Below are 64,783 nucleotides of genomic sequence, written 5' to 3'. Positions count from 1 at the left end.
AACTTTACAATTAGAGGTTATTAATTCAAAGTTAGGTTCCCATTATTGATGTCGAAAAGGAATTTTAAACCCATTCTATTTGTGGTGCTTCTTACCAAATTTCTATGTAGCACATTGGTAAGAAGATCTGCTGAGTTGTTAGTAGACTTAACATATATGATGGTAATTACCTCATTTTTTATCAATTCTCTAATATAATGATGTCTTAGACTAATATGTCTAGATTTTTCATTATAAATTTCATTATGAGCTCTAGATATAGTAGCTTCACCATCACAGTACAAGAAAATGACTGTCATTAATTGTGACCACAACTCTATATCCATTAATAAATTTCTTAGTTATTCAGCTTCTTTGTCTGCTGCAGCTAAAGCTATAAATTCAAATTTCATAGTTGAATGTGAAATGCAAGTTTGTTTCTTGGATGCCTAACTAATTGCACCACTTTCAAAGGTAAACATCCATCATGAAGTGAATTTATTATCGCTTATACTAGTGATCCAACTTGCATCTAAATATCCTTTAAAAACAACTGGATCTTCAGAATAAAATAAGCTAAAATCTTTAGTTCTTTTAAGATAACCTAAAACTCTTCCTTTGACTTTTCGATGACTTATATTAAGCTTACTTGTATATCTCGATAACTTACAAATAGCAAAAGCTATATCTGGCCTAATACAATGCATAGCATACATAATAATTCCAATAACACTAGTATATTCAAGTTGTGCAAAATATAACCTTGATTTTCTGTTAATTTTATACTTGTATCATATGGAGTATTGGTTTCTTTTATATTAAGATATTTAAACTTATTAAATAGTTTCACAATATAATAACTTTAATTAAAAATGAAACCTTTATTATATCTCTTAACTTCAATTCTCAAAATGGTATCAACTTCATTTAAATCTTTCATTTTAAAATTAAAAATCAGATACCTTTTGGTTTCATTTATGCCAATCATATTAGTACTAAAAATTAACATATCATCCACATAGAGACATTATAACTCCATATTCTTTAGTAAATTTTGAGTAAATGCATTTATCTGGCCCACTATGTTTAAAATCATTGGCTATTATGATTGAATCAAACTTGTCATGCCATTGTTTAGAAGCTTGCTTTAACCCATATAGTGACTTAATTAATTTACAAACTTTATTCTCATTACCTAGAAAAATAAAACCTTTTGGTTGTTCTATGTATACTTATTCCTTTAAGTCACCATTTAAAAAAGATGTCTTAACATCCATTTGATACACATGTAGTTTATAAATGGAAGCCAAAACTATAAGAACTCTAATGGATGTTATTCTAGCTATTGGAGCATATGTATCAAAATAATCTATGCCTTTCTTTTGTTTGAAACCTTTTGCAACTAATCTTGTTTTAAAGGTTTGTATAGAACCATCTGTGTTATATTTCTTTCTAAATACCCATTTATATCCTATAAGTTTAGAACCTGGAGGTAAATCTATCAAGACTTATGTATTATTGAACATGATTGAGTCCATTTCATCATTAATAGCTTCTTTCCAAAATGCAACATCTCTTGAAGTCATAGCTTCATTAAATGTTTTAGGGTCTTCATATACATTTAGTAGAATTGGCCTTTTTTTAAGCACTTTGGTTTTATTTTCTTCTACTAAGAATACTATAAAATATGGAGAAACAAAATCAGAAGGTAAAATATTCTCTTTTCTAGTTTTTTTGCTTATTCTAATTTCAAGAGAATCATCACTTTTTTTTTTAATTTTTAGTCGTAAGAATGATTTCAATTTGTTCCTCCATATCAATTTCAGTATCACATATAAACTTATTTTCAAAAAATTTTATATGAATATATTCGACAATAACATTAGTATTTAAATCAAGAAATCTATATGCTTTTGAATTATGTGCCAACAAAAATATATTTAATATCTCTAGGTCCTAATTTTGATTTATGAGGATGAGGTATTTATAAAAGGCAATGCAACCCCTACACTTTAAAATAATCCAAATTTGATTTTCTGTTATGATTTCATTGTTCATATGGTGTCTTTAAGAATTTCTTTGAAAGAATTCTATTGTGTATGTGGCATGCTGTTAAAAGTGTTTTCTCTCGAAGATTTAAAGGTAATTTAGCATTTAACAACTTACTATTTATCATATCAACCAAGGTTCTATTTTTACTTTCAGCTAAACCATTTTATTATGATGCATAAGAGGTTGTCTTTTGATGAATAATTCCATTATCTTCACAAAAAAAGAGAAAATGAATCTATAAAATATTTGCCACCCCTATCAGTTCGAAGAATTTTGATTTTCTTCTCCTTTTGATTTTCTTTTCCTTTTGATTTTTAACAACCGATTTATATTATTTAAATTTATCAAAAGCTTTATCTTTTGTTCTCATTAGATACACAAAAGTATAACGAGAACTATCATCTATAAATGCTATAAAATATATTTTTTCTCATCTTGTTAATAAACCATTTAACTCACAAATATCAGAATGTACGAGTTCTAATAATTCTGTTTTTCTTTCAGCCTTAGGAAAAGGTTTTTTAGTCATTTTTGCTTTGACACAGATTTCACATTTAATGTCATAATTTTTTTGGTATGTTATATAGCCATGCTTAGTCATATGATTCATATATTAATAATTTAAATGTTCTAATCTAGCGTACCATAAAGAAGAAGAATGCTCAACAGTATAAGCAGAAATATTATTTATTTCATCAATGCTTAGTTTAAACATACCATTATTGAAATATCTTTTTTCAATGAATACACTAATTTTGAATACTATAACTTTATCAGACTCTAGTACAATCTTAAAGTCTTTCTTACATAATAGATTTGTATATACAAAGTTTTTTCTAATCTCAGGAACATGAAAAACTTTAAGTAAAGTTAATTTTTATCTTGAGGTGAATTTCAATTCAACCGTTCCTTTTTCAATCACTTTGGTAGGAACATGATTTTTCATAAGGATGCTTTCTGGTCTCTTGCATTCTTCATAAGTCTTGAACTGCTCTTTGTTGTTGTAAACATGAATTATTGCACCAAAATCTAGTCACCAATCAGATGATTTATTTGTAGTAGCCATATGAACTTCGGTGATCATTCTAATTTGTATGTCAGTCATCATTGCAACAAGTTCATTAATTTCTTGCTCAACCAGATTTGCCTTGCTTTCAGAACTAGAACCAATCTTAATTTTAGCATTTTTAAATTTGTAATCTTTAATCAAATGTCTTTTCTTTCCACAATGAAAACACATTTTATTCTTGTTAAATTTGGATTTCTTAAATCCATTCTTCTTGACTTTAAAATTATTTTGAAATTTACCAGAGGACTTGTGAGTTTTTTCTGAATTTTATCCACTCACATAATTCACATTGGAACCTCCAAGAAAGAGTGTATCTCTTGCACGATTTTTTACTTCAATCTATATGTGAGTCTGAAATTTTTTAATAGTGAAAGTATTTATTGAACGCAGAACTTTCTTCCTATATCCATTCCAAGAATGAGGAAGTTTTGACAAAATAGCTCCAACTTGAAGTGAATCAGGAACTTTAATTTTTAGCTCACTTAACTTAGAAACCAAAATTTACAACTTGTGCATTTGGTCCATGATTGGTTTATCATTAGTTATTGAAAATTCAATACTTAACTCAATAAAATTGTCTTTGATTTTTTAAAATTGTCTAACCCACTAAAAAAACTCCTAATAAGCCCAAATGATTTGACCCACTCTAATACTTAACTCAATTACTTAAATAACATAAGTAATTTAATTTAAACCATATATAAGTGATCTTTCTACTCAATGTGAGATACACCACATTTTAAACTACCAACAGACGTTCCTCAAGTTAATAATCCATGTGCTGAATGTCTCTAAACCAGGATTTTGGGTTTTATTCCTAGGATCAAACTTATCATACATTCTACTTACGGTGAAACACACTGTCACGAAAGAGGATGGATTTTGCAGCACCAATTGAACATGAAACTATTGCTGTCTAGTGTTAATTGCTATTATTTAGAAATCACATTGCTTAATGTTCAGTTTCAGGTCTTAGTGATGACTGCAAACATGGGATGCGCTCAATGTCGAAAGAAAGTCTCTCAAGTCATTTCTTAAATGACTGGTAGGAATTTGCCAGTCATACGATTCATATATATATATATATATATATATATATATATATATATATATATACGTTTTGATGGAGTAAAGGAAATTAATTTTTCTAAACTTGCAGGGCTAAGAGAGTACATCGTGGATGTAAGCAGTGAACAAGTGATAGTAAAGACAGACTTTGGGTTTCATCGGAATGTGGAAAAGAGAACGGATTGGCATCCACTTTAAGTTTTCAATTGTTTGAGCCTGATTTGTTTCAGTAAACAAATACAAGCCGATTGAGTATGCCTGGCGGGACAAAATTCTTTTTGTTTGGGGACTAAACATTAATGTTGTATGGTCAACATTCGAGCAGGTATTGCTATGCATGCTGTGTATAAACCTTTGCATCTTACTCCATTCTTTTTTTTAATCTAATTGACTGAACAAGTGAATACTACTTTTAAGGTTTTGTTAAAAAATATGTAAAACCCCAGTCACGTGCTTCCCACAAAATACCCGTTTCTTTGAGAAAAAATTAGAACGGTGCTTGAAAAAGAAAATAAAAGAGAAAACAATGTAAAAAAAAAAAAAAGTCGAAATCTTGATATTCGATTCGACCTCTTTGATCAGAACTAGTTTAGGCTTTCTTTCCTTCTCTCCCTTCCCATTATTTAACTTTGTATCAGAATAGAAAGCCCTTCACTGGTAAAAGACCAAACCAAATAAAGAGGTCAATTGGCCTTTGTTAAGCTTTTTCAAGTCTCTGGCTAGCCATCACTACGCTGGAACACAAAGTTCTACAAAGAAAATCAAAACAGAAAGACAATAAAAGGGGTAAACAAGTAAAATATAAATAAACTCTGATTTCATGCAAATGCAAATTCTCCTTCCAATGCTATAAAAATAAATTAACAACTTGAATACAAACTAGAAATGAGAGTAATGACCATCTCACAGTAGAAAGCCCAAGGAAAAATTGAAGAAATTGACCAAATGATCATATATTCCTTCCAAAAATCATCACTTTCATTCAAATCTCCAACAGATGCATATGGTAACAGATCAGTGCATGAAGGCTAGGGGTCTGAAATTCATACATTTCTGCTAATCGTCGCGCATGCTTAATATGTAAAGTTGAAAGTACTAAAACAGTTGTCTGGTTTAGTTTCTACACTTAGGTGGATAAAGGAAGAACAGGAAACACCAGGTATCCAGATGGCCAGATCACTTCTTTAATATTGTTGAAATTGAATCATATATAGAGTTTTGAAACCGTCTGTCTCTTGTGAGTATTACTGTTCTAAACGCCAAAACTACCATACCTGAAATCATAATTGAAAAGAATGTTACTATCATTAAACTACTAACCATTAATTAGGATTCAATTGTCCCTGCATGTGGTTCCAGTAATTCGTTTGCCAACAATTAAGGCATCTCCAAAACAAAGTACTTAAACAGTATGCAATAAATATTGAAATATTGCTAATAAAATAAGCGAGCAAAACCCTTTAAGAGTTCTCTAGTACTCACCAGTCGCGGAATTCCCATATGCGAGTAAATTGGACTTGGGCATCACGAGAAGCTTTGGGATAACTATTGACCTTTTCTTTAATCGAATCTTCCTGCAAATGCTCTACATAATCTGGGGCTTCGTCTGAGGTACAAACAATATTTTGCAACACATTGTCAGACATGAAACTAGGATGATTCCGCCAGAGCAATTCCAGTTTTTGAAGATTCACAGCCTTTTCCAACAACAACCTCACCAGCATCATTTCGCCATCAAATCCTGAAAAGCATATCACCATAATTGATTTGAGCTTTTCCAGACATCCTCGATGATACAGATGATGTGGTGCACACTCCACCTCGACAAATTCAGGTTTCACATAATATCCCCGTAGGATAGAGCAGAATGCAGGCCAACATTGCTGCCGAAACTGTAAATTCATTTGACAGGTAATAGAAGAAAGCAGTATTTCAAGAATTAAACAACCAAGTAAGCTAACTATGTTAATTCATTAATAAGTCCAGAACTTACATCTATTGCACAATCCTCAAGAGAAGGGCAATTCCCTATGACGGAAACAAGGTTGCAAACATCATTTGGAGACCACAATGAACCGTACCAAAACAGATGCTCAAGATTTTCGAATTCTAAGAATATTGGGTTGCCGTTCATGTAGTACTCTTTCGCCACGAACTTATACCAAGCAATATCAATATCAATATTTATCAGAAACAAATATCCAACAAACCAAAAATGGTAAAGAAGATGAAACATGGAAATTAAATTCAGGATCGGGAAAAAGGGCCGGGTATATATGGAAAGACAGAAAAAGGGTACCTCAAGAAACTGAGTATTCAAACCCAAAGTCTTCACTTGAGTGACTTGATTGATCAATTCTCTAATGTGGTCAATGTTTGCCTCATTAATTAGTTCTTCCTTCCCTAGCAGGATTGTTTTCCCTAATTCCTGACAGTTCTTCAAACGAATTTTGGTTAAGTCACCCGAGTAAATCAAGGTTAAAAGACCTGGAGCATCAACGTCTAATAACCTAAACTCCCCATCATTACAGTTATACCACTTGAAAGCAAGATGTTGCAGCTTAAGATTTCGACCCCTAATGTTGACATTAGCTAGCCCCAGGGATTTAAATAGCGGTCGCGGTTACGTTTTCGATTGCGTAGCATTTGTCGCGTTTCCGGATATAACGGAGATAATTGCGGTCACTGCGATCATCACGGTCGTGAAATTTTTTTTTTTTTGCACAATTTATTATAAAATGTAATAATTATAATTATAATTATAAAAATTCTTATTCAATGATTTTAAAAATAGTTTATGACACTCTATGTTTTTTATTTTCTAAAAAAATTATTCACAATTTTATTTAGATTATAAAAAGCATTCATATTTGATTTATCCATAAAATTTTTTTTGGCCAAGTTCATATTCAATATTAATTCTAGACAAATCAAATATTAACAAAACATAATATGTTAAATACCAAGCATTTAATTTAATAAAATTACAAACTTAAAAATATAATAATTTCAAATTCCATCAACTACAATTATTGATACATATTTCAAATTTACCACATGGTAGAATGACGAGGAGGATCATATTCTCTATCTTCACTTTGAGAGCCAAGTTGACTCCATCTCCATCCCTGAGACCTTTGTTCTTGATACATTTGAGGTGGAGGATATATTTGAGGATGATACATTTGTGGTGGAGGGTACATTTGTGGTAACTGATACATTTGAGGTGGAGGATATATTTGAGGAGGTGGAGGATATATTTGAGGAGGTGGAGGATACATTTGAGGTGGATAATAACCATATGGAGGTGGATAATCATGAGGAGGTTGAAAATTATGTTGTTCTAGTGGATAGTAATGTCTTTGAGTACTAGCAGATGATTCACTATACTCAAAGTTACTAGAATTTGGTCTCTCACCTGAAGATGAAGAACCTCTAGAAATTTCATAGTGGTGCTTCTTTGCTTTTCCTTTTGATCGAGCTGTACATGCACTTTGACCCTCACTAGATTCAGCAAATGGATTTCCTCCGTATTCTGCCATATTAATAAAAAGTCCACCAGTAGCAGCAAGTCCAAATTCTCCTCCAAGTGGGCTGTAAGGTCGATTTGCATCCATATTATCACCAAAATTTGCACCATCACCATCACCATCTCCATCACCATCATCATCTGGACTTAAACCACCACCATCATCACTCTGACTTGGTGTTGGACTTGAACTTGAATGAGATACATTCCTTTCTTGAGATTGACGTGATCGTTCAACATTCATTTCATTATCAGAATTATCTGCAGGTAACCAATCAGAGTTTTGACCATCTAATAGAGGATTTTCTTTCTCTTGCAGCCATTCTGTTAGTGGATCATCATCTTCAAAAATATGGTCAAGGCTAATAGGATTAAAACTATTATTTATTTCATCAATGCTCATTCTTTTTTGATGTCTCATCCTCAACCTCATGTTATAATAGGTATATACAAGTTTCTGGAGTCTTGCAAACTTCAATCTGTTTCTTGCTTTGGTGTGAATATAGCTAAATGTGCTCCAATTACGTTCACAATTTGATGCAGATGTTGTTTGACTAAGCACTTTGATTGCTAGTTTTTGTAATTCAGGAACACAAGTGCCATATATCATCCACCACTCAGCTGTATAAAATTATTTAAATTAAATTTCAATGGGCTATACAATTAAATAATATAAATAAATTATAATTATTTAACTTACTATTTACCTGGATTCATTTGCTTCCAAGCTCTTTGTGCTTGTGGACTACCAAATGTTTCATGCTTGTCTCGAAATAATAACAACTACATCATTGAAAATACAATAATAAATGAATAAATAAAAAATAATTTAATTTTTAATACATAAAACAAATGTTAAAGTTATAAAATAGTATTAAATACTAACCTGATTAATCATTCTGATTTGAGTATCTATCGAAGGTTCTAATCTTTCAATAACTGCTTTTATACCTTCTAATGTTTCCTTAAATACATTTGCAGAATGTTCCACTCCAAATTGAAATTGTGGATTTAGATAGTAACCTAAACATAATTTATAACAATATTATATTAAAGGAATAAAAAATAAATATATAAGCAATTTAAGTATAAAAAATAAACATATTTTTTAAATACCATCTATATTCTTGGTTTACTTACCAGCTGAATGCAAGTCAGAGTGCATGAAACTTCATCTATTGTCAATAATCTTTTCATATTCAGCAGAATAACGACAAGTTTGTTGAACTGCTTGTTTAGCTCTATCCACAGCTTCGTAAATAAAGCCCATTGTTGGTTTTTCATCACCATCCACAAGGCGCAACACTTTTACCAAAGGCTCATAAACTTTTATTATATCACCTGCTTTTTTCCAAAAATCGTTTCCCAAAATGATTTTTTTAACTTCATAAGCAGATCCTGATTTTTGTTGTCCCCATTTTGAATCTTTAAATTCCTATATATTCATCAATAAATTTTTAGAGTAATATATTTTAAATTAATATTTTAAAACAATAATATTATAAAAAGATGCTAGATTTAAATAATTGTACTAATTACTAAGTACTAACCTTTGAATTGAACATCTCTCTCAAACTTTGCTTTTGCCTTATTATTTCTTCTAATTGTATGAAATGAGTGGCAAACCGGGTAAGAGCAGGACGGAGTATTTGCTTCCCTTGTGTATATTTCTTCATCAAATTAACAGTCCAAATGTGATTGTATAAAAAACAAGTCACTTTCTTTGCATCATCCAAAACCTTTGCCATATTTTTTTCCTCCCAATATCTTTAAAGCACAAGTCCAAACAATGAGCTGAACATGTTGTCCAATACGAATGTTTTTTCTTCTCCATTAGTCTTTTTCCTGCGGCCTTAAGTGCTGCCTCATTATCAGTGACTGTTTGAACAATGTATTTTTCTCCAATTTCTTCCACAACTTCATCTAATAATCTGTAGTAAAAGTTTGTATCTCTACTACGAACACTTGAGACATCTATAGATTTCCAAAAAATAGTCCCTTTACTACAGTAAACAAGAAAATTAATGATATGCATTTGATTCAAACTATTGGTCCAACCATCACACATCAAAGTGACACCCAATTCATTCCAATAAGCTTTTAATCCATTAACCCATTCATGAACTTGTTGATACTCAGACTCTAAATACACATCTGAGACCTCATAAGGTGTTTAAAGTCTTACATGTTGGCCAACTTCTGCTGCCACAGAAATCAAATTATGCAACCATGGGGAATTTGCTAATTGAAAAGGAAGTCGATCATATATCAAAAATTTTGATACTGATTCACCCATTTTTCTTTTTAATGTCTTTAGAAATGAATCACTTAATTTTGGTTCTCTTGAACTTTTACTTCTAACCAATTCAGGAACAACTCCCCTTAATGAAAATTCAGACTCATTTGGAGTTCTTGTTCTTTCTTCAAAATATTCAGCAACTGAACCATGAGAGCTTCGTCCTTCTTCATATATGTTACTCCAACCACTAGTTCTTTGTCTTCTATGCCACTCATGTTGTGATTGGATACTATCTCGCACGGCTTGTCTAGTAGCAATGTCTTCATCAATAAATCCTTCATAATCATCTTCCCCTCTTAACTGTGATAAAAATTCATTTTTTCTTCTTTTGTTGTCAGCCTTTTTTTATTTGCTTTCTTGAAGGAGTTTCATCATGCTTTCTCTTACTATACCTATTAATAAATAGTTTTAAAAAAAAGAAAAAATTAGTTGCACATGCTTATGTAATTTTATAATTTTTATTAATAAATTAAAAAAACATAACATACCAGTAACGTTGGGGCATGGTGCAACATTGCCAGTTTTATGAGCAATGTGTTCTTTAAAACGTGTTATTCCTCCTTTTACAACTTTACCACAAAGTTTACATGAAACATTTTCTCTTGTATTTGGCACAGGTGTTCCAAAATGCCAACCTATATCATCACTTGGCGCGCCCTCTACTCCTTTACTCGGGAACTCTTCACGTGGTGGCATACTTACTATTTTGTATAAAAACAAAATAAACTTATATTTAGAAATATTAATATTACTTATTACATCATTAAAAATTGATTTTAGGCTAAATTTTTTAATTTTTAGTTTTTAATCTTAAGAATATTATTAAATAACTTAATCTTTTAGATGCACTAATTGATATTAATTTTTTTATCACAAATAACTTCAAATAATTATATAATAAATACAATCTTCAATAATTACACAAAAATAATAAGAATTAATCTAATATTAAAAGAATTGACAACGATATAAATATCAAAACAACAAAAAAAATTATTAAATTTCATATACAAAATTATAAATTAATATCTAACACAATCAAAATATAATATTTAATTTTAATTAATTTTTGTCTAACTTATATAAAAAATTTATCAATAATTTTCATCTACAATCTCTATGTATATCATATTAAATTATTAATCTTTTATTTTTTTTAATTATAAATCTTCAATCCCTCTAATTAGATTTTATCTAAAAAAAATTTCAAAAATTAAAAGTTTTCAAACTTATATTTTAATAAAATTTTCAAACCTATATTTTTTATTTTTTAGTTTTTAATTTTAATAAGAATAATAGATCATAAAATGCTAAATTTGTTAAGTAACTTAATTTTTTTGATACAATAATTGATTTAAAATTTTTTTTATCACAAACAACTTTTAATAATTATATAATAAACACAATCTTCAATAATTACACAAAAATAACAAGAATTAATATAATATCAAAAGAATTGACAATAATATAAATATCAAAACAACAAAAAAATTAAAATTCATATGCAAAATTATAAATTAATATATAACACAATCAAAATATAATATTTAATTTTAATTATTTTTCATCTAACTTATACAAAAAATTTTATCAAAATTTTCATTTAAAATATCTATATATTATATTAATTATAAATTTTCAAAACCACTAATTAAATTTTATCTAAAAAATTTTCAAAAATTAATTACAAAATTAAATAAAAAAATTCAATCCCACCTTCTATACACCCTACCACACTCAATCCCTCCCCCCCCCCCAATCAATCCCTCCCCACCTTCCCTCCCAACATCCCACCACACCCAATCCCTCCACACCTTCCTCCCAACACCCTACCACACCCAATCCACACCCAATCCCTCCCCACCTTCCCCCCAATGCCCCACCACACCCAATCCTCCCACCCCCCTCCAATCTCTCCACGTGCCTAAATATATCAATCTGTTTGACTCTTTCTAACAACCCGAGCCGAAACCATTCTAGAAACATTTCATTTTACTGTTCATCATCTTCTTCGTCTTTACTTTCTCTGGCTTTCCAGAAAAAAAAAATTTTTTTTTTCGTCTCTCATTTTCTCTCACATCCCTTTATCACTATCACTTGCTGACTTACCTAGTATCTACAGATCTCGTTCATCTTTCAAACTCTCACAAGACACAACAGATCGATCATTTTACAGAAATTTTACAAAAAAAAAAAGGTAATTTAACTTTCTTTTCTTACCTTCTTTGATCTTGATTCTTGAATGTTGATTGAAAACTTGAGGTTGATTTGAATTTGAATGCCGAAAATGCCGTTTGAATGGTTGAAACTTGAAACTCTGTTTTCTAGCTCGTTTTACAAATTTTTTTTATGATAAAGATCTGAGATTGTGAGCTTTATTTTTTGATTTGGCTTTTACTTTTACTTTTGCAGGTTTGTTGTTTTATTTTGCAGGCGTAAAATTTTGTTTTTTTGTTAAAACTATTAGATCCGTGAGTAGAAAAACGGAATAGCGACAATAACGGTCCGTTATTGCCGCTATTGCCCGTTACGCCGTTATTTTACGGCCGTTATTCTTCGTTTTTTATGGGAATGAATTTTTCAACCGTTTTCTATACATTAACAGTGGCGGAAGGCAGCGCTACCGCAATTTTGCGGCCGCTATTCCGCTATCAACCCGTTTTTTGAATCCCTGGCTAGCCCCACACACCTATCAAGGACCAAAACTTCAAGAACCAAGCATTCAAGAAGAAACAACTCCACGGTCCTGTCATCAAGATAACATTTTGCAAGAACAAGTGTGTGAAGGGAAGCAAACCCAGAACCAGAAAAAGTCACCCCAGGAGGTGGTGTGTAGTCAATATAGCTTAAAAAAAGAACCTCCAGCATTTGAGTTTGACCGTGCTTGGTAAAAAATGAATTTGGCAACTTAAAGAATCTCGTCGTAGGAAAAGCAGACATGAGACCTATCCTCAAAATATGGACGTTTTTGGAGAGTGCAAAATCGACCCATTTGCTTATATGGGGCAGAGAAAAGAGGCCAACGTGGCCAACGACGGTAAATGATTCGATAGCTGGAGATTCAATGAGGTCCAAGGAGCGGCTAATGGGAGCGTAGTCAACAATCTCCCAAAAAGAGAAAGGTAAAGTGTGGAAATCAACAACGCGCGTGTATTTCCAGAGGTGGCGCCACCTCGTTGATAAGACGCTGGTTTGGATAGCCATTTGCATGGGCATCAAGGACAGAATGTGGTAAAGGATTTCATTAGGTAATTCACTGATTCGGTCTAGTTGCGGAGGAGGAGGAGTTGACGGCGTTACTTGTTGGAGGTTGCGATTTGATAGTGAAAGCTGCTTCTCCCTCTTTTGCATCCATGTCAGCCTTTTGTTCACAAGATAGCAGTTAGCAAAAATGTGATCTTCTCGATCTTCTTCCATCGTGGAAAACAAAATGGACCGAGTGGAAACTGGAAACCAATAAATGGAGCTTCGATAAAAAAAATTAAAAAAAAAAACTACAAATGGGATTAGGGTTTATAGTAAAAGAAGATCAAAAAGTCCTAAAACCCTTTTTCTGTTTTTAACTGCTCAACAAACCAGGAAACCGTTTACTTCGTTTTCTGTTATCAGTTTCAGTTACATGAAGGGGCGTGTTGATGCGTTGTCCAATTTTCATTGGTAGAGTGTGTAGGTGACAGTCGCTGTGCTGTGCTGGTACGGGATCATCAACGCTCCAAATCGGTTGTAACCGTTTCGTGATTCATTTAATAAGTTTACTCGTAGAACTTTAACTCGTACCGTACGTAAGGTAAGGTATATAAAATTATAATTGATTAATTGTATTAATTAAAATATACAACTTATATATGATTGATAAATATTTAAATATATATAAATTATACTTTTGAATTTATTAATTTAATTGGATTAAAATAATATATAAAATAATTGAATTTTATTTTATTTTTCATTGTTGGATTAATTGGTTTGGTTCAAGCTTTTGAAATAGGCACTTGTAATATTTTTAAATATATATATATATATAAACAGGTACAAGTTTTAAGATTATGTTTAAAAAATTGATTAGATTTACAAAGTTCGATAAAAAAAATCAATAACAAGTAAAAAGTTAATTAAAAAGAGTACGTGGACAAAATTTAGCTGAGATGCAAGAAAGAGATTTTAATCATTAAGTTTAGTTGGGGTTGAAAATTAATTCAGATTAACAATGGGTAATTTAAGGAGTTAGAATAAAAAATTTAGGGTTAAGAGAACAGATATTCTTTTTTGTTGAATACAAACAATGCAGAACAGCAGGTGTCATCAGCCTTACTTGCATCTGCAAGAACAACTACGTACTGTGCTATAGTCTGGAAAAGACATTTCAAATATACCAAGGAAAATTAAAGAAATGAGAGTTAATAAGCATCTCCATACTAGAAATCCAAGTAGAATGTGATTGCCTAACTGCCTAAGGAAACATTTTTATAATAGTATAAATATATAAGTTTCTTCTGAAGGGTTGATTGCTTGAAGCCAAATAGATATGTTGTAAAATTGTATGAAACTTGGTAGACGAGAAAGTTCATTGGAGGGAACTGGTAAAGGGGAAGCACATCATCATCATCAGTTTAAAGAAGCAGAGCAAGGTACTGATTTTATTGGAATGGTTACATCAAATAATAACACTTTTTTACATTTCGAGGATCTGGCACTTCCCTCGGTAGGTTTCCTGGGACCCTTTCTTTATATCTAATTCGTAGCCATGGAATTCGTGGTTGCTTCATCAATCTCCATATTTTTAGTTTCTTGGTTCTGTATCATTGTTATCTTGCTTTAGCTTGTATCTCTCTTCTTTGGAACGATATTTTTGGTAGTACAGAACTTTTCGGTTTTCTTGATTTGATTAATCCATGGCAGATTTATGCAGCCTCTCCTAATGATGCTTCATCCATTATTGTGATGTTTTTATAATGATTTTTTGTACCAAAGACCTTCCTCTTAACAGCTCTGAGAAGAACATGCATGTAAAAGGCTAATTAATTTCATATGAAACTGTCCTAAATTGTGAAACGTGTACGTACAAATGAAGTTTATTCTGTATTTCAGATGGTCAGAAAGTGAAAACCAGAAGAAATGATCTGAAGAAAATTAAGGTTCAGCATACACATCAGCATAGATTATTTATTTTTGCAAGGAAGATAGAAGATATATGCAATTACCATGTAATAAACGAATGACTCTTTTGATCCCCAACTATATTGCAACAATGCCAATTGAACATGAAACTATTGCTGTCTAGTGTTAATTTCAATTATTTAGAAATCACATTGGTTAATGTTCAGTTTCAGGTAATAGTGATGACTGCAAACATGGGATGCGCGTTCAATGTCGAAAGAAAGTCTATCAAGTCATTTCTAAAATGACTGGTAGGAATTAACCAGTCATATGATTCATATATATATATATATATATATATGTTTTGATGGAGTAAAGGAAATTAATTTTTCTAAACTTGCAGGGCTAAGAGAGTACATAGTGGATGTAAGCTGTGAACAAGTGATTGTAAAGGCAGAAATTGGTTTTCGTTGGAATGTGGATAAGAGAAAGGATTGGCATCCACTAAAAGTTTTCAAGTGTTTGAGCCTGATTTGTTTCAGTAAACAAATAGAAGCTGAATGAGTATGCCAGGCAGGAAAAAATTCATTTTGTTTGGGAACTAAACATTAATGTTGTATGATCAACATTCGAGTAAGTATTGCTATACATGCTGTGTGTAAACCTTTGCGTCTTACTCCATATATTTTTTTTAAAATCTAATGGACTGAGCAAGTAAATTCTACCGTTACGGTTCTGTTAAAAAAAACCTGTTAACTTAGCCAGCCATGTGCTTCCCACATAATACCCCTTCTTTGTTTGAGAAAAAAAAAAATTAGAACGGTACTTGAAATTTTTTTTTTTGACAGAAAAATTCAAGAAAATAAAAGAGAAAAAAAATTACGAAAAAAAGAGTCTACCCATGAAATCTTGATATTTGATTCGACTTCTTTGATCCGAACTAGTTCAGGCTTTCTTTTCTTCTTTCCCTTCCCATTAATTTAACTTTGTATCAGAATAGAAAACCCTTCAACCCTGGTAAAAGATCAAGCCAATTAAAGGGGTCGATTGGCTTTTCTTGGGCTTTTTCAATTCTCTGGCTAGCTATCACTACGCTGGAATACAAACCTTTATAAAGAAAATCAAAACAGAAAGACAGCAAAAGGGGTAGACAAGTAAAATAAATATCAACTCTGATTCCATGCAAATGCAAATTCTTTGTCCAATGCTATAAAATTAAATTAACCGCTTGAATACAAAATAGAAATGAGAGTTAATTACCATCTCAAAGTAGAAAGCCTAAGGAAAAATTGAAGAAAGTGACCAAATGATCATATATCCCTTTCAAAAATCATCACTTTCATTCAAATATCCAACAGATGCATATGGTAACAGATCAGTGCATGAAGGCTAGGGGTCTGAAATTCAAACATTTCTACTAATTGTCATGCATGCTTAAACTGTTAAATTGACAATACTAAAATAGTTGTCTGGTTCTAGTTCCTACAATTAGGTGGATAAAGGAAGAACAGGAAACACCAGATATCCAGTTGGCCAGATCACTCCTTTAATATTGTTGAAATTGAATCATACATAGACCGTTGAAACAGTCTGCCTCTTGTGAGTATTTCTTTCTAAACGCCAAAACTACTATACCTGAAATCATGATTAAACAGAATGTTACTAGCATTAAAACTATTAACCATTAATTGGGATTCAAATGCCCCGCATGTGGTACCAGTAATTCCTTTTCCAACTATTAAGGAATCTCCAAAACAAAGTACTTAAACAGTATACATATTCGAGCAAAACCACTTAAGAGTCGTCTAGTACTCACCAGTTGTGGTATTCCCATCTGTGACTAAATTTGACTTGGACATCACGAGAAGCTTTAGGAAAACTATTGACCTTTTCTTTAATTGAATCTTCCTGTAAATCCTCTACAACATCTGGGGCTTCGTCCGATATACAAACAATATTTTGCAACACATTGTCAGTCATGTCAACAGGATAATTCCGCCAGAGCAATTCCAGTTTTTGAAGATTCACAGCCTTTTCCAACAACAACCTCACCAGCATCATTTCACCATCGAATCCTGAAAAGCATATCACAATAATTGATTTGAGCTTTCTCAGACAACCTCCATGATACAGCTGATGAAGTGCGCCCTCCACCTCGACAAATTCAGGCTTCACATTACATTCCCGTACGATGGAGCAGAATGCAGGCCAACATTGCTCCCGAAACTGTAAATTCATTTGACAGGTAATAGAAGAAAAGCAGTTTTTCAAGAATTAAACAACCAAGAAAGCTAACTATGTTAATTCATTAAAAAGTCCAGAACTTACATCTATTGCACAATTCTCAAGAAAAGGGCAATCCCCTATGAAGGAAACAAGGTTGTAAACATCATTTGAAGACCCCAGTGAACCGTACCAAAACAGATGCTCAAGATTTTCGAATTCTAAGGATATTGGGTTGCCCTTCATGTAGTACTCTTTCGCCACGAACTTATACCAAGCAATATCAACAACAATATTTATCAGAAACAAATATCCAACAAATAAAAAATGGTAAAGAAGATGAAACATGGAAATTAAATTCAGGATCAGGAAAAAGGGGCCGGGTATATCTGGAAAGACAAAAAAAGGTACCTGAAGAAACTGAGAATTCACACCCAAAGTCCTCACTTGAGTGACTTGATTGATCAATTCTCTAATGTGGTCAATATTTGCCTCATTAATTTTTTCTTCCTTCCCTAGCAGGATTATTTTCCCAAATCCCTGACAGTTCTTCAAACGAATGTTGGTTAAGTCACCCGAGTAAATCAAGGTTAAAAGACCTGGAGCATCAACGTCTAATAACCTAAACTCCCCATCATTATGGTTATCTTTATACCACTTGAAAGCAAGATGTTGCAGCTTAAGATTTGGACCCCTGATGTTGACATTAGCAAGCTCCACACACCTATCAAGGACCAAAACCTCAAGAACGAAGCATTCAACAAGAAGCAACTCCACAGTCCGGTCATCAAGTTTACATTTTGCAAGAACAAGTGTGTGAAGGGAAGCAAACCCAGAACCAGAAAAAGTCACCCCAGGAGGTGGTGTATAGTCCATATAGCTTAAAAAAAGAACCTCCAGCTTTTGAGTTTGACCATTATTGGTAAAAAGAGATTCTGGCAACTTAAAGAATCTCGTCGAAGGAAACGATGACATGAGACCTATCCTTAAAGTATGGACGTTTCTGGAGAGTGCAAAATCGACCCATTTGCCTAGGTGGGGGTGAGAATAGAAGCCAACGTGGCCAACAACGGTAAATGATTCGATAGCAGGAGATTCAATGAGGTCCAAGGAGCGGCTAATGGGAGAGTAATCAACACTCTCCCAAAAAGAGAGAGGTAAAGTGTGGAAATCGACAACGTGCGTGTGTTTCCAGAGATGGCGCCACCTTGTTGATAAGACGCTGGTTTGGATAGCCATTTGCATGGGCATGAAGGACAGAATGTGGTAAAGGAGGTGATCAGGTAATTCACTGATTCGGTCGAGTTGAGGAGTTGGCGGCGTTCGTTGTTGGAGGTGGAGATGGGAGAGTGAAAACTGCTTCTTCTTCCTTTGCATCCATATCATTCTTTTGTTCACATATTCCCAAGTGCCAAAATAGTCATCTTCGTTATCTTCTTGCATCGTGGGAAACAAAATGGATCGAGTGGAAACCGGAAACCAATTAACGGAGCTTCGATAAAGAAAAAAATACTGCAAATGGGATTAGGGTTTATAGTAAAAGAAGATCAAGAACGGCCTAAAACCCCTTTTCTGTTTTTAACTGCTCAACCAACCATGAAACCGTTTGTTTCATTTTCTGTTATCAGTTTCAGTTACATGGTGGCGCGTGTTGATGCGTTGTCCCATTTTCATTGGTAGAGTACGTAGGTGACAGTAGCTGTGCTGGTGCGGGAGTCAGCATCACTCCAAATCGGTTGTAACCGTTTTGTATTTCATTTAATAATTTTACTCATATAACTTTAACTCATACCGTACGTAAGGCATATATAATTATAATTGATTAATTGTATTATTTGAAATGTATATTTTATATGTAATTGATAAATATTTAAATATATATAAAATTTACTTTTAAATTTATAAATTTAATTAGATTAAGATAATAAATAAAATAATTAAATTTTATTGTAATTTTCATTATTGAACTAATTTGTTTGGTTCGGGTTTTTGTAATAGGCACTTGTACCATTTTTAACTATATATATATAACCAGGTTCAAGTTTTAAGATTAAGTTTAAAAAATCGATAAATTTACAAAGTTTGATAAAAAAAATAAATAATAGGTAAAAAGATAATTAAAAAGAGTATGTAGATAAAATTTAACGGAGATGCAAGAAAGCGATTTTAATCATGAAGATTAGTTGGGGTTGAGAATTAATTCAGATTAAGAATGGATAATTTAAGGAGTTATAATAAAAAATTTAGGGTTACGAGAACAGATATTCATTGTTGAATGCAAACAATGTGGAAAGTAAGCAGTTAAACTTCACAGTAAACATAGAAGCCATGACAGTACGCATAGGACAGCAGGTGTCATCAGCCTAACTTGCATCTGCAAGAACAACTACCTGCTGTGCTATAGTCTGGAAAAGACATTCCAAATATACTAAGGAAAATTAAAGAAATGAGAGTTAATAAGCATCTCCATACTAGAAATCAAAGTAGAATGTGATTGCCTAACTGCCTAAGGAAACATGAAGAAATTGACCGAATGATCATTCATATGGATTTCAGATTCTTCCCAAAAACCAACACTTAAAAGTTCATTGAAATATTCAACAGATGTAAATGGTAACAGATTGCATGAAGGCGTCTGAAAATCAAACAATTCTATGTAAAGTTGTTTGATCTAGCTCCCACACTTAGGTTGATAAAAGTAAGAAGAGAAAACACATGTAGTATCGGGATGGCCAGATGGTCACTCTATTGATGTTGAATCTTTAGATTGTTTGCAACAGTCTTCTCTTGTGAGTATAATAGTTCTGAACGCCAAAACTATCCCTGCAATCATGAACAGAATTTCAAAAGCGTTAAAACAACTTACAGTTAGGATTCCAGGAAGCAGATTTTAAAGATTAATTTCTCCTTTTTTTTTTTCAATTCATTACATATTCTTTGTTGTTTCTAAATAGTTGGACATGTGATACCTGTAATTCATTTGCCAAAAATAAAGGCGTCTACCAAACAAAGTACTTAAGCAGTACGAAATGAAAATGAAATGCTAAAACTTTGATATTCGAGCAAAACCTTTTAAGAGTCTAATACTCACCCGTTTCAAAATTTCCATCTGCTCTTGAATAGGACTTGGGCATTAGGAGAAGCTCTGGGCAAACCAGTGACCCGGTCTTCAATCAAAATTCTCTTCAATTGTGTAGCTACAAGATCAGGGTCCGGGTTCCTTTTATGTAAAGGTTGCCGAAGGACAATCTGCAACACATTGTCAGTCATGTCACTAGGATCGTTCTGCCAGAGCAATTCCAGTTTTTGAAGATTCACAGCCTTTCCCAACAACAACCGCACCAGCATCATTTCACCATCAAAGCCTGAAAAGCACAGGACTCTAACCGATTTAAGCTTTTTTAGATATCTACCCTGATACAGCTGATATTGTGCACCTTCGTCCATGACAAATGTAGGTTCCTGAATACTCTCCCTTACGGTATCGCAGAATGCAGCCCAATAATATTGCTGCCGAAACTGTAGAATCAATTGACAAGGTAATAGAAGAAAAGCATTATTTCAAGAATTAAACCACTCAGAAAGCCAATTATATACGTTCATCAAATTTTAAAAGTCCAGAACTTACATCTATTTCACAAGTCTCAAGACAAGGACAATCCCCCAGGAAGGATATAAGGTTGTAAACTTCATTTTGAGACTTCGGTGAACCACACCAAATCAGATGCTGAAGATTTTGGAATACTAAGAATGGAAGGCCCCTCGTGTAGTACTCAATGCCCACGAACTTATACCAAGCAATATCAATTATCATTTATCAGAAACAAACATCCAGCAAATCAAAAATTTTAAAAAAAAAAAATCCATAAAGAAGATGAAACATGGAAATGATAGAAAGGGTACCAGAAGAAACTGTAAATTCACACCCAAAATCTTCACGTGAGTGACTTGATTGATCAATTCACTAATGTGGTTAATGATTTCCTGATAAGCTTCTTCTAACTCCCCTAGTAGGATTATTTCCCCTAGTCCCTCACAGTTCTTCAAACGAATCGCGGCTAAGTCACCCGAGTACTTCAGAGTTGAAAGACTAGGAGCGTCAACTTCGAATAACATATCCACCTCCTCCACATCATCAAAAAGGTTCCACTTGAAAGTAAGCTGCTTCAGCTTAAGATTTGGACCACTGATGCTAACCCTAATAAGCCCAAAACAACTATCGAGGACCAAAACCTCAAGAACCAAACATTTACGAAGAAGCGACTCCACAGTCCCGTTAACAAGTTTACAATTTGTTAAAGAAAGCGACTGAAGAGAAACAAACCCAGACCCAGAAAAAGTCACCCCTCGAGGTGGTGTAAAGTCAACGTGGCTTAGAAGAAGAACCTTTATCTTTTGAGTTTGATCGTTCTTGGTAAATAAAGATCTTGGCAACAGAGCGAATTTGACTGGATAAGAAATTTGCATGAGACCTATCCTCAGAGCTTCGACGTTTTTGGAGAATGCAAACTCGACCCATCTTCTTACATCAGGATGAGAACGGTAGCCAACGTGACCAACAACGGTGAATGATTTGATATTAGGAGATTCAAGGCTGTTTAAGCAGCAGGTGATGGGAGTATAGTCAACAGGTTTCCTGGCGGAGAAGGGTAAATCGTGGAAATCTACAACGTGGGTGGATTTCCAGAGATGGCGCCACCTTGTTGACAAGATGCTGGTTTGGATAGCCATTTGCATGGGCAACAAGGATAAAATTCGGCTAAGGACGTCCTTGGGTAATTCACTGATTCGGTCTTGTTGAGGAGTTGACGGCGTTGCTTGGTGGAGGTGGTCCAGGTGGATATGGGAGAGAGGATTTGGCAGTGAAAGCTGCTTCTTCCTCTTCATCCACATCTTCCTTTTGTTCACAAAATCGCGGGTTTCGCCGGTTGGTTGCATCACGGTGAAACAAAATGAAGTGTAACCTGGAAACAATGGAACATAGGAAAGAATAATCTGCAAATGGGACTCTGGGTGTTCGATAAGGGTTTATGATAAAAGAAGAGGAAGAGGAAAGCCTAAAACCCTTTTTCACAGCATTTTTTTCTTTTTCTTTTTTTTTTTTATGAATTTCAGGCGTAGGCTAGTGTTGTGCGAGCTGTCCAATTTTCATTGGCAGTCGCTGGTGGCGTGCTGTCTGGTACGGGTATCAGCTACGCTCCGAGTCCAAGTCGGTTGTAACGGTTTCCTATTTTCTTGGTTAAAATAACAAAGAAAAAACTTCAACTTTGTCGCTTTGTAAAAATAACATGTAAATAAACTTGTGAAATAAAATGATATAAAATCAATACATATACATTAAATAGAAACTTGCAAAATAAATTTTTACATGTGTGAACATAATAAATGCTAAACTTTTTTTTTTGTTTGATACATATAATTTTTTATTCAAATCTTAAAGGCAAAAACAAATTGCCGCTGAAGATTCTCATTTTTTACCTTTGGCTTTTTTTTCAGTTCTTACTGTTCTGAATTTCTTGAGAAAAATGAGACTGTTGTACATTGAGGGAAAATGATGGGAAAATGATGTAAGTATTGCTGTTAAAGAGATCAATGAAGAAGACAGTCTTCGTTGGGCCATGGTTGAGGTCCTGAGGAGTAGCTGCAAGTTATGGTTTAAGTCTAAATTTCATGGGGGAAGATATTCTCTATAGCCAAAAAAATAATGGAAATTTTTACAATTTTATTTAGGATTCAAACTTAAATTTTATGGGAGAATATCCTCTTTACATCTTAAAAAGTAATGAAATTTTTTACTTTTTTATTTAAAGATGAATAATGTACTACTTTTCCTTAAATATATGATATTTAATTAATGATTTAAAATTAAATATAAAATAAATAAAAATTAATTAACTAAGATAAAATCCAAGTTCGAAAAGAAGTTGATTAGTAATAAAATTTATTAGTAGTAAAAAAGATGTTTTATTTCATGGTATAACTTGGTCTTTATAAAAGATATAATAACTTTAAAGAAACAAAGTTATACTTCATTTATCACACAAAACTAACCTTATTCCATTTCTAGTTCACATCTTGAGAAAAGATTTACATTATGAAACTAATTAAACAACTCTCTACAAAGCGGCAAGTTACCCTAGTCCTCACTTCCATTATCTTGACTAACAAGAAACCTCTAAAACTTCCCTATCACTCAACGGTGACCTGGTACCCATCCTTTCTTTCACCATAGGCACAATCACTTTCAGGACCCCATTTTTCATTTCGGCTTTTATCTCATCGACCTTATACGTAGTTGGAGGAAATTCAAGCTTGCTTGGATAGTGCCTCCTACTCTCTTCATCCTCTGACTCTCTGTCGCCTTCTCCCCAGATGATCAGAGTGTTTTGATCCACCGAGATTTTAACATCCTCTTTGCTAAGGCCTGGCATGTCAATGCGGAGATCCTTTCCTTGAGGACACGCTGGGATATGAGAGGAAAGGGTGGTCCATGAATTGATCCATTAGGTTCAGGACCTGACTTAGGCTTCTTGTTGGAGAAAATGGATCAAATACATATGCACTCCCAAAAAAAGTAATTGATCATTCAATTCTGTGCTGTAAAACATTGGAATCTCACTAGCGGGAACTAATTTTCAACTTTAAATATAAACCTAAATGATAAAACAAAATTGAAAAACATTCAACCTCAAGCAATCAAATGTTATGTTCCTAACGTAAAAGAAAGGGAAAGGGGACTAAGAAAAGAACTACCAGAGAAGAAACCGGGGGAGGTGCCCCGGCGGCGAGAGACGAAACGATCAGAGCGGCGCTCAACGTCGACCGAGCGATCCTCGTTGTTGAAGTTGGTGACCTGAGAGTTGGTATTGAAGGAGCGAATGACGGAAGGAGTAGCCACTGAAACGGTATATGATTCGATAGTAGGAGATTCAATGAGGTTCAAGGAGCGGCTAATGGGAGCGTAGTCAACACTCTCCCAAAAAGAGAGAGGTAAAGTGTGGAAATCGACAACGTGCGTGTGTTTCCAGAGATGGCGCCACCTTGTTGATAAGACGATAGTTTGGATAGCCATTCGCATTGGCATCAAGGACAGAATGTGGTAAAGGAGGTGATCAGGTAATTCACTGATTCGGTCTAGCCGAGGAGGAGTTGACGGCGTTGCTTGTTGTAGGTGGAGATGGGAGAGTGAAAACTGCTTCTTCTTCTTCCTTTGCATCCATATCAGCCTTTTGTTCACATATTCCCAGGTACCAGAATAGTTATCTTCGTTATCTTCTTGCATTGTGGAAAACAAAATGGATCGAGTGGAAACCGGAAACTGGAAACCAATTAATGGAGCTTCGATAAAGAAAAAAAATACTGCAAATGGGATTAGGGTTTATAGTAAAAGAAGATCAAGAACGGCCTAAAACCCTTTTTCTGTTTTTAACTGCTCAACCAACCAAGAAACCGTTTATTTCGTTTTCTGTTATCAGTTTCAGTTACATGGAGGCGCGTGTTGATGTGTTGTCCCATTTTCATTGATAGAGTACGTAGGTGACAGTCGATGTGCTTTGCTGTGCTGGAACGGGATTCAGCAACGCTCCAAATCGGTTGTAACCGTTTCGTATTTCATTTAATAATTTCGTATTTCATTTAATAATTTTACTCCAATAACATTAACTCATACCGTACGTAAGGCATATATAATTATAATTGATTAATTGTATTAATTGAAACGTATATTTTATATATAATTAATAAGTATTTAAATATATATAATTTATTTTTGAGTTTATAAATTTAATTAGATTAAGATAATAAATAAAATAATTGAATTTTATTTTATTTTATTTTACATTATTGAACTAATTTGGTTGGTTCAGGTTTTTGTAAAAGGCACTTGTACCATCTTTAACCATATATATAAGGTTCAAGTTTTAACATTAAGTTTAAAAAATCGATAAATTTACAAAGTTTGATTAAAAAAAATTCAATAATAGGTAAAAAGTTAATTAAAAAGAGTATATAGACAAAATTTAACTGAGATGCAAGAAAGAGATTTTAATCATGAAGATTAGTTGGGGTTGAGAATTAATTCAGATTAACAATGGGTACATTTAAGGAGTTATAATAAAAAATTTAGGGTTAAGAGAACAGATATTCATTTTTTAATGCAAACAATGTGGAAGGTAAGCAGTTAAACTTCAAAGTATACATAGAAGCCATGACTGTACGCCTAGGACAGCAGGTGTCATCAGCCCAACTTGCATCTGCAAGAACAACTACGTGCTGTGCTATAGTCTGGAAAAGACATTCCAAATATACAAAGGAAAATTAAAGAAATGAGAGTTAATAAGCATCTCCATACTAGAAATCAAAGCAGAATGTGATTTGCCTAACTGCCTAAGGAAACATGAAGAAATTGATCAAATGATCGTTCATATGGATTTCAGGTTCTTCCCAAAAACCAACACGTAAAAGTTCATTGAACTATACAACAGATGTAAATGATAACGGAGTGCATGTAGGAGTCTAAAATTCAAACATTTCTATGTAAAGTTGTCTGATCTAGTTCCTACACGTAGGTTGATAAAAGGAAGAACAGAAAACACACGTAGTATCTGAATGGCCAGATGATCACTCCATTGATGTTGAATCTTTAGATTCTTTGCAACAGTCTTCTCTTGTGAGTATAATAGTTCTGAACGCCAAAACTATCCCTGCGATCCTAAACAGAATGTCAAAAGCATTAAAACAACTAACAGTTAGGATTCAAGGAAGCAGATTTTAAAGATTAATTTCTCCTTCTTCTTTTTCCAAATCATTACATATTCTCTGTTGTCTCTAAATAGTTGGACATGTGATACCAGTAATTCATTTGCCAAAAATAAAGGCATCTACCAAACAAAGTACTTAAGTAGTACGCAATGAAAATGAAATGCTAAAACTTTTATATTCAAGCAAAACCATTTAAGAGTCTAATACTCACCTGTTTCAAAATTTCCATCTGCTCTTGAATAGGACTTGGGCATTAGGCGAAGCTCTGGGCAAACGAGTGACCCAGTCTTCAATCCAAGTTTTCTTCAAATGTGTAGCTACAAGATCTGGGTTTGGGTACCTTTTAGGTAAAGTTTGCCGAATGACAATCTGCAACACATTGTCAGTCATGTCACTAGGATGATTCTGCCAGAGCAATTCCAGTTTTTGAAGATTCACAGCCTTTCCCAACAGCAACTGCACCAGCATCATTTCACCATCAAAGCCTGAAAAGCACAGGACTCTAACCGATTTAAGCTTTTTCAGATATCTACCCTGATACAGCTGATATTGTGCACCTTCGCCCATGACAAATGTAGGTTTCAGAATACTCTCCCATATGGTCTCGCAGAATGCAGCCCAATAATACTGCTGCCGAAACTGTAGAATCATTTGACATGATAATAGAAGAAAAGCATTATTTCAAGAATTAAACCACTAAGAAAGCCAATTATATATGTTCATTAAATTTTAAAAGTCCAGAAATTACATCTATTTCACAAGTCTCAAGACAAGGACAATCCCCTAGAAAGGATACAAGGTTGTAAACTTCATTTTGAGACTTCAGTGAACCACACCAAATCAGATGCTGAAGATTTTGGAATATTAAGAATGGAAGGCCCCTCGTGTAGAACTCACTGCCCACGAACTTATACCAAGCAATATCAATTATCATTTATCAGAAATAAATATCCAGCAAATCAAAAAATTTAAAAACAAAAAAAAAAAAAAAACCCGTAAAGAAGATGAAACATCAAAATGATAGAAAGGGTACCTGAAGAAACTGTAAATTAACACCCAAAATCTTCACGCGAGTGACTTGATTGATCAATTCACTAATGTGGTTAATTATTTCCTGATGAACTTCTTCTAACTCCCCTAGTAGGATTATTTCCCCTAGTCCCTCACAGTTCTTCAAACGAATCATGGTTAAGTCACCCGAGTACTTCAGGGTTGCAAGACCAGGAGCGTCAACTTCGAATAACATATCCTCCTCCTCATCAAAAAGGTTCCACATGAAAGTAAGCTGCTTCAGCTTAAGATTTGGACCACTGATGTTAACCCTAATAAGCCCAAAACAACTATCGAGGACCAAAACCTCAAGAACCAAACATTTACGAAGAAGCGACTCCACAGTCCCGTCAACAAGTTTACAATTTGTTAAAGAAAGCGACTGAAGAGAAACAAACCCAGACCCAGAAAACGTCACCCCACGAGGTGGTGTAAAGTCAACATGGCTTAGAAGAAGAACCTTTATCTTTTGAGTTTGATCGTTCTTGGTAAAAAAAGATCTTGGCAACAGAGAGAATTTGACCGGAAAAGAAATTTGCATGAGACCTATCCTCAGAGTTTCGACGTTTTTGGAAAATGCAAACTCGATCCATCTTCTTACATCAGGATGAGAACGGTGACCAATGTGACCAACAACGGTGAATGATTTGATATTAGGAGATTCAAGGCTGTCTAAGCAGCGGGTGATGGGAGTATAGTCAACAGGTTTCCTGGCAGAGAAGGGTAAATCGTGGAAATCTACGACGTGGGTGGATTTCCAGAGATGGCGCCACCTTGTTGACAAGATGCTGGTTTGGATAGCCATTTGCATGGGCAACAAGGATAGAATGTGGCAAAGGACGTCCTTGGGTAATTCACTGATTCGGTCTAGTAGAGGAGTTGACGGCGTTGTTTGGTGGAGGTGGTCCAAGTGGATATGGGAGGGAGTATTTGACAGTGAAAGCTGCTTCTTCCTTTTCATCCACATCCTCCTTTTGTTCACAAAATGGCGGGTTTCGCCAGTTGGTTGCATCACGGTGAAACAAAATGAAGTGTAAGCTGGAAAAAATGGAACTTGATAAGTATAATCTGTTGGAAGAAAGGCCTTAAGAGACATTTTCACAAACACTTGGCATACAAACTCTATAAAGCTTCTTGAAACAAAACAACCCAAGCTCCAATGAACCGCCAAAATCACAACTTTTCACGACAATCATACACAAATTTCCAGCACAAGTTTCACCAAAAAAAAATTTATCTCCAATCAATCAAGCTCAAAATTCAATCAACCACGTAACAAAATATCAAACATAGCTAATTTTCAAATTTATAAACAACAAACAAAATAACATGTTTTTTACTTTAAAATGCATCTAAGATATTCATTTAGCAGAGTAAAAAAATAACTTACACAAAAATGTGCCTTTTCTCACAAAGACAAAAACTCATTTTCTTCCTTGCACTTTCACCTTTAACACATTCTCTTCTTTACTTCTCTACACTGTTTTTTTCAGCCTTATAGTCATTTTATCATTCACTTCATTTACATTATACTGTACCTAATTATAAAACACAAAAAGGGTCTAATTCAACGTGTTAAGTAAATGAACTACTAAAAAAAATAAATAAATCACTAACCCGATATAATTGGGTTTACAATGCAACATAATCTGCAAATGAGACTCTGGGCGTTCGATAAGGGTTTATAATAAAAGAAGAGGAAGAAGAAAGCCTAAAACCCTTTTTCACAGCATTTTTTTTTCTATCTTTTTCTTTCTATGAATTTCAGGCGTAGGCGCGTGTTGTGCGAGCTGGCCAATTTTCATTGGCAGTAGTCTGGTGGCGTGCTGTCTGGTACGGGATTCAGCTATGCTCCAAGTCCAAGTCGGTTGTAAACGTTTCCTATTTTCTCCGTTAAAATAACCAAAAAAAAAAAAAAAAACTTCGAGTTGGTCGCTTTGTGAAAATAACATCTAAATGAACTTGTGAAATAAAATGATATCATTGATTTTATATCGTATAAAATCAATACATATATATTAAATATAAACTTGTGAAATAAATTTTTACATGTGTGAACATAATAAATACTAAACATTTTTTTTTTGTTTGATACATGAAATTTTTTATTCAAATCTTAAAGGCAAAAACAAATTGCTGCTGAAGATTCTCATTTTTTACCTTTGGCTTTTTTTTCAGTTTTTACTGTTCTGAATTTCTTGAGAAAAATGAGACTGTTGTACATTGAGGGAAAATAATGTAAGTATTGTCGTTAAAAGAAAACAATGAAGAAGACAGTCTTCGTTGGACCATGGTTGAGGCCTTGAGGAGTAGCTGCAATTTATGGTTTAAGTCTAAATTTTATGGGAGAAGATCTTCTCCATTGCCTAAAAAATAGGGGAATTTTTATTATTTTGTTTAGGATTTAAATTTAAGTTTTATGGGAGAATATTCTCTTTACATCTTAAAAGGTAATGAAATTTTATCACTTTCAGGACCTGCTGAAAATTTGACCAGCTAGGAAAACAGAGTCGAGACAGGGACTCTTCTCAAAGCGATCGACGATGCCATTTCTTCTAAAACAGCGAAAGATTTTGCATTCTCTTATCAGATTATTGTTTTAGATTTCGACGCTGTTCTGTTTTTGAGGATTATATAGGAGGCAGGAAATGGCAGCAATGAAGAAACGTGGAGGATGGAGAAGAAGGGAGAGTGTGGAAGCTGAGCTCCCCCTAGCAGTGGTAGAGAGCTCCAGAACGTTAGAGAAATAATAAGAACTTAAAAAGGTTAAAATATTAAATAAAACAGTAAGAACCAATAGAGAAGGATGGGAAAAAAGAGGTAAAACCAAAAAGACCAATTGAGTCTTGATTTTATGCGAACATTACAAAGCTGTGTAGAACCATTAACAGTTTCTGGTATTACCATTATCAGAAACTCCCAAATTGAACCACATTACAAAAAAATGAAGGGTGGGTTGAGAAAAAGGAAAGAAAGAAGATAAATTCACTCCTTTTAGGTTATAGAAAGAATACATGTTAATGAACGTCGACTAGCAACTACAAGACCCATAGGACCCTAACTTCCACAAAGCTAACACAAGTAATTGAAGCAGCAGCCAGAGACCATCAATTTTTTTTTTTCCTTTTCCTTCATCATACTTCTTGTCCAAATGATGTAGTGGGAAAATATGCAGACAAGCCTAGGAGATAGCCGCTTATGACTTCTTCATGATATATCCTATAATTATGCCCAGCAGGCCGATGAAAATCACGAACATGAATGACACACCACCACCGGTTTTGCTGCTGTCACGCCTCAAGAGTTCCTAAACATTTGTTATCTTTATATGTAAGAAGTTTCCATGGCTCAGAGATCAGGAGAAAATAATAAACAAGGCGGAGACAAGTAAATCAAAAGAACAGGTCTATCAGTAATTGAAGAAATATTTCCAAGTAGAAAAGGTACTTGCTATAAACAAGATAACCTCTGTTTTTAAACAAATAGAGAAGAGAAGGGCATCCTTCTGAGGTCAAGACGTAGAAGGAAAACAAATTTATCCACATTTTAAGAAGATACCAAGGAAAAGAGATTAGTGTTGATCAAATCTTTGAATAACGGGAAGAAATTATCAAGAGAGGATAAGCATAAGCCTTCAAAACACAAATAAGAGGTTAATGAATTTACTGACTTCTGGTCATTCACAACGAAAGAAAAGGACAAAGGAAGTATAGGAAAACTTTTTAAGCAAAATTCAAAGAGCCGTTTGTTGTATTATGCAAACATAAGTTGAGAAGGAACTGAGGAAGCATATAACAGACAATACTACTCTACACATTAATTATAATAATTATAATCCATATGGTAAAGTCACAGTCCATTCTCCTCACCAGTTCTTGGCGAAGCTTGTTATTTTGTTGAATTGCGTGATTTTTCTCCTCAGTCAGCTTTGTTACAAGAGCTCTTGCCTGCAATTATAGAAAGTATTATTGAGGGTTATTATACGCCATGTATCAACATCACACGCAATATATGTTAAAGATTACAGAGCTTCAGGACCCAATGCTGCAAAAGCTGGCTATTTATGCCCATGAACAAGGGAAAAAATTGCCAGAACCTTTCGAAGGAAAAGAGAAGTTGTGCCTCCTGGCTGCAAACATAACTTAATTGACACTACATTTAATAAATTCCTGATACATCTCTTCCAATGGGTCTCCTTCCTTTATCTTATGGAATATAGTAGTCTAGCCATAAAATTGACATACATATAGTAGATAGGCTTGCAGGTACCATTGTGCAGACCTTTTCTTGACGTTTTTTGGCCATTAAATAAAGTGGTGGTTAACCCTCAAAGACAAAGGGTAGCCAACATGAGAATGTCGCTCACTTTCCCAAAAATTTAATTCTACCGTAAGCAACATATGAACCTACTGCAATACAAGTGTACAATGTTGTACAACATGAATGACATAGTATATACCATAAAAGAAGTTCTAGTCCAACATAAAATTGAAAAATAACTTGTCTTGCAGCAAATCCTGTTTTGCTCACATGTATGATAAGAAACACCCAAGAGATATTTTTAGATGATTAATACGCCAGAAAACTGTATCATAGCCAATTAATTCAACTCCTAAGAACCCATGACAACCGTGCAAACACAGGTTCAACAAATAAGAAAGTCATTCAATATCAACTTAATATATGAGTTCCTCTAAATGGTAATTACTTTAAATTCTAAAAACACTAGTTTTCCAACATTTTAGTTTGAATACAAATCCATTAGATATATGTAGAATGATGGGCTTCAGTAAATTCTACATATTATTACTACCACCTGTAATCTTTCCTACAATATGGTTGAGTGCATTTAGTGAACTCAAGATAAGTTATTCCTAATGGTAAATGTAGCAACCTCCATAAAAAAAGAAGTCATCTTAGACAAGACCCTGATTCAACAAAAATAATGCAACTTCTACATTTGGCTCCAGTATCCACAAAAGCCTCAAATAGCTGAATCGCACCATGATTAATGAGGTACCTATTTTAAGAAAAATGTGGAACCCTACAAACTACTGAACCACCGCTTTAGACTAACAGGCTCAGCAAGAAAAACTAGTAGCTATATATATTTTCGTCTGAACAATTAGAACTATAATTTTTCTAAAGGAATATAATTTGACTCTATACCATCTCTTACCTCCAGCATTTAATTAATGAAAGAGCAACTGAGCAAGTGAAATCTGGCCTGAAAACATGGACCTTACTACCAAAAAATGACTATTATCAAGATAAATTAAAATCAATAATGCATATGCAGCAGCTAGCAGTTAGACAGAAAATACAGAATTTAAAATTTACCTCAGAAGATTTATCCTGAGCTTCATAATGTTCAGTAAATGCTCTTGCAGCCTGCATTCAGCAACAAAATCCACACTATTAGTATTCTAAAAAATATAAAGTACAGACAACAAGAAAAGCAACAATCAAATCATATGCAGCAAGATCTCACTGTAGCAAACTCAGCAGCATTTCCATGTCCGTTGTCTGAAACAGAGCCTCTGGGTGAAGATCCTTCTTCTGACCCTTCACGTACAGGAGAAGGTGGTTGAAGTGGAGAAACATAAATCACTCTCAACTTGCACTCCTCAACAACATGCCCAGCTTCCTTGTTGAACTAAAAAATCAAGATTCCCGTTAATCATAAACTGCACATCCTAACCTTAAATACACCGTGTAATATAAATAGTTATATACCATTTCTGCAGTTATATCCTTCGCTGTTGCACCATCATTTACTTTTACACTTTGAAGGAGGAACTTGTCCCTGCATTGCATATCCGGAGGAGACTCTTTTTGCGCTTGCATGGTAACTAAATAAAAACCAACCATTCTTTTCGAAGTTACCCAGAAGCCAATAATGATGAAGACAAACCGCAAACTATCTAGCAAAATATAATTGATTTATTGTACCTATAACATCGCATGTGGATCGAGGCAAGATGATCCCTGTGTTGGGACGAACACAGTACTTCTTTGGATTCGTTGTTTTCACCTGAAAACAAAATCAATACTCAAAGGAAATCTACAATTTCAATTTGAGATTTAAACATTATAAATCTTTTTTCCCGATTTTACTCAGCAACTAAACAGAGCATTACGGCGTCGCATTATCAAAAAGTAGGAAGATAAGATTATATGATAAAATCATAGATCAAAAGTTATATAAAACAAATACACCAAAAATGAATGGGGGATGAAGAATACCTTGAAAGCCACATAATCATCGGTTTTATTCGACAATTGAAGAGAACATGAGATCTGTTTCCTCAGCTCAACTATTCACCCAAAACCACAATAAGAAACAAAAGAAATCAGAACAAAACCCTAGAAAAACAGAAATCTCAGATCCGCGAGAAGAGGGAAGGGAAACTTACAAGGAAACTTGAGCTCTAAAGGGTCGATGCTGAGAAGGTCGCCCGTACTCATTTCGAAGCAATGGCTTATAATCAAGGAATCGCTTTGAAAAAGGATCTGAGAATCAGAAATTTATCTGTTTGGTTTGTTTTAAAAAGATTCGGGCCGAGAGATCGAAAGGAGAAACAAAAATTATAACGATAACGTTTGGCTTTTTTTCTGCGTAGTTCAAATATTAGTACGTTGATTATGTTCCTTCTAAAAAGAGAGAGAGAGAGAGAAAAGAGGAGACGGAGAATAGTGTACGTGCGTCGAAGAAGAAAGGCCAGAAAAGGAAAGGTAAATGAATTTATTTGGCATTGTTTACTTTTACTTAGTTTTTATATTTATAATACTCCGTGCATCTCAAAATATTTGTCAAATTTTTATGAAATTTAAAAATATTTTAAATTTAATATATTTAATATCAAATTTTAATTATTTTTATAAAATTAAAGTTTAATTATTTTTAATTTAAATTTTTTAAAATTAATTTTAAAATATTTAAAAAAATAATACATAATTTTGAGACATTTTTTAAAAAATTTTAGTTTGATAAAAATAATAACCTTTATGATTTTTATCATCTGGTTGAGGTTTAATTTTTTAATTTAAACTTTTTGTTTTTTTTTTTTAAAATTAATCTCTTACCTAACACCTTTATATCAATTATATAGAAAAAACTTGTAAATTCAGTGCAAAAAATGTGATTATTCTGTCAATATTTACTGGTAAGGCATTTTATGTTTGCAAAGTACATGGCCAATAAAATCATTTTCCATAACCTAATGGAAACCTATAGAGTTTGGCAATTTGCTTGGTGGGATTCAATGGCGTTAGGCTAAAATGCTTTTAGGTCTGCATTAAGTTGGAAAAAAAATAATTTTATAAGAAAAAAAAAAAAGTTATTATCAAAAAGTTGGCCACAATGATTTATTTTCCTTTTTTTCATATCCTATCCATCCAAGGTTCCAATAGATAAAATCTTCGAAGGTGATTGGTGATTGGTGATAGCTTTTATTAGCGACATTAAAAGAGTTGGGCCAAAGATTCCTTAGTATCGCCTTGAAAAAGGCTACAACGGCCAGGTTCCAAAGGTATGATAAGTCAGTCCCTTTCCAATTGTCTCTATTTGCATAATTTACATTTTTTATCTAATAATTCAAATAATACAATATAAAAATAATATAATTTAAAACTTTAACAAAAATCATAAATAAATTTAATAAAATAAAATATATTTTTTTATATATTTTTATATCAATATAAATTATAACCCAATTTTTAAAATTTTTAATATTTTACAAATTCAGATATATAAGTTACCAAGTTTACATTTTTCTCAGTCAACCTCTGTCACATCTTCATTATCATCCCTGTCTGCCCAATTTTCCCAATATAAAGGGGTTTAGGTTAAATTCACTATTAGATGGCTGAAATACTCTTTCTTCTTCTTTTTTTTCATGATAAAGAAGATGCTATTGACAGTAAATAAATTGTTTGTACTTGAAGCTGGATTGTAAAAGGCCTCCAAATTTGGTTGAAGAAAGTTAGAAGAGATCTGGCATATAGAAAATAAAATTATAGAGGGGGAATAGCAATCATTGCAACTTCCACCAACCTTCAAAGGGACCAACTTCAATTTCAGTAATCATATGGATAACCTCAAGGTAGCTGTATCTAATCACCACAAATGGGGGCCTAAAAGAAGTCATTTTCCTTGTTATGTTATATATGTGACCATAATAACAGTGTTCCAATTATTTGATTTTTTAGTTGCTGCCTCTTCTTTGGGAGGCAATGATTCCAACCATCTCAGAGTTCTACTTTGGCAGACTAGTCCTTGCTTAATGACGGGATAATAGCTTTGTAATGAGTGGTTTCTAACTGTCTCAGACTCTCAGGTTCATTTCTTAAATTTCTGAACTATGGCCATGCAAATGGAGAAGTTTTTTGAAATGAAAATGTCATGTGCTTCCATGACTTCTGAAGCAAGAAATATATAACTTCTTGATAGTTACTATAGCACCACAGTTCTTAAGTTCAACAATCAAAACAATTGCGTTCTAAAGATAAGAGTAACATAAGAACTTGAAATATGCAAAATGAATTTTGCAGCTCTGAATCCAGAGTTCCAGACCACATTGATACATTTACATGTTTTTATAATCAACCAGTTCCAATTGGTATACGGTGGCCTTGTGTTCCCTCTTGAAGAGTGCTTAAGCACTGAAACACCAAGGGAAGAATCACCAGGTTAGTCTGATCAGCAACAAGAACCTTTAAAATGACAGTTTTTGCTTCTCAAGTTGATGTGCATATTCATCTGTTTCTGGGACACCTTGGCAAGCAATAACAAGAAATGTGCTGTGCAAGCCTTTTCAGGACCTGTCAAGGAATAACAAATAAAAGATTACTAATAAAATGATTTGATGTTTAGAATGCCAGCCACAAGGAAGCATAAAACTTTTTGAACTCACCGTCTTGGTGTCCTCAAGTGCCACTTCCAATGCATCAATTTTCTGTCCCATAAAGATCGTCAAAATAATTGCATAGAATTTTATCTATTGTTAGAGACTAGAGGTGCAATTGTACTTTACTTTATTGGTGTCTGTAAATGCAGCTTCCAGTGCCATGATTTTTCTTGGTGCAAGCCTATCACTCATTGCCCTTTCCCCTTCTCTCATGTCTTCTTTATCTCCATTATCATCATGTGTTGAGAAAATTAAGCCATGAAACGACTGGCTGCATAAAAGGAACAGAGCGAAAAGGAAGGGAATGATTTACACCATTAAGATAGACAATAACGTCTTGAACAATTATAGCATGAAGCTGAGAAGAATCCTTGATCAATGAGGAGGAAGCATAACAATTAAAGATGCTTACCAATCTTCTGAAGCTAGGTCACCGTTTCCTTCATTAATGGCCTCTTCTGTTGCAGAAACTGCCCATAATTAAATAAATGAAATATTAAGGATGACACAGTTATAGTAGTGAATGTGTGAAATCATGTCCATATTTATTTCTACAAGCCAGAAATCAACAATCAATTTTGTCTTTCTACTGAGTAGGACTTGACCTGAAGCATCTCTGTAATTTCTTGATGGTTCCAGGGTCCTTTATCACTTAACAGGCAACCACCATAGTCAGCACATTTGCAGTTTCCACTACTGTGAATTCAATGATATCAATATGTAGTGGCTCCCAACTTTGCGACGTGAATTCAAAGAAATGAGAATGACAAATTACCTTGGATCAATAACTTCAACTAGGTTACTAAGGTAGTTAGATCCCTGCACCTGAAACATAATTGTCATTTTCCCGAAGTAAAAAATTTCTGTTGTTTTAGTAGGAAATCACTTATTCATACTACTTGAATGCTATTGTACAAGAGACTGCTAGAGTCCTTACACGAATTTTTACCAAGGTTAGTGCATCCAGAAAGGCCTTGAGCAGCTTCTACAGCATCCGGAGCCCAACCCAGCATTGATAATGAAGAGTCTATTGAAAGTCTGCAAGAATATATATCATTGACCAAAATTACCCAACTATAATGTGTTTGCACAAAGCCTACCAAGTCCCGAGAATGACTCATTCATGTGTATGAAATTGGAAGCACTAGTTGTGCCTGCATCATGAACAAAATTTCTACTGTGAAGAACGTTATGAACTAAGATCTAAGATCTGCCTACTTTTTCTTTCAGAGTGAAAGGGCGAAAAAACACTGAATGTTCTGGCACTGAAATTCTCTTCTGTATCCTCTAATGGTGGTCATCATTGATGCCTAACAATTATTTATGAGCAGCATGCAACAGGATCCAACCCACTGGCTAATCAGACAACATATTGTTGCTTGGAATCTGGGTTTACAAGCATTTCTCACGGGTAAACCATGCTCACCGTCTACTGGTGTCTAGTTTATCAATCTAAACTAACGAAAATAAATGGAATTGCACTTACCTCCGGTTAGTAATTGCTATCAATCTTCTGAATTTTCAAGAAGAGGTATCGTGCAGGCTTTGAGAAATTAGACATTCCCTTGGCAGAGACAACATTCAAATAAATTTAGAACTCACTATTAGATTTACATTTTGAGCCAATTAAATTGTAGCTCAATTCAGATCAATAATTAATTATGAATTGTCCAACATTGTCATCTATTGACACATTAAATAGGCTATACTGTGAGCAAAATTCATCCATCTCGATTCATTCTTATCATACTGCAACGCAACCTCTTGACAAGATTATAGACAAATAAAACTATTCAGCAAGAAAGCATATAAAGGTTTTCATGGCTCTCCCTTGAAAAATATCGTACACAAGATGGGGGAAATAAGGGAAGAGACGCTTACAACTACTCCCTTCACATCTAAGATACTTGTGGTGGATGCTATATGCCTCTTGGCTGCAATGGAGCATGCAGGAAATCTCAAATTTAGTGCTTTCTCTTGTTCTGATACATGACGTACTTGACAAATCTGTCTATGCTTGTTACTTGTAGTAATGCATTCAGGTCTATCATCCCACCCCTTTCAATTGTATACTGCTCTACCACTTCAATCTACACCTCGAAATCCATGAGGATAGCATTTCTTCACCTCTGCAAGCTCAACAAACTTAAATCCCTGGATGGTGAAGATTTACACCACAAGACAAGGAGAATATTAAGCATTAGACAGGCTTTAATCAGCAAATTTTAATTTAAATAAAACTAACACCAACTTGTGTAATGATATGCTAAGTTTTGCATAAAAGCATGTGAAGTTATACAAAGTAAATGTCATTGATGGATAAACAGTTCAAGCACACGCAGCAAGAAAAAGAAAAGAAAATGACAAAGGGATAATTTGATGCAAGATTTGGTTTGAACTTCACTTACCTTTTGGTATCAACTGCATAGTCCTTGAGCCACTGAAGATAATTCAGAAACATTTCTTTTGCTTTTGACAGATCAAAATCTCTCATTCTTAGAAACGTAAAGCCATAAGGAAATCCCCATCATTGCAATAATAAAAGGACTGATCAATATATACAGAGATATTTAAAAGATTTTTCATACGTTGTTCCATTAATGCTAGCGTTGTCATTAACTTACCTAACAGTGTATGACAGTCATTGTGCTTTGCTGGTAACTGATCCTCAAGGAAAGACTGAACAATTTGTTCATCTTTTGGATCATGAGTTCCTTCAAGGATTAGTTCCATGATTATTTCTATTTCCAAGTCTCTTCAACGAATCGCAAACTTTGAGTGGATATGACCGCATGGACCTAAGGCCTGATGACCTTGTTGACGAAGATGGTTTCTCTCCTTCGTAGGGATGAGGAAGGAGGAAATGGATTTCAATTGGTGGATGAATATAGCCTTATTCATTCCCTTTGGAAACTGATATGTTTCTCTATTCGGAGAGTCCTGATCACTTTCTCCTCCACCTTTGTCTATAACTATTTCCCTCTCATCCGATTTATATATGCGTTGCACTCTGATTGACAATTGATTCAACTCAAAACAAAATACCTTCAAAAAATTTTCAATGTATTTTAAGCAAATTAAACAATCAATTTTCTCACCTGCTGCAATTACAACATGTGATTGAACAATGATCAATGTTCCACATATTAAAACGTATTAACACAAAAAAACTGAATGTCACATCTGAAGTTATATTAGTTTTTGGATAGATTTGAGCCAACAAAAATTAAAGAAAAAAAGAGGTTTTCTTTGAGTTCCTAAAATCTGAAACTGCAGGAGCTAAAAAGAGTTGAGATTCTTTCTTATTCAAAATTAAAAGCAATGCCAAAAGTGATGACCAATCTTTCAAGAGAATATAACCATTAGGAAAATTAAAAGTAAAAAAGGCATTATACAATGTTCCAGGAGCATAGTTCAACTCCCGGCAACCTCAAGTAAAAAAAATGTTGTTCCATGAAGCAAATATTCCAAGCGAAGAGAAAAGAGTGAGAGTGAGCAGAAGATATCAAAGAGGGTCTTAGAAAAGTTATTAATGAAACAAATAATGCTGAGGAATGGAATGTGATACTTTTTGTAATAATATTTGTGAATTAGCCTAATTGACAAGGAATCTTAACAGCCTAAAAGCAAGCGATTCAACGTTTTTGCACTTCTTGATTCTTTGGTATCTTAGTTTCTTCTCAAAGCAGGAAAACACCCAGAAACAAGAAGCCTGGGATGGAGCGTGAAAGAAATAGCTAACCTAAGGCAGGTAGGAATGAGAAATTAGGCCCAAATATTGGATAAAGTCTGGTCCAATTCTATTGAATTTGAGTCGGTTAATTAGCAAATTGCACCTATGACCATGAGTCCCTTCCCTCTCCAAAATACCCACTTTGTTTTCTCAACGATCACATTGCACTTGTTAAGATTCGACCCACCATTTCAACAGGTGCCAGCCCCTATATAGGTCAGGATAAAATGGCAGTGGTTGCTTCCTGATTTTTTTGCATAACCCTGGGAAATTATGTTTTACAGAAAGAGATACAAATCTCAGCCAAATCGCTTTCCCTTCAAGTCACACATTGAAAATTACAAAAGCAGGAATATCAGAGTCTGCATATTTTTTTTTTGGATCAGTGTAAATGCATTGAAATGTATAATCCAATCTTGATTTTCTAAAACTATACTATCATTAAACGTCAACGATCATATACAAATTGAGACAGCTGAGCATGATATTTTCATTCAAATTTGGGCTGTTCCTGCCATCCCTCTTGGTTTTCTTCCCCATCTCTATTTTCCTTGTTTTTTATATCTTCTAAGACAAACTACTTTGAAATTTAGATACCACTGAAATAATGCAAGACACACTAAGACATGGGCAAAGTTAATCAAAAGTGGAGAAATTTTAAAATCTTGCCCTTCATAGTTTGGAGTTAATTCAAAACTCAATTAGAACTTATGTTAAAAAATCTAATATCATAGTAATTAAATTTTAAAAAATGAATAAAAAACCATAATATATTTGCATATTTTGAATTTATTGTTCTACAATGTAAATATTAATATTTAAAAGCTCTTGTTAACTAATTTCTATAAATACTGATTTTTGGTATAATGTTTTTACCAAGTTTAATGAGAAATAATAAATTAATTCCGTTTTTTATTGCAAATAGCATTTCGACCAATCTATTAGTTGTTAGCAGCTTAGTATTTTTCAAAATTTAAATTATAAAACAAAAAATTTCGATAATTTTATAGGAAATAAATATATTTAATGATTTTCGCCATAAAAAAAAAAGTATATTTACCGCATTCGTGTCATTGTCATTGTACATAATGTTTGCTCACATAAAATAATATAATGTAGTGTGGCGGCCCACACGTGGAAGAATGCGCCCACAGAAAAGGGGAAAACGTGCAGAAACATCTAGAAGCACACGTATTGCGACAGCTAGCGGTGTCCGGTCCATACTCTCGCAGGGGCGCTTTTTATCTCATCGGAAGTCGAAAGCATGTCAAATTGACGTCATTGTCCCAATAGAAAATATCACGACGGCATCGTTATTGTTTTTTGCCAGGTGTGCATATATTGACAATGATGACTCAGCAAGTCAAACATATTCAAAAGCTATCCACAACTAAACAATGAAACACAAGCTTTAAAACCAATAATAACACGTTAATAATAGGCATCAACTTCTTTTTTTCTGAGAAAAAGACATCATTTGACCACGGCCAATGAATCAATTAACATGTGAAAATTTTAAAAAAATCATTGAAATTTTTTTTCATTGATTTATGAATAAAATTGGTGTTTTGAGATAATGAAAATTATATTTCTGAGGTTTTTCTTAAATTATACTATATATAAAAATAATATGTACTTTGGAGAAAAGTTTAGGTGCAATCAAACAAATTGGATGCGAAGAGAAACTAAGGCTTATTAAATTAAGGATTTATTTTAAGAAAATCTCCATTATAGCAATTACATGATTAGGGAATAAAGTGTGGCTTAGCTTGAAGCTTGGTTGGTAAGAATAATTAAGGTGTGGTCTTACAAGAAGAAGAAGCCGAAGTTCTTTTGTCTTGGTCAGGAAGTGAGGGATCAATGGGAGACAGCTGGTTTACATGAATAAGCTGACCCAGTACTGTGTGGTCTGCAGCCCCTGACTTTGGCGTGCGCACTCATTGCAGCCCAAGGAATCATCGGATTGGATAGACTTTTGGGAACCAGTGTTCATTATTTTGTGACTAATACTACTGATTACCATGCAATAATTGTGATTCGGTCTTAAGATCAGGTTAATATGACGCGATGGTTAACGAATAGTCCAATGGATGTGCCCGAATGCTGACCTTTTTGTTTCATGACTAACTTTTTTTCTTCGCCCTCTTTTCAATTTGATTATTTTAAACGACACAATAATGTGATAAAAATATTTTATAATTTAATATACTAATTTTTTAATAATTTTCATGTATTTAATATGTCATCAACCCAGTACAAATACGAATTCTCGGACGTACCGCCAATGGAGGGAGTTCTTAGAGGAAAGAGTGAACTCTACTGCTGCCAGGGCCACTTTATTCGTTCCTTGGGTGACGCGGTTCGCCATGATGAGCTTTGGAAGATTGTGGGTACCGAAAGTTCAGTGTAACTATACAACTCGGGGTCCAGAAGCATTCAAGGCTAGAATGGACCCAAACGAAAAAAAATCAAGGTTTGGGAAAAAATAATTGTTGCCTATTGTACCAACCCCAGTCCATGCAACAACTTGTAAAGAAAAATAAGATAAAATTACTGAAAAAATAGAAATGACAATTGCCAAGTAATAACGACTCTCAAAACTATTGCGCCCTTTTGTCCTTTTTTTAATATTTTTAGATATCTCCAAATTATATATTTTTTAAATATTGTAAATATTTTATTTTTTAATATTAAAAATTATGAAATTTTAATTTTTATAAAAAATTAATTTTAATATTAAATATATTAAAATTAATTTTTTTAAAACTTAGTAAAAATTAATACAAGACAAATAAATAGAGTTTGAGGGAATAAATTGTAAAATACAATCAATGGCTTATATTATAATGATAAATGTACTCTCTTTTTGTAGTTCTCTCCAAAATCAACCGTTCTTCAATTTTTTTCAACACTATATTGTACCCTTGATTATGTCTTCATCATTACATCGATATTTAAGATGGGTTACTTAACATGAGAAAGGGGAAAAAGTTTAGACAAGAATTCATATGCATTGTGCAAAAACGCTTAGGTTGAACAATATCAAATTCAAAGTGCACCAAAACCAGCTGCTAATTCATAAGGAGGGGTGAGAAAAAAAATTAAAAAATTAAAAAATTAATTTGAAATTATAATATTTTATTTGATTTGAATCGAATATTTTTATTCAGTTTAGATTAAATTTAAATATTAAATATTTATATTAAATTTAGATCAAATTTAAAATTAAAATGTAAAAAATAAAAAAAAATCGAAACGAAACGAATTATATATTTAAAAAAAATTATAAAATAAAAATAATAATTTTATATTAAAATTTACTTAAATAATATATAAAAATTAAAAAAATTAAGAATTAAAAATTTATAAATCAAATAAATTCAAATCAATAAAATTTGAATTGATTCTATTCGAATTGAATAAAAATTAAATTCGAATTCGAATCAAATTTTAAATTTTTATAATATTATATAATATTTAAAAAAATTAAATCAAATTCATCGATATCACTCATATTTATTTGCAAAGATTTTGATCCCTTGGCCTTGAGGTCTCTCGGGGTGATCAAAGGCAACCTTTTTCTTGAACCAGTGCAAACATATCCATTTTGGATTATGCTGAGAAGCTTCAATCTAGATAAGGATCAATATCTGGTCCACTCGATTCATCTAACAATCAAACTTAAAGCACAGACGACGACCAGCTTGGAAAAAAATATCCCAACCTCCATGAGAAAAATCCAACCAATGAGAAGGAAAAAATCTTTATGGAAGTATTAATGGCGTTCCCTACCCAATCTTTAAACTCTTTTGGGTATCGTGATATTTGATCATCGATCAGTTCATACTCATAGATCTTCCAGCCAAAGCACAAAATCTTAACCAAATGGATTTGAAACTTTTCACCCACCAACTCATTTCAACGAGATAAGGAAACTGAGGTTTCACGTAACATTTTGCACGATCAGCATCTTTCAGTGTGATGTCTGATCTATTCACAGGGTACAGCAACTATTTCTGGACTTATTCACTGACCTACCTGCTTTGACAATTAGTAAATCCCACCAAACAATTTACAGAAATAAAATTTTATTTTCAACTTCAAATATACATAAACTTTTACATTTTTTTTTCTCTACACTTCAATGTTTGCTTTATTTATCTACCTTAGAATTGACATGGAAGAATTAACATTTAAATATACAGGATTGGGAGAGTCCATAAAGCAAAATTTTAAGTGCTAAAAAAGTTGAAAAAAAAATCCATAATTTCATGAAATATAAACCTAGAAATTTAACTTTAACCCAAATTCAAACTTAATTTTTCAAGGTATCCCACAAAGAAGAACACTTTCTCCTTGCAAATCCAACTTTCCTTTTCTCCAAATCATAAACCACCTCAAAGCCTTGTTGCTGATAATTTCCCAGAGTAGCACCTGGCCCACCACTCAACTCCTCCTCATCACCACCGTTCATCAACATCAAACACCCCACATTCCTCTTATTCTTAACTCCATCACCACCATCCAAAAACTCATAAAAGTAATTCCTCCTGGGCAATACCACACTGGATCCATTCCCCACAAAATGCAAGCTAATCACTGGCACTTTGGCTACCTTGTCATAGTAATAACACGGGCTCAACCCCGTCGTCTCTTCTATCGCACTCGCCCTTTCGTAAACTCGTCCAACTCGGTGATCAAACTCATTCACCACTGAGTCATACAAACTCGCTGGTAGCATCGTAAAAGTTGTCCCTGAATCCACCACCATCCCTCCACTTCCTTTTCTATCAACCCTCATCAAATTCTCCGGTGCCTGAATATTCCTTTTCCCGACAGAGATTCCCTCCAACCCCACTGAATAAAAATAAGGATGTTTTGGATTGGAAAGCATGTCCGTGTAAACAAACTCAACATTTTCATTACCAAACTGCTTTTCTTCTTCCTCGTACCGACCAAGAATCAGTGGACTTGGTTGCCTAACTTTGTCAGAATCAAACGAATGAGAAACTAAACAGTAGGAGAATCTGTTACCCAGTTGAGGAGACACGGAGGAAAGCTGAGCTGGTAAAGATAGCCGACCGAAACCGAACCCGGCTACACCAACCGGTTCACCCAATGTGGTGTGGGCGCAACCAAAAGTAAAGTTTTGAATCGAGAGAGAGTTTGGGAGAGTTAAGGAGTCCTTATAAAGACGGGCGATTAAGCTACCGTCACCGTACGCATAGTAAAATGGAGGGCAAGGGAAGGAGTTGCAATCCGAGATTTCGATGGAGTCGAGGGGACAACGTGCAATGGCGCAGAGGTCGGAGGAAGGGAGGGAGGAGTGAGCGGCGGAACAGGCGGAGGATTGGCATGGGATAGCGGTGGCAGAGGATGAGAGGTTAAGAGGAGCAGAGAGTGGTGGTGCTTTTGAATCCCATTGAATGCATTCAAATGGAGAACAAGGAAGCCAAACAAGGTCGCTACCAGTGTCTAGGTAAAGAGAAACAGTCGGGGAAGCAGGGGAGCCGATAGAGAAGGAAAGGGTGTAGTCACTGCCAGGGGAAAGAGGGAGTGGGACTTGTTTGTGGCGGTGGTGAAAGCGGGCGGCGGAGCGAGCTGAGGTGGTTTTGAGGAGGTGGTGTGGGGTGATGAATTGGGTTTTGGAGAGTGAATGAGTTAAGGGAAGAAGCACCATTTCTGACATCGAAATCTTAAGCCACCACGTTGAAAAGAGTAACAGGTATAGCAGCAGGCAAAGAGAAGTTGCCATGACTTTGGAATTGTAGAACACAGAGCAAAAGCAGAGACCTTTTGCTTGGCTTTTGGTTTATGTAAGAAACAGAGGAAGTGAGAGAAAAAGGATTTGAATTTTGGTTCAGTGGAGGGTGATGTGTATAAAGGGTATGGCTGGAGGGAGAGGGAAGGTTCTGGTTTGTTGGTGGGATGGTGAGGGCAGATTTGGGGTAGGGCGTTATCGACTTTCTTTTTCATGTCAATGCTTTACAATTTGAACGAGCAAGTGATAACAGGGGATTTTAATGAAACTATAATTTCCATTAAAATTGTTTTGCATGTATTCAAATTTTCACTTTCTACGGTTACTTCTGAAATTTTGATGGTCCACTCAAATTTCCACAGGATAGGAAACTTTAATTTTCAAATTACTATACTATAGACAAAAAATTTTGAATACTTGTTTTTTTTCCTTTTTTTTTTTTTGTTAGTATTCTATTACTATAAATTTCTTATACATGATTTTAAAAACGTTAGCATAAGGTTCTTTCAGATGATAATCAACAATTATGATATGTAATATGTCATATTAATGGAAATGGGGAAAGATTTTCTTAAGATGTAAGTATCATTTTCCTGTAAAGGAGAGTATTGCATGTTAGGTGCATTTGTAGGCTATATTATTAGGTTTATTAAAGGATAAGATAAAAAAGGTTTAATGTATTTGACATTTTGAGTAAAGACAAAGTTGTAATCTTCATGTGAAGTATTTTTCTAAATTTGACATTGTTATGTCTCCTAATAATTCAAATGATGTAATTTGAAGACTGGGGAAAGCGAGAAGGGAATTCATGAATTATAAAGGGATTCTTTTTATATATTTAATAATTTAAAATTTTAATTTTGATGCTAATCTGTTTATTATTCTAATATTTATGAGGAATGCATTTTTGTCGATTCTCTTGCATATGGAATTAATTTTCGTTTGAATTTCACGACGCTTTTGATATGGTACGATTAAATTTATTATATCATCAATTAAATGTAAATATCAATTTTAATGAGATCAAGTTAATATAAAATTTTTATTAAATATTTTTTAATCATAATTATAATATTTTTTTCAATTATAATTACATTAATTATAATTTTTATTTTTAATCTCACCGCTATCAATCTTATCGTTCATTAAAATGTAGCCTTAGTTTAATGAATTAAAGTAAGAGTGCATGGCTGTCCCATGCACATTAAATCACTCATTGAACGATGTAATTCATGTTATTTTTTAATACTCAATACACGGCAAAATGCTAGAAAGAACGAATATAATTGTAACCAAAACAAATAAGCAACCCATGGTCAAAGTTTTCTTTTGAAAAAAAAAAAACCCCAAGGTCAGAGTTAAGGGTCATTTTTTTTTTTTTTAATGAAGAAAAGCGGAAGTCTGAAAGATAATAAAAGAATTTATAAGCGTTTTTAAATTAAACTTTAATTTTACAATAATTTATCGTTTAAAAAACGAATGAACTGTTTAGATTAAATACGGGTTCTGAAGAGTCAAATGCATTGCATGACTCCTTTGAGTCAAATTCAAAGTTTATTTTTTTTCCTTTTTTTTGGGTAAAAGTCAAATTGAAAGTTCTATAAGTAAAGTCAAACTTTTTTATTTTTTTATTCTTAAAATCTTAATTGCCACCCTTTTTATTGCATTGGCTGACATGTAATTACATAAGGCAGCCCCAGCATTAAACCTGAATAACATGGGAAGAAGCACCAAAATCATTTAAGGCAAATCAAATACCCAATAGAAGCTGTTTTAAACAGAGCACTTTATGAGCCTTTTATCTTTCCCTTGATTGTAATGTGGAAATTTGCATTTATTTTTCATTTTTTACATCACAATTGACAATTGAATGTGACTTTAAGAGTTTCGGATTTTTTTTTTGTTTGTTGAATCCGAAAGTGGTAACATCACCGGTTCAATATCCGATCCAAATTTTAAATCATCAGTATAAAAAAAAAAGAATCATTTACAATATATGTTGGATCGACCAATTCAAACCTTAAAAACTTAGCATGTTTATTGAATTAAAAGACCTAGGTAGGACAAGAGGAAACATTTCTCTCGTCTTAAAGGAAAACAAATGAAAGATTTGTAGTGAGTGATGATTCTGGTATTGGGAGAAATCAAGTAATCCATTATAACAACAAGGGAAAACAGGGAAGTCCCTTTATTGTCTTTCCCAGGCTGTGAAATTTGGGACCCTTGAGATACACTTTGAGACTATTTTTGTCTCGTACTCTATGACTGGGAAACATCGTTCATGTATGTTGTTCCACTTCCATTGAATCCATCCACCTCAGTTTGTCACCATGAATTTTATGTCTTAATCCGCTTTTTGGAGAGGCAAAGCAGTCAAATGAAGTTGAGGGATTGAGATATTATTTTTGACAGACTAAAAACCATTTCTTTTGAGTGAAACTCATGTTGACCATTGCCATTGAGGGTCGAGATATCGAGAATGGGGCAGCTTCCTGGCATAAATTCCATGCTAAAATAATAAATCCAAAAGAAAAATTGACCTGTCACCTGCCTTCTATGATCCAACCCCAAAATAAAAACGCCGTTAGCTTAAGAAACGTAGCAGTGTGAGCTGGATTTTCAGCAGGTTCTGCGTGCAAAAGTGGCACTGAAATGTGGGCCAATGCCATTGGTTTCTTTACGAGGCAGACAAATGCTTTATTGTTACCAGTTTTTTTTGGGTACATTTCCAGGCTTACAGCAAACCCGAAGATCTTTTATTTATAAACCTGAGTTAGATTCCCGTGAGGCCCCGCTCAGCGGCATTGTCCTACCAACGGCGGAGGAAAGAAATAAGAGAATCCAAAATATACCAAACAGCAACCTGTTCTGGCAATGGTTGTCATATGCCAAGCGCCAATGGCTACATGCAACAAAGCAGTCTATTATTGTTTGTTGATAAACAAATGATATAACTGTACTCATTAACCACAACTTTATAAACCGAAAGGCTTGAAAATGATTTTGTTTTTCTTAGCCATTCCTTTCATTCAAAATCATGGCTGCCATGCTTTGACGAACAAATCGTTGGCGCCATTAACGTCCTACTCAACCAAGTCTTTTTCAACAGCCAGCTATACTGGGTCACCGAATATCACAAAATTGAATTATTTGATATTTTCTCTTCATATGGTAGGTGGTTTTGTTAAAAGCTTTGTTATAACAAAACAACAATAATAATGATATTTTTCTGGTCAACAAAACGAAGGCAGTTCGAAGAAAACTTATGAATGTTTTACCTAATGGATGGTAGACCTATCTAAATGATTGTATGAGGTTTGGTCACATTCTGTCTGATAAGAAATTAATTGAGAGATAAGAATTGGATTAGGAGACGATAAATTTTGTTAAAAGATCAGACAATTTGTAAATTTGTATCGTATTTATTTCATGTCAAATAAGTGTAGTGTAAAATATAAAAATTATTATATCATAATTCGTATTAACACAGTTTTAATTTTTGCAAATTCATATATAATTTTCTAAACTTTTAAACCCTTTTTTTTTTGGGGGTGTTGGTTTTGTTCATTCTTTACACTAGTTTACTTCTCTCCAATTTATTTCCCAGAATAAAGATAGAATAGGCTATACACAGAATTAACCCATAAACAAGAACACTTTAAAGGCTCTGCAAGCTGTCTCCATTCTCATTACACAAGATGCAAGTGAGCAGATTGTGTTTTGTTTGATCTGAAGGAACCGGCTTTCATAGACAGAAAGATGATGAGAGTTAGTCACATTAATCACATTTAATCGCTGACTTTTCTATTGCAGTATCCTCAGATAAGCCTCTGAAAGATATTAATGCCTAAGAACAACACAACATATTCCAAGCGCAAGATGCAACCACTTTTGCAATTTATCTGCTATCACGATGATAGAGGAATGTCTTGGTCATGAAGTAATAACTGATGATATCATTCCCAATCTTAAAGGAAAAAATCCCAATTTCCCTGCTACTGACCTCTAGAAAATTAAGAAACTGCCCAAATGGTTTTCATGGACCTTACCAACAGATTCAAAACCAAATAGAACAGCGCAACATGGGAAGAATCTCCTTAAATACTCCTTAAATACGGTTGTCAGTAAGCAGCGTGCATTTCACTGCCGTAACTATATATTCATACTAATATTAGCTATGTTTCTCCTCAAATGCTTGCAAAAGAAATAACTGAAAACCATTAGGCATTTCATAAGAGTAGAACTAATGTAAATCTATGTAGTATTTCCTAAGAGTGATGCTAAAGTGAATCTAAGATGCTCCAGCTAAAATAAAGATAACAATCAATATTAAGTTGAAATTTTTGAACAACCGTTCTTTACAAATATTGTGTAATTATTATAGTGAAATAAAATGATCTGTTAGAGAATTGCACAATGGATGTCAAATCTGTATAAAGCTGCAACTTCTGGTGCTCACCAAACAGAAAAAATTTACCCTCTAGCAGTTAGCAAAATTTACTATAGGTTGCAGTACTAACCAGCAAAATTTTTATATTCATCACACACAGCATATTATGACCAATGCTTAAAAAAAGCCAAATGATTAACAGAGGATCAGAGCTATTTCACCAAACTCTACTTTTACTCCTATTGATTTCTTAGAAGCAGACAAGACCTTTCTTAGCCATAAGCTTAGCAACCCTTGAGTATCAAACACAAATTAACATTAATCTCAAACAATGTAACCAAAAGAAAAGTATAAATAGGAGCATTAATTATGAACATGTGCATGTGAAAAATTTTATGTAAGCTTATTAGGAACAATAACCCTTCTCTAGTATAACACAAATCCTTATAGAACAAATGAAGAATAAGCTTATAGGGGCATTCTATATCTTCAACAAACAATAATGACTTGCCAGGGAAGTTACATAAATATAACAAAATACCTTGATTTCAATATAACAGAGAAATTCAACTGTGATCCAATTGCACCTATGGAGAAATTGGCGAGAAAGGTTTTATCTTCTCCAACAACTTCTCAGCTTCAATAAACCCACCAAGTGGTCCCAAAGACAAATATTTTACATGTTTCCATCTGTTCAAATTCTTTAAAAACTTAAAATATGTACTTCAAGCTGTTGCAACTTTGTTGGAAAATTTCAAGGTAAAATAAATAGATAATTTAATAAAATAAAAGCACAAGAAAGTACTAACTGCCAAACACCTACCTAGGCATGAAGGGAAGAGCCAAACAGTGGAGATGGAGATGGTCAACGCTATTCAACGGAGGCTGATGAAAACCAAATCTGCCAAAACCCAATACTGACAGATAGTAAACCTTCTTTGAAATAACCGAATTCAGGGAGAAAAAAGAAATGCTTTTCTCAAATAAAACATGAATTTAGGTAACCTACGAGGCCATGACCTATTTCTTTCTAGACTTATGCAATATTCCGTAAATGTTACAACCTTATTTTCAGTCAATGCTTTATTTATATGATTCACAAGCACATTTGAAACTGAAGGGAAGAGCATTATCTACCACCAAATTTAAATAAATTCTGATAAGGAAAGTAAGACTCACATCCTTGATATTCTAAGTCCCCACCCTTCCCCTCCCAAAGGGTAACATTCAGCTCCTTTGCCACACAATGCATGCAATACAACATAAGCAATGCCATTGTACACTTCTCCAACAATGAAGTGATTGTAAATCTAATCAAACAACAACGATCATCACAACAGAATGCATCTACATGGCTTTGAAGGGGGGAGATTGAATTCTTAGTGTTAATGCGCAGACAAAGGCAGACGCAAAAATTCACAGATAAAATATTTCTGTTTGTAAGAACATTTACAGTAACATTGTAATGCAACTATAAACAGAAGATCAAAGTCGATTCAAGTAATGAAAAACCATAATGCAGCTATTAGGACACAAAAGAAGATTCATTTCGGAAAGTTATTTAATTTATGAGAAACAATACCTGTATTGAATTGACTGAGGCGCATCTCTGCGTAATAGCGTTTGTCCCACGTTTAACATATGACTTACTGAAGAATAACAACAAAAATGAAGAAACTTGGCTAAGGAAAAAAAAGAAAAGAAAGAAGAAAAGGGAAAACAAAATCCAACATGGAAACTTTACCCAAAGTGTAATCTTCATTTCTTCTTTGAAGATCTTTGACTGTTGGAATGTGGTTCACAGGGATTACCAAGTAATGCCTACAAAAAGATCAATAATTTTCCCATCGATCAGGCAAATTCATAGAAAAAAGAATTCCACATTTAAATCAATTTATGAAACCTTAAAGCAGAAGGCTTGATGTCTTGAAATGCAACGACTTTGTCATCCTGAGAACAGTCAAACAGATTTAATTAGAACATAAAATTCTGTTTGGTTGCTGGGTTGAAGAGAAGACAATGGTGGAATTAAATTGGTAGCCAAACAGAGGAATAAAGAGGAGAGAAAAGGAACAAACAGAGTGAAGGAGAGTAGTGGCGGTGGAATTGCGAGCAATTTGACAGAAGATGCATGATGGTGAGGTCGCTCCCGCCATTTCCGAGACCACTTCCAAATCCCTAAATCCCCATCTCACTGATCAACCTTTCCAAAACGATCTCGTATCCTATAATTTCTGCGCTTTTTATATGCCCAACACGGAGCGTTTAAATTTCTTTTTTTTATATATATAATTTCTTTACTCATAAATAATTTAATTTGATTTTCACAATTTTGTTTTAATTTAAAGTGAAAATATCATGTCTAAAATTTGATTTTTATATGCCTAAAATTTTAAAACACCAAATAGGTAGAAAAAGTTTAAAAGATAAATGCATCATTCAAATAAAATTCTTACTAAATTTCATAAATTAAAAATAAAAAAGGTTAGATATAAATCGTAATTAGGTTTAATTTTATTATTTGAAAATAAATACAATACAATATTATATATTTTTAGTAAACTATTTAAAATACATTTTTTTATAAAAAAAAACAGTTTAAGAATAAAAATTAAAAATTAAGGGCTGCAAATACATTGTAATTAGGTTTAATTTTTATTATTTCAAAATAAACACAATAAAATATTATCTAATTTCAGTAAATTATTTAAAATATTTTTTATTATAAAAAATCATAATTTAGAAAATGTTAAAATTTAAATTTTATACCCGTTAAAAACCTTTTCTTAAAAAATTACATGAACCAAAATAAAATTTCGATACAAATTACTTTAAAATTATTTAAAAAAGGAAAAACAATTTGATAAATAAAATGAGTGGTAAACTAATTTGCCATGGCCGTTGACGGTAGCGGCCCAACAGAGAAAAATATACAAACACTACAGCGAAGCACCGCCACGCTGTTAAAGATCTTTGCCTTCCGCGCTGATGAATTCTCTCATCTCCAAAACCCTAATTCCTTCCATTTTCCTTTGCTTCTCGACTCGTTTGACTTTGACCACCAACTCACTCCGTCACTTCAAACCACCATCCTTGCCTCCTCCTCGACTCATGACTTCCGACTCTTCCCAGCGAGTCTTCCAACTCAAACTCGACCCAGTCACTGGAAACTCAGAGTGGGTCGTCATCGAAGACAACGACGAGCTCCCTGAATTTTCCAAGGAACCCCTTTTAGCTACGACGTCGTATCTCGACATGCTTAACGACTCTTACAGGAACAAAGTCTTCCGTTTAGCCATTGACAAAACTTTAACCAAACCTTGCCACGTGCTCGATATCGGGTAATTCTTCAAAATTCAATTAAAAAAAAAAAACTTTTTCAGGCTTCGTTTCTTACTTTAGTTCCACATTCAATCTTCCATAAAAGATTATTAATGGGGATAATACATTTATTATTAGCAAAAATTTAACTTTATTTATTAAAAATATTTATTATTATTATTATTATTATTTGGTATCTAAACTAAGTTTGGAATAATTATATCTTGAACTGGCCATTGATGATATTGTGCAGTGCGGGAACTGGGTTGTTGTCAATGATGGCTGCGCGAGCCATGGGTTTAAACGGGATGGTGACAGCATGTGAATCTTATCTTCCAATGGCGAAGTTGATGAGGAAAGTTTTGCATCGAAATGGTATGGGAAAAGCTATCAATCTTATTAATAAGCGTTCTGATGAACTCCAAGTTGGTGTTGATATTCCTTCTCGCGCTGATGTCCTCGTGAGTGTCAATATCAAATCATTGAATCCTAAATTTGCATTGACCATTTAAATGTATCTTTTACAATGTTAAAGATTGTGTTTTGGATGTTGAGAAATGGAATGTTGTCGTTTAATTGCTTATTTTGTAATGTTAATTATGGTTTTCTTATCATGTAAGTGCAGGTTAGTGAGATATTGGACTCAGAGTTACTGGGGGAAGGGCTGATTCCGACTCTTCAACATGCACATGACAAGCTTTTGGTGGAAAATCCACTAACGGTGCCGTATCGAGCTGTTACTTATGGCCAGGTCTTCATCTTTATCCTGAATTATTAATCTGTTAGTTGGGTTGAAGGGTTTCGGAATCTTACTTTTTTTTTTTAATTATTTATTCTCTCCAGCTGGTTGAAAGTACATGCTTGTGGAAGCTTCATGATTTATATGGTAATGAAGCAAAAGCATCGGATGGTATTTATCTTGTTCCTGCACTCTTGGATACTTTTATACATGTCAAATCGCAACAGTATCCAATGCATTGTGATGCTATAAGGAAAGAAACAAAACTGGTAATCTCATTACTTAACCCACTGTTTTACAGACTTCCAAGAAAGGGTCAGCAGTTTAATTCCTACTTTATTTAGAATTCATCCAGCTTTCAGAGCCCTTCAAAATATTTGAATTTGACTTTTGGAAAAGGCCTGACAGCCATGGGGAAACTGAGGTGCAAATCAAGGCAATAGATGATGGTAGCATTCATGCTGTAGTTTCATGGTAATTATATGTATATATGCACTTTCACGTCAAAAGTTTCTTTTCTAGGGATTTTCAATAAACATGTGTGTGTTTGTTTGCAGGTGGATTCTTCAACTTGATCCTGAAGGAACCATCTTTTATTCCACTGCTCCTGGATGGATAAAATCTCCAGCTAACATAGGTGAGTCTGGTCCATAAATGTTTGTGCATAACTGTTTAGTCACATTATAATCTATCAACTCTTGACATTCTTCAAAGTCAAAATAACTTAACAAGGAAATCTTTTTAAAAACCATTGGCTAAATGCTTTTCTTCTGTTTATATTCTTAAAAATGCAAACACAGTAGATGGATCAGACTTCTGCTTAAATCATTTTCCTGTTTTGATGATGTTTTCAGATCTCCCTACAAAATAAAAACTTTTCTGAGTTTATGACCTCATTTTCGTATGATGCTTCATTAGGAAAGGGGAATTGGTGTGACCACTGGAAGCAATGTGTCTGGTTCCTTCGAGGGACAGGTATGAAAGTGTCAAAGGGAGAAGAAGTTCTTTTGGAAGCTTCTCATACAGAGACTAATGTCTCATATAATGTCAATGTCCGAGTCCCTCAAACTGACATAAGGCAGCATGACTACAGAAGTGGGGGTTTTCAGCTGTTATTGTCATCAGAAAGAATTGCAACTTATGGAGACAATAAATGGCGATTGTCCATGTTGGCAGCAGTAAGGAATGCTGTAGGCTCTCTCTCTCATACTGAATGATTCGCTTCTTCCCATGCCTTCATTTATCTCATTTGCTTCCCTGTGCATTCTTACAGTAATGGCTGATTTAATATTTCTTGATTAACAGTTTTTAGTTTTCTCTTCCACTATTTTTCTTCCTCCCCCTGTCTCCCCCCATCTACCCCTTTTATGTTTGCATGCTTTTAATTGTAAACTCAACTGTTTGCAGTTGCAGGGAAGAGTTAACCGATTATGTGTTGTTGCGGATGATAGCATTTTTTTAACACTTCTTGCTGCAAATCTTTCGAAAACATCACATGTAATTTCATTGTTTCCTGGATTGAGAGACAAGGGTGCCCAATATTTGGAAAATGTTGCTAAGGCAAATGGTTTCTCTATGGATCGTGTAGAAGTTTCTGAAAAAAGGAAAGCATGTTTGACCATAAATGATACTCATGGGAAGAAGGTAATTCTTGTCGTGATTCTGCTTTACTTGCTTGCCAGCGTCTTATGCTTGTTGAATATAACTCTGTTTCTTTATATAAATAAAGAATATCACTCTACTTTTCATGAGTTTTATGATACCTCCTTTTTCTTCTAAATTTCACTTTTCTCTTTCTGGGAAAGAAAAATGAGAGGTCAAATAGCTAGCTCTAAAATTAGAACTTTTTAACACATCAAATCCTATTGTTGTATGCAGTTTTCTAGTATTTAGAAGTTGTCAATAATCTTTGTTTGAGCATCATAAAGTCAAACCAATTGTGCTTGAATATGTTTGATAATGAGATTTTAATGTTCTAATAATCAAATATACATAAAATTCAAATAAATTTGGATTATGCCTCCTTCCACAGGTTGATCTGTTGATTGGTGAACCATATTATTATGCAAACGAAGGGATGCGTCCATGGCAGAACCTGCGGTTTTGGTATGTTCTCTTCTTATGATAGTTTCCATAACTCAGCTTGTTTAAAGATCATTTAAGTTTATTTAAAAAGTTAGCTTGAGTCTCTCAGCTCGTTTGGGGTTCAGTCGGTGTCTTCTTCCATAACTCAGCTGATTTTTTTTATAACTTTGTAGTTTGTAGCTTGTTTATAAATTTAGGATTATAACCAAATGGTGGTGGAGTGGCAGTTATAATTTACACATCTCCATTTAGCACAGATTAATTTTCTTAATTATAACCAAATGGACAAATAGCTATCCTTTGTTTAAACTTGTGAAGTTTAAGAATTTTACAGCACAGATTTATTTGTTAACTTGTTTAATGGGATAAAGAAATAATATTGTTCCAATGATCTGTTTATGAACCATTCACTCTCATTTGATCTGTTTTTTTCCAATTTGGTCTGGATTTAGGAAGGATCGTACCTTGCTTGACCCTGTCCTTTCAGAAGATGTATTGATAATGCCTTGCAAAGGAATACTGAAGGCTTGTGCTATGTCTCTCCCGGTGAGTTGGTATTTTTACTTTCAAATGCATCCCTAAGATTCCTTCAGAAGGAATAAAAAAAGAGTAAAGAAATAAAGAAAAATCAGATGGAATTTCCCCTGTTATCTGTGATTTGTCCAAGTGTTTCATGACAAAAACTTCGGTTTCATTAACCTCTCTTATAGGATCTTTGGAGGAGTCGCCATTGCTTAGGTGAGGTTGAAGGCTTTGACCATTCTGTGGTAAATACAACCTTAGGTGCATGTGGTGAATTACCAGCACCAAAAGAGGGCCCTTCTCTTCCTTTTTCTATCTGGCAGTGTGATGAGAGTAAGGTAATTAATGCACATAAAATTGATGTAAGAATAGCAATTATGGTGTTGATACTAATTCAACTGAAATAAATGTGTTTCAGGAGCTAAGTGAGATATTTACCATCGTAGAATTTGATTTCTCAAAACCGATAAGTCCATGTTATGGAAAAGCACAGGTACACCTTTTCCAAACCCACCCTACCAACCTGCACGAAGTACAAAAACTATGATAATGATGTTATTATATCCTTGCATATACAAATCCTTGCAACTAATTCTTAGTCTTTCTTATAGGTTCAATTCACCAAACATGGTTTATGTCATGGATTTGTTCTGTGGGTGGATTGGGTGATGGATGCAGAGAACTCTATCATAGTATCTACTGGGCCAGGTATAGTTGGTGTTTCTTTATTGGCCCTTACTTGAAAAGTATAATTGTCATAGCATCTTGTCATCTCACCTTATTTATCAAGGGTTTTCTTGCACGTTGGTTCAGACCACAGATATTGGAAGCAAGGGGTTAAGCTTCTGACCAAGCCCGTTGCGGTTGGAATCAATGGTTCAAAAAGCACCAGTGAATTTGGTTCTACCGTGGTGGAAGCATTCTTCGACCCAGCAATTAGTGAACTCATCATTAAACATGCTTTCTCATGACTCCTAAATCATTCGGTTCATGGGTTTTTTTTTTTTTTAAATCTTTCCTAACTACAATTAAAACCCTTTATTATATCTCTAGGGGTTCCATGTTTTAAAATTGAGTGAGACTTGTAATTTTTGACAAAAATACTGGTAAGATTTTGTCTTTAATATAAGTTAAGAAAAATAACGGAGAAAATTTTTTTAAAAAAATTCCCAAAGATGCCTGAAAAACACATGAAAGCTAAGGTTTGATGGTTGAATGGTACGGGCTACTTTATATTAGGAAAAAACAACGGGAAAAATTCCAATTTTATTTGTGAACTTAAATGGCATCTACCAGATCTCTAAATAACCAGTCCTGATATTTTTAGAAAATGTACCCGCGGAAGTGAAAATTTTGGTAACTCCAAGGCATGTCAAGCATCAAAAATGCCGGAGGTAACCAGGAATCAAGTTAAAAATTGTGAATTCAGATTTGTGTGTGCCAACTGCGGTATTACCAACTCCTCGTAATCATCCACAACAACCTGGTTCAGAATTTTCTTGGTCAATGCCATCATTACCATTTAATCTTTCGATTAGGACAATAAGAAAGAGTAAGTGGTCGTAGTACCTCATATTTGTCACCACCGCAAGTGTACTCCACATGTAATTGCTTAGGTTCTCCAGGGCATGGATCGCAGAAGCCCATAATGCCCGACTTCTTTACACAGTCATGAAGGTGCGTCAAAGAGACAAAGAACCAAGGTTATTATGCTAAAGGTATCTATCAACTGCCGGTTTTTCTGATGCACTTGTAGCCAACGAACAAACAAGCATGCACCAATAGCCAAATTATCCAAATCCCAGTTATATTTACTAAATAAACTTTTCAAGAGTCTTAAAATCGAAAGAAATGCGCCCCTCTCCTTCTGGAGCAAACCTTAAGTTGGCCTGAATCGTTAACGAGGAAATTAAGAGGTAGTGTTACATCCAACACTTTTGAGGCTAGTTCATCATTCAATTCTCTCAGCTCATCTACTTTCTTTAAAGCTTTACGATTTCCATAAATTGCCTTAATAATAACCAGTCCACCTGTTTCCTGTTGCTTATTTCTTTTCCTGTTGACCACATTCTCTAAAAACTGCTAAGCTTTTGCAGCTTTTCCCTTGCCTCTTGAACCTTCATACACATCAAGTAAAATACATTCTTAAAATTTTTTGAACAAGACTCAGCTGCTTATAAAGGAAGTGTGCAAGCTCAAAATATTTAATCTCATAATTATTAAAATTTATATGCACCACACTCCCAGCTGAAATATCACAAAATTCATTCATCAAAGTATGACTCTGCAAATGTATGGTTTGCATCTTGGCTTTCATTCATGTAGAAACACTGTGACGAACTAAAATATATATAAATAGAAAGAAGTTATATCACAAATATATAAACAGCAGAAGATTTCTAGCATCGTAATAAAAGTAATAAAAGTAATAAAGAGGACAAAAAGGCATATAAAATGAGGAATACCTAATGCATTAGGGTAAACATACCTGGGTGGCAGTCCTTTCCTTATTTTCCAATGTCTTAATCTTTTCCCTCTTAAGGTAATATGGTTTAAAAACAAATTTCTGCATGCGTACATATAAGGATAGTTATCGTCAAATATAAATGATTAAAAATAAGAAAAAGCACAAAAAAATAGAGACATGTCTAGTTTATCCTAAGGCATATGATATTTAGCTTGAAGAGGGTACAAAATAACATTATAATAACAGATTCTATATAAAAGAACTAAAGAGTATATTCATGCAGCAAACATCCAAATAACCCCTATAAGATATTCAAACTGTAGAAACAATTGGTCAAAACTATAAGGAAAGGCGTAAGTGATTACCTTGAGTATAAAGTAAATTGATGTTGGAACAACAAATTCCCCAGTAGCTAAAACAGGATTCAAATCCCTGGAAAGCAAAATCTACATATAACACACGTAAACAACAGATTAGAACAAAGGAACCATAACTCAGGATCATAATCAATACAAGAGAGCAATATCTATTACAAAATCCCAACAGGGCAAAGTTAAGTTTATATAATATCTTTTGCTTAGAGCATGCTTACATACAATGTCACAGAGCTAACTGTTATCACTCTTCAATACATTGATCTAAAAGTTCATAGGTGTGCAAGTGTTTGTGGCGTTGAGTTTAAGCTATATCTTTCAATTCTAATTCACAATGTAGAAAGCTCAAGTCATGCACAGTTGCAATGGCATCTCCTAGTTTCTACTAAAATGTTGACAGCTAGACAAAGTTTTCTAAATGATAGCATCATAAAATTTATAACATAGCTTCTGATGCAATTTTAAAGCATTTCATTTCTGAGAACTGAAAATAATGCAAGGATAGAATATTATATCCTATGAATACCGAAGCTCAAATCCTCATTCGGGATCCTGTCCCAGCAAAATCCAGCACTAAAAGACAGAAGAACCATACATCAAAATATCAAATGAAAATCAGACGAGCAATGCTATGCCTCAAATATAAATGACCTTTGAAGACAACTCAGAGGACATGAATATTCTTACAAGAATAATTAATTTTTGGCCTCCATGGTACAACTCAAATCTCCAAAAGATACCCTGTCAACAAAGAAAAGATTTAAAGATCTTTTTGGTTTTTACTCCTATATGACAATATCATCAGACATATAAAGCAAGTATAGACAAAGTAAACAAGTCAGAATAACACAATAGTACCAACAAAATGATAACCTTTGGTTGGGAGGAGGAACACAATATTTCTTCATAGCTATATCCATGAATAAGTAGGACTCTTCACCTAAATATTGCATTATAGCGTGCAATACTTCTGCAGTAAGACAGATGCAATTACCCGAATTCCAATTGTATACAGCATGTGAACGGTGCCAAAATCAGACACTTTACTCCCACCACCAACTTCAACCTCAAGAGCGGTGCTGGAGAAAAAAAGGCAGTCAGTGAAGACCCTTAAGCTTAGCAGCCACTGTTCTAACTAATTAACAAAAATACTACTCATTGTAAGAAGCAAATTTGACTTCCAAGGTGCCACAGCTAAATGACAGCAATAAACAACCTGGTGTCTTGGTTAATTAAGGGAATGTTTGCAATAATAAACGTCTATCGCTTTTAAGTATTCTACTAAACTATTTGGAATAAAAACATCTTTGAAAGCAGAATTATTTTCTTCTGCGTAGTAAGTTTGATTAACATATACTGATAATCAAACTGATCATTTGGCTTAGAATTTAAGTTATGTCTCAGCAACTTTCTGAATTTCCAGACAAATTATGAAAACATGAACGAGTGTATATACACTCGTGACTATGTGTTTCAATTGTTTTAGCCAGTTGTTTATCAAACATCCATAATATTTCCCCCTTCTCTTAGTGAGATGCATCCCCTTTGAATATTTGATTTTACAAGAACTAGTATAACCACTTATCAAGAAGTTCTAAAGGAAATTGCAGTTGAATGACAAGAGGGGAATTGTTTCTATCGGCTTCTTGGACAATATTCTGCAAGAAAATGACACCTATGAAAAAGATTTTTATTTACAATATTTCAATACCATCTATGCATAACTCATAGTCCAGATCGTGCAATACGTCATATATGTAAACCTTATAAACAGAATGGAAGAAAAATGTCAAACTAAACATTGCAACAGAAATTTATCCTAAAAACCCATTGCAATAGAAACTCATTTATCAGCATAGAAGAAGAATAAATACTAACTTGCCTCACTTATTAATCATCATATCAGTTATGCAAACATACCTTATAAATCTGCCTGCAATACGACCATGAGATTTTGAGGAAAAAAGATGAGTATAATGAGCTGATACCCCAAAAGAACGTGTGCCAAACTGCAGTTTTTAACATGAACGAAAATATTAAAAAGAAATACAACTGTGATCATGCTGGCAGAAATAAATAAACAAAAACAAGAGGTTCCGAATAGAAGGTGGAAAAGGTCAACCACTTTGGCATGGTATGATTACAATATCCAAACGATTGTTCATTTGTCCTTATCCCCATGAGAGGCTGAAACAGAAATATTGATAAATTATAATAGCGGAATCAATGTGCCTACTGATTCTATCTCCAAAAGCTTTTGTGCAAAATTTCATAGTTATCTCCATTCAAAGTCAAGCTCTATTTCACAATCAAACCGAGGAGAACAATATATTGCTTGAAATTCCGGGATACTTATTGATTATTTTGAGCAAAGAGTGTAAAAGGATAATGTGGCTTTAAGGGCCTAACAAGTCTAAGTATAATAATTGTAAATAAAGTCTTTTGGGCATCAAAGTCAGCTTCTACACTTTTATATGGAATTTGATATTTTCTGGAAGGACGCTCCATTGGGATTTTTCTTTCTGTTAGTTATTCTGCCATAATTCGGTAATCTAAATGGTGAACATAGACTTACCTTCACTTCTCCAGCAGCAGACATATTTTTGTCTTTCTTTTCACATCCAACCCCAATAGATGACTCTGGACCTAGCAAAAGTTCTACGTGTAGAAGTGGTGAAGACCAAAAACCAATTGAAGGAGATTAGAAGCCTCATACAGAGCAGTTAAAATTAAGAGTTAGCATTTCAAATTTCCCAGCGGAGAATAATAAACCAACTTAAATTAAACAAAGGTAGCATTCATTTCCACTTGCTGTGTCAGAGAGTTAACGAGTCCAGGAATTGGAAATATTAATTAAACCATCATGCAAAGACTTTGCAATGTCCATTGTTGTAGTTGAGTGTAACGATAACTTAATGGAAAAGAAAAAAAAGATCAAGAATATAAATGGTAAAACTACTAACTTACTAAATAGACAAACAAATTCCCTACCTAGTCATCTGCACCCCTTTAACACTACATAAGCCAACTGATCCTATAAACTCTATCGAAGAATCTGAGGAAATCTGATGCCAAAATACAATAGAGGCAACCCCACTACTGGAATGTGCTTTGACTGACAAATTTTCACCAATTGTAAGAGCATTATGTTTCGATAACTGAGACTGAACTTCATTAGCCATAGCCTATCTGAAAATTAAATAAAATTACACAATATGTTATATTAATGTAATGCAATCGTGAACAAGTATCAACCAACAATACTACATCAAGCATTCAACCAAATCAATCAAATTAAGGAACCCAAAAAAAAAAAAAAAAAAGAAAGAAAGAAAGGTGAATACCCTTACCCTCCCATAATGCCATTACCATCAAGATACTGAGGCAGCAATAAATTAGCCACTATTGAACCCGAAGGTAGAAAATGCGCTGACATGTTTTCTTGTTCCTTCATTCGTTTCAACTTTTCGAGCTGTTCTTTAATGTCAGTCCACTTTATTCAACTTTGGACCAAGCTCTAATCCAGAATTAAAACCTTCCATACCGTAAATATCGTATATTTGCCTTTTGTTGTCATCAGATAAAATTTCATATGCTTTACGTATTCTTTGGAAATTCTCAGTAGCAATTCCTTCATCTAAAAAAAAACAATGCTAATTCTTAAGTAAAACTTCGAATAGAAAAGTTGACCAAAAAAACCGATTTTTTTTTAATGAGAAAAACTTACACGAGGAGCTTGGTATTTGTAAGGGTGAAGCTCCGCGAATTTCTTCATCGGAGGCGTCCGGTGATAGGTGTAACAGTGTGTACAGTCTCTGTTTGGAGGTCCACTGTCGTCGTCGTCTTCCTTCATTATTTTCTTTTCGCTTTAACTATGAAATAGGAAGAAAGGTGGTTGGGAGTTTATTTACTCAAGTTATTTTCAGAGATTTTCCTTTTTTGGCGGTTTGGGGTTTTTGGATTTTGGTGGGCAAGGTAAGCGTGGCGGTTAGTATTTGCGTACGCCGCAAGTTTCGGTGTCCGCTTTGGAAAATTTTACCGTTGAACGGTATCTTTCTTTTAAATTTTCTTACCACCAAAGCAACGCAAATTTTCTATTAATTGGGCTTACTTTTTAAAAAGCTGAAATATAGGTCCAACTTCGTTAATAAAAAATAGGCTAAAGCCCATATCTTTTGTTGGGCTCATAAATTAGTTATCTTTTCCTTTACCGGCCCAAAAATCATCTCTTAGGCCGATCTTTGATGGCATTATAAAAATATATCTCCATTCATTTTTTTCCTTTCCTTTTTAATGAAATTGACAAATGTGCCACTTAAGACTTAACAAATCAAAATATAATTTCCTATAGATTTAGAAACAAATTATTCCTATTTTGGTATAATTTCCTAATAAAACATATTGGTAATGGGGTTATTAAGTCACTAATGAATATATTTCTTTTTCATTTTTATATCTTATATCATTAAGTATTTACAAAGTAATAATATTAACATGTGCAAATACTAGCTACTAAACTAATTAGTTCTATCCAACATTAATTAGACCATAAACAAAAAATGTCCTTTCTTTGGCTTATTACTTTGTAATAATATTAATATACGAATTCTCTATTTCTAAATTTCAAATTACGAATTTCTTTGTACCAATAAAATTTTCTTCATTGAGACTATTAGCATGGCTCTTGGATATTGATTCATTGAAGTGATCTACCCTCTTCTCCAAACCGATTGTCTTCATATGGTACGGAAAGTTGGTTGAGCACTCACCTACAATTCCACATTAGATCAATCCCGCTGGTTGATCGGGTGAAGACAATGAAACTTCTGTGGGAAAAATCATGATGATTGTGACCAGCTTTGCCAGCCACATGGCTTGTATAACCGTCACCCAGTACGTATTGAGCCAAGTAGATTAGACCATTAATTAGACCACAACCAAAGAATGTCCTTTCTTTCGCTTATGACTTTGTAGTAATATTAGTATACGAATTCTCTATTTCTAAATTTCAAATTATGAATTTCTTTGTACCAATAAAATTTTCTTCATTGAGACTATTAGCATTGGCTCCTGGATATTGATTCATTGAAGTGATCTACCCTCTTCTCCAAACCGATTGTCTTCATATGGTACGGAAAGTTGGTTGCGCACTCACCCACCATTCCACATTAGACCAATCCCCTTGGTCGATCGGGTGAAGATAATGAAACTCCTGTGGGAAAAATCACGATGCTTGTGACCAGCTTTGCCAGCCACATGCCTTGTCTAACTGTCACCCAGTACGTATTGAGCCAAGTAGATTAGACCATTAATTAGACCATAACCAAAGAATGTCCTTTCTTTCGCTTGTTACTTT

The 64,783-nt window shown here is 33.8% G+C and overlaps 9 protein-coding genes and 4 pseudogenes across 16 annotated transcripts; 2 read left to right on the top strand and 11 right to left on the bottom strand.

Moving 5' to 3' along the window:
- Positions 1-9,297: 9,297 nt before the first annotated feature.
- On the bottom strand, positions 9,298-10,692 carry LOC149515975 (uncharacterized). Its single transcript, XM_089768692.1, has 4 exons — positions 10,485-10,692; positions 10,143-10,271; positions 9,476-9,671; positions 9,298-9,367 (listed from the first exon to the last, which is right to left on the bottom strand). The coding sequence occupies exons 1-4, from the start codon at positions 10,690-10,692 to the stop codon at positions 9,298-9,300; spliced, it is 603 nt and encodes a 200-aa protein (XP_089624818.1).
- Positions 10,693-12,636: 1,944 nt separating this feature from the next.
- On the bottom strand, positions 12,637-13,444 carry LOC111290049 (putative F-box/LRR-repeat protein At5g02700). Its single transcript, XM_089768691.1, has one exon. It carries the CDS (start codon positions 13,411-13,413, stop codon positions 12,637-12,639), a length of 777 nt encoding a protein of 258 aa, XP_089624817.1. The 5' UTR covers positions 13,414-13,444.
- A 1,067-nt stretch (positions 13,445-14,511) lies between these two features.
- On the top strand, positions 14,512-15,657 carry LOC149515974 (uncharacterized; annotated as a pseudogene).
- A 1,713-nt stretch (positions 15,658-17,370) lies between these two features.
- LOC111290048 (F-box protein At5g03100-like) lies at positions 17,371-18,903 on the bottom strand. The gene has a single exon (XM_089768761.1). The coding sequence runs from the start codon at positions 18,757-18,759 to the stop codon at positions 17,389-17,391; it is 1,371 nt and encodes a 456-aa protein (XP_089624887.1). The 5' UTR covers positions 18,760-18,903; the 3' UTR covers positions 17,371-17,388.
- A 1,509-nt stretch (positions 18,904-20,412) lies between these two features.
- On the bottom strand, positions 20,413-22,703 carry LOC111290047 (putative F-box/LRR-repeat protein At3g18150). The gene is made up of 3 exons (XM_022881447.2): positions 21,220-22,703; positions 20,945-21,103; positions 20,413-20,835 (listed from the first exon to the last, which is right to left on the bottom strand). Exons 1-3 carry the CDS (start codon positions 22,252-22,254, stop codon positions 20,413-20,415), a joined length of 1,617 nt encoding a protein of 538 aa, XP_022737182.2. The 5' UTR covers positions 22,255-22,703.
- Positions 22,704-23,368: 665 nt separating this feature from the next.
- On the bottom strand, positions 23,369-29,840 carry LOC111290046 (small heat shock protein, chloroplastic-like; annotated as a pseudogene).
- LOC111289225 (F-box protein At5g03100-like) lies at positions 25,642-29,454 on the bottom strand. Of its 5 annotated transcripts, none has more exons than XM_022880080.2 (5): positions 28,744-29,209; positions 27,110-28,164; positions 26,825-26,983; positions 26,288-26,715; positions 25,642-26,018 (listed from the first exon to the last, which is right to left on the bottom strand). In XM_022880080.2, exons 2-4 carry the CDS (start codon positions 28,136-28,138, stop codon positions 26,293-26,295), a joined length of 1,611 nt encoding a protein of 536 aa, XP_022735815.2. In that variant the 5' UTR covers positions 28,139-28,164; positions 28,744-29,209; the 3' UTR covers positions 25,642-26,018; positions 26,288-26,292. The 5 variants fall into 5 exon arrangements, with proteins under 5 accessions (XP_022735815.2, XP_022735816.2, XP_089623783.1 ...); XM_022880081.2 differs by having other exon boundaries at positions 25,642-26,026; positions 28,744-29,203; XM_089767657.1 differs by lacking the exon at positions 28,744-29,209 and adding an exon at positions 28,517-28,701.
- Positions 29,841-29,947: 107 nt separating the features above from the next.
- On the bottom strand, positions 29,948-33,878 carry LOC111289226 (vesicle-associated protein 1-2-like). Its single transcript, XM_022880084.2, has 8 exons — positions 33,543-33,878; positions 33,373-33,443; positions 33,079-33,160; positions 32,863-32,978; positions 32,618-32,782; positions 32,467-32,517; positions 30,996-31,073; positions 29,948-30,433 (listed from the first exon to the last, which is right to left on the bottom strand). The coding sequence occupies exons 1-8, from the start codon at positions 33,592-33,594 to the stop codon at positions 30,323-30,325; spliced, it is 726 nt and encodes a 241-aa protein (XP_022735819.2). The 5' UTR covers positions 33,595-33,878; the 3' UTR covers positions 29,948-30,322.
- A 2,562-nt stretch (positions 33,879-36,440) lies between these two features.
- LOC111290045 (phosphatidylinositol/phosphatidylcholine transfer protein SFH11-like) lies at positions 36,441-39,180 on the bottom strand (annotated as a pseudogene).
- A 4,659-nt stretch (positions 39,181-43,839) lies between these two features.
- LOC111290465 (Eukaryotic aspartyl protease family protein) lies at positions 43,840-45,756 on the bottom strand. Its single transcript, XM_022881780.2, has one exon. It carries the CDS (start codon positions 45,521-45,523, stop codon positions 44,084-44,086), a length of 1,440 nt encoding a protein of 479 aa, XP_022737515.2. The 5' UTR covers positions 45,524-45,756; the 3' UTR covers positions 43,840-44,083.
- A 3,314-nt stretch (positions 45,757-49,070) lies between these two features.
- On the bottom strand, positions 49,071-52,176 carry HINT4 (histidine triad nucleotide-binding 4). Of its 2 annotated transcripts, XM_022881257.2 has the most exons (7): positions 51,998-52,176; positions 51,823-51,869; positions 51,664-51,740; positions 51,502-51,568; positions 50,743-50,820; positions 50,461-50,609; positions 49,071-49,271 (listed from the first exon to the last, which is right to left on the bottom strand). In XM_022881257.2, the coding sequence occupies exons 1-6, from the start codon at positions 52,073-52,075 to the stop codon at positions 50,507-50,509; spliced, it is 450 nt and encodes a 149-aa protein (XP_022736992.2). In that variant the 5' UTR covers positions 52,076-52,176; the 3' UTR covers positions 49,071-49,271; positions 50,461-50,506. The 2 variants fall into 2 exon arrangements, with proteins under 2 accessions (XP_022736992.2, XP_022736991.2); XM_022881256.2 differs by lacking the exon at positions 49,071-49,271 and having other exon boundaries at positions 50,254-50,609; positions 51,998-52,173.
- Positions 52,177-52,570: 394 nt separating this feature from the next.
- PRMT7 (protein arginine methyltransferase 7) lies at positions 52,571-57,990 on the top strand. 2 transcript variants are annotated; one of them, XM_089767655.1, is made up of 14 exons: positions 52,571-53,260; positions 53,494-53,701; positions 53,866-53,991; positions 54,084-54,248; positions 54,335-54,453; positions 54,537-54,616; positions 54,898-55,157; positions 55,387-55,623; positions 56,012-56,085; positions 56,517-56,610; positions 56,775-56,924; positions 57,005-57,079; positions 57,198-57,294; positions 57,400-57,990. In XM_089767655.1, the coding sequence occupies exons 1-14, from the start codon at positions 52,908-52,910 to the stop codon at positions 57,555-57,557; spliced, it is 2,196 nt and encodes a 731-aa protein (XP_089623781.1). In that variant the 5' UTR covers positions 52,571-52,907; the 3' UTR covers positions 57,558-57,990. The 2 variants fall into 2 exon arrangements, with proteins under 2 accessions (XP_089623781.1, XP_022737385.2); XM_022881650.2 differs by having other exon boundaries at positions 52,742-53,260; positions 54,898-55,169.
- LOC111290369 (chaperone protein dnaJ 13-like) lies at positions 56,405-63,444 on the bottom strand (annotated as a pseudogene). Its single transcript, XR_016346175.1, has 14 exons — positions 63,155-63,444; positions 62,778-63,064; positions 62,418-62,616; positions 62,230-62,341; positions 62,003-62,091; positions 61,348-61,436; positions 60,422-60,506; positions 60,115-60,168; positions 59,419-59,499; positions 59,075-59,152; positions 58,156-58,703; positions 57,025-57,109; positions 56,764-56,902; positions 56,405-56,651 (listed from the first exon to the last, which is right to left on the bottom strand). The product of XR_016346175.1 is annotated as a chaperone protein dnaJ 13-like (transcript).
- Between the last annotated feature and the right edge of the window lie 1,339 nt (positions 63,445-64,783).

Source organism: Durio zibethinus, chromosome 11 (assembly GCF_047325235.1).
Source record: "Durio zibethinus cultivar Kanyao isolate XHJ-2024 chromosome 11, ASM4732523v1, whole genome shotgun sequence".
NCBI lineage: Eukaryota > Viridiplantae > Streptophyta > Magnoliopsida > Malvales > Malvaceae > Durio > Durio zibethinus.
The sequence above is the reverse complement of the archived record's forward strand: the minus strand, read 5'-3'. Positions and strand labels throughout refer to the sequence as shown.

What these genes read in the sequence shown, in the direction of transcription:
- LOC149515975 (XM_089768692.1), bottom strand. Translation starts at nt 10,692, where the DNA reads ATGCCACCACGTGAAGAGTTCCCGAGTAAAGGAGTAGAGGGCGCGCCA. An exon ending in ACCATGCCCCAACGTTACTG is followed by an intron (nt 10,272 to 10,484) that starts GTATGTTATGTT and finishes ATGATTATGAAG; the next exon opens with GATTTATTGATGAAGACATT. An exon ending in TCAGCTCATTGTTTGGACTT is followed by an intron (nt 9,368 to 9,475) that starts GTGCTTTAAAGA and finishes AATTTGATGAAG; the next exon opens with AAATATACACAAGGGAAGCA.
- LOC111290049 (XM_089768691.1), bottom strand. Translation starts at nt 13,413, where the DNA reads ATGGAAGAAGATCGAGAAGATCACATTTTTGCTAACTGCTATCTTGTG.
- LOC111290048 (XM_089768761.1), bottom strand. Translation starts at nt 18,759, where the DNA reads ATGCAAGAAGATAACGAAGATGACTATTTTGGCACTTGGGAATATGTG.
- LOC111290047 (XM_022881447.2), bottom strand. Translation starts at nt 22,254, where the DNA reads ATGCAACCAACCGGCGAAACCCGCGATTTTGTGAACAAAAGGAAGATG. An exon ending in TGAATTTACAGTTTCTTCTG is followed by an intron (nt 21,104 to 21,219) that starts GTACCCTTTCTA and finishes GCTTGGTATAAG; the next exon opens with TTCGTGGGCATTGAGTACTA. An exon ending in TTGAGACTTGTGAAATAGAT is followed by an intron (nt 20,836 to 20,944) that starts GTAAGTTCTGGA and finishes TTGATTCTACAG; the next exon opens with TTTCGGCAGCAATATTATTG.
- LOC111289225 (XM_022880080.2), bottom strand. Translation starts at nt 28,138, where the DNA reads ATGCAACCAACTGGCGAAACCCGCCATTTTGTGAACAAAAGGAGGATG. An exon ending in TTAATTTACAGTTTCTTCAG is followed by an intron (nt 26,984 to 27,109) that starts GTACCCTTTCTA and finishes GCTTGGTATAAG; the next exon opens with TTCGTGGGCAGTGAGTTCTA. An exon ending in TTGAGACTTGTGAAATAGAT is followed by an intron (nt 26,716 to 26,824) that starts GTAATTTCTGGA and finishes ATGATTCTACAG; the next exon opens with TTTCGGCAGCAGTATTATTG.
- LOC111289226 (XM_022880084.2), bottom strand. Translation starts at nt 33,594, where the DNA reads ATGAGTACGGGCGACCTTCTCAGCATCGACCCTTTAGAGCTCAAGTTT. An exon ending in TTTAGAGCTCAAGTTTCCTT is followed by an intron (nt 33,444 to 33,542) that starts GTAAGTTTCCCT and finishes TTGGGTGAATAG; the next exon opens with TTGAGCTGAGGAAACAGATC. An exon ending in ATGCTGCTGAGTTTGCTACA is followed by an intron (nt 32,518 to 32,617) that starts GTGAGATCTTGC and finishes TGCTGAATGCAG; the next exon opens with GCTGCAAGAGCATTTACTGA.
- LOC111290465 (XM_022881780.2), bottom strand. Translation starts at nt 45,523, where the DNA reads ATGGCAACTTCTCTTTGCCTGCTGCTATACCTGTTACTCTTTTCAACG.
- HINT4 (XM_022881257.2), bottom strand. Translation starts at nt 52,075, where the DNA reads ATGGCGGGAGCGACCTCACCATCATGCATCTTCTGTCAAATTGCTCGC. An exon ending in ATCAAGCCTTCTGCTTTAAG is followed by an intron (nt 51,741 to 51,822) that starts GTTTCATAAATT and finishes ATCTTTTTGTAG; the next exon opens with GCATTACTTGGTAATCCCTG. An exon ending in AAATGAAGATTACACTTTGG is followed by an intron (nt 51,569 to 51,663) that starts GTAAAGTTTCCA and finishes GTTATTCTTCAG; the next exon opens with TAAGTCATATGTTAAACGTG.
- PRMT7 (XM_022881650.2), top strand. Translation starts at nt 52,908, where the DNA reads ATGAATTCTCTCATCTCCAAAACCCTAATTCCTTCCATTTTCCTTTGC. An exon ending in TGGCAGAACCTGCGGTTTTG is followed by an intron (nt 56,086 to 56,516) that starts GTATGTTCTCTT and finishes GTCTGGATTTAG; the next exon opens with GAAGGATCGTACCTTGCTTG. An exon ending in GGCAGTGTGATGAGAGTAAG is followed by an intron (nt 56,925 to 57,004) that starts GTAATTAATGCA and finishes AATGTGTTTCAG; the next exon opens with GAGCTAAGTGAGATATTTAC.